This window comes from Delphinus delphis, chromosome 4 (assembly GCF_949987515.2).
Source record: "Delphinus delphis chromosome 4, mDelDel1.2, whole genome shotgun sequence".
NCBI classification, from domain to species: domain Eukaryota; kingdom Metazoa; phylum Chordata; class Mammalia; order Artiodactyla; family Delphinidae; genus Delphinus; species Delphinus delphis.
The window spans coordinates 124,771,718-124,843,806 of NC_082686.1; the positions used below are offsets into that span (position 1 = coordinate 124,771,718).

Sequence of the window (72,089 nt, forward strand, 5' to 3'; positions counted from 1 at the left end):
AAACAGAAATTAGGAATATACATGGGCTTTTCTAAAATTTCAAGGAATTTTTAAGAATTAGAAATAGGAAAGCAAGTAAAATCCATGTACCTGAGATTTCCTGCACTGGAGACATTTTGGCTGTATCTCTTGCCAACTGAAAGTTAACAGCTAGCAGGCTAGCAGTGCCACTTGCCTGAGCTTCACCAAGAAAAAAGAGAAAAGAAGTTTCTGCTTTAGGCCTTCCTACTGCAATATAGTACTTTATGCCTTCCTGCCCGGCTGACCAGAGACTCTGCTGCCTTGCCAGGCCAGACATTGCCAAGCCTTGCCCACACAGGAGGCCCCTGGCTGTGAGGGCACCTCTCTTCTCCCTTTCTTCGACTAAGTCCCACCCTGAGAAGGACCTCGGACTGGCTCTAGGCTCCTTCAGTCCCTAACTCTCACCTCCCCAAAGCAGCAATTAACAAACAGCAGGGGCTCGGCCCCCTGGATCTTTCCTACCTCAAACAGTGCTGCTACAAAATAGCAAGACTGGTTTTCCAGTCTGGAATATGGGAGGTCTACATATCTAGAGTCACACCTCATGTGTTCACCTGCTTTGCCAGATAACCTATATGCACTGGACAAAGAGAGAATTTCAGGAGTAGAAGGAAGACGGAGGAACCATGATAGTTAATGATTTGGGGGCCAAATGGGGTCTTGATGAGCCTCTTAGGTCATCTCATTTGAGCAGGCAGTCACTCCCCCTCTAGCCAGGTCTGACACTGCCTGAATCACTCACCCACGTCTCTGTCCAGAAATGCCACCTTTCCTGCAACTAATAAAAGACAAGTTTCTCTGCAGCATTTTCCAGGGCAGTTTCATTTCAATGTTAAAAAATCCAATATCCGTAACTAAAGGCAACACATTTTTCTTTCAACATATCCTTTATGAGATATCTAAAGGTATTCCAGAAGTTTACTATATTTGATTTGAAGATAGAGAATTATTTGAAAGATTGTAGTAAATCACAAGAGAACTTCCACTTCCATTTTCTAGGACATTTCTTTCATAGTGATAATGTTTGAAAAATATGCAGAAAAGCATAGTTTAAGAAGTACAGTGGTATTTTTAACTGTGTCTAGACATACAAAAATCCTAGGAGTGCAAAGATCCAGAAAGATGGAAAATTACTGTCGTGTGAAGCATTCAACTTTAAATATTTTTAAAGAGATTAAATTAACCTATGAAACATCACACCATCTTACATAGTCCATCCTAAAATGATATGGTGTCTAACAACTATTCGTCCTACTCCATACATATGCCAAGACCTTTCATAAATCTTGATTCAGTAATACAAGGTTTTACTGAACTATGCCTGCTAAGAAACCATACTTGTTCTGAGAAAGAGCTCCAAAATATTCTTGAAATCCACCTATTGTACTGTTTCTCAGAGGCTAAATAGATTGGGGAGGGGTGGGAGGTCTTAAAGCATCATATGTCTATGTCCTATTCCAGAAACAAGGAACTGTCAATATGCAACAGATATTAAGAAGTCAAAGATTGTTTATCATCAAAGTCTTATCTTGAGAAATACCAGGATCCTTCAGACATTTACTTAGTTACCCAAATAAAAGTGTCCTTCCTAGCTGACCTGAAAAACAGACACATAAGCCTTCTCTATACAGTTTTAAAAGTAGTCACACAGAAAAAGGCTTTAACATAGAAAGTGTATCAGAATGCTAGAATTAAGAGTGACTTCTATTTTCTTCCTTCAACTTTTCCATATTTTGCTAAATTATTTTCAATGGGCATTTATTACTTTTAGAATCCAAACAAAATTCCAAAAAGCAAAACTATAACATAAAATTGTTTTTTCTTTAAGCAGTCCACATTAAAACAAATACAGAGAGAGATTTTGGCCTTACAGGACACAGCTACCACTCTAACCTACCACATGATACATGCTGATACTCATCAGTTCTGCAGCCTGACAGTGGCCAGCAAGTGTGTTTACAGAACTTGACAATTGTATTAACTGCTTAGAGGACACAGGCATGTTTTTTGTACCTACCATCCACCAAGTCCCTTACATATGCATCTCATTTAGCCCTCACAGCCACTTGTTATAGAGTCCCATGCGCATCCCTATTTTACAAATGAGGAAACCAAGGCCTGGAATGACTAGGCAGCCTGCTCAAGGTAAAGTAGCTAGTGTCTGGGAGCCACCCTGAGGTTACGTTTGTCTAACTCCAAAGTCAAGTTCTTCCTTTTCCTCTGTACTCCTGCCAAGCGCCCCCTTATAATCAACAGAGCGAGAATTTGCCTTGGGATTTTCTAGTGCTGATAAGCTTGTCCAATGTCAAGAACATGAAGGAATTTGTAAACCCCTCCACTTCCTTACCTGCAGGGTTGCAGCAAGGGAACCCTCTTGGGGGACCCGTCACATTGCACATCTATCAGGTGGAGAGGAATGAAGCTATCGCTGCTATACATATAACAGGGGCATCTCCCCAAAAGCATTATTTTGATAATAAAAATATACAACCATGACTCTGAGAAGTTTCATGTATGACCATCTATACATGAAGAGGTAGTTTTAAAGGAAATTCTAATAAGTTATCTGATTAAATTCACTCAGTATATTAGGTTACCTATAATTCTGGGTAAAAGTGTTGCCTTCTCCCAAATAATCCATAATTAACCGAGTTTTGTTCAAGATTAAAGACCTCCCCCCAAGACACTGTTTAAAATGGTTTATAAATGACTTTCAGTAATTCAACTTTCAAAAAGCATTTATTGGGCACCTACAGCATCTAGACCCTGAAGAGAGCAGCCCATGAACAAACATTTGAGCAACCATATTATCTTGCCCTCTAAATGTCCGCAAGTTGCTTTACGAATAGGGGTTCCCCCTGAGGACAGAGGGAGGGAAAAGGGAAAGGAGTGGGGAGTGAGTAATTTAGCCATTTCTGTAATGTTTACTTCTTTACCAAGAGAGGTACCGAGAAACGATGGCAAAAGTATAAAATCTAGACAGTGAACATATCAATGTTTTCCAGATTACTTACAGTACTTTTAGTATATTCAAAATAATTTGTAATCAAAAGTTCTTATTTTAACAATTTACAACGTAGCTTCAAAAACATCTGTTTTAGAGGGGTGGGAGAGGGAGGGGGGTGGGAGGGAGACGCAAGAGGGAAGAGATATGGGGATATATGTATACATATAGCTGATTCACTTTGTTATAAAGCAGAAACTAACACACCATTGTAAAGCAATTATACTCCAATAAAGATGTTAAAAAAAAATTTTTGCTATTAAGGACCACCCATCAGGGTTCTGTGGCCAGATACCCAAATTCATCTCGGGTTCCAAGTGCAAATTTAAACTGATTCCTTCCATCCTTCAATTCAAGCATATGGTAGAGTAGTATTTTAGAACAAAGAACTGGGTTCAAATCTCATCATACTAGCTCTGCTTCCTTGGGCAAGTTATTTGCTAAACAAGGAATTTGCCTCTCATCTCATCTGTAAAATGGGTATTTCCAACTGTAAAAGGTATATGAGTAGCATGGAATTCACCTGTCACCAAATGGGCATTTAGTATTAGTGTTGCCACCCTACTCCCCTCCCCAACTAGAAAATATGGTGGGGGGGGGCATTTTGTCCACCAGAACCCTAAGAGGAAATGAGCTGTTCCTCCAGATAAGAGCTGAGGCATAAAACTGGCAGAGGGGCTTGGGACAGACAAAGAAGAACCATGAGGTTCATCCTGCCTCTGGTTTGACCGCTATCACCCTTGCAATTGCTCCTGTCCGCTTTGACAGGTGAATCTTGCCACCCTGTGTTCCAGACTCCATGTGGGAAGAGGATTATGCAACGTTTCTTCACAGTTTACATGTTTCATCTTTTGTATTCTTAAAGGGAGAAGCTGTTACATGTGAAGCCCAGGATGAAAAACAAGCAAACATCATAAAGGACTTGGCCAAAACCAACCAGGTAAAGCAAATAGAGGGGTTTTTTAAATCTTTTCTTTCTGTTCCCTAAAACCTGCTTCTTTTGTCTTTTATTTTCAATGCCCACGGAGCTACCAAAGACAAAGATGGGGGAAGGGGGGCTTCCCTGGTGGCGCAGTGGTTGAGAGTCTGCCTGCCAGCGCAGGGGAAACGGGTTCGAGCCCTGGTCTGGGAGGATCCCACATGTCGCGGAGCAACTGGGCCCGTGAGCCACAACTACTGAGCCTGCGCGTCTGGAGCCTGTGGTCCGCGACAAGAGAGGCTGCGACAATGAGAGGCCCACGCACCGCGATGAAGAGTGGCCCCCGCTCGCTACAACTAGAGAAAGCCCGCGCACAGAAACGAAGACCCAACACAGCCATAAATAAATAAATAAATTAATTAATTTAAAAAAAAAAAGATGGGGGAAGGGACAGGAGCTACTTGGATAATTGAGCCAGTTGCCAGTACTTCCCTTTGTTTTTATTTATTTTTCCCCAAATTACCACTTCTGTTTTCCCACCCAAAAGCTTTGCAAACAACAGCTTTTTCTAGGTGAAAGTGTGAAATAGGGAGATGTTCCTGACACCTTTATCACGGCCTCTTCTCCCTCCCTGCTGATAGCGCCTTGCCTGCTCCATTCTCCTCACTCCCACACTGATCTGTACCACTGGCCTAATGTCTGTCAAAATTATGATAACATCAAGGTACTGGTTACCTGATAACAGCAATGCACTGGTTGATAATATCAAGATGTGACCCTTTCCAAGAGCAGGTCCATGGTGAAAGAAAACTCTTAAAGTTAGGTCAGTCTTTTAAAATCCAGTAGGCTAAAGTTATCATTTTCTCAGTTATTCAGCTGTTCCTATGCACAAGACACACTGTGCCAGCCACCTTACATACATCGTTTCAAATTCTCCATCAGACTTTCAATGTCAGTGTCAAAATGTAACTTGTTGAAAACAATAACTTAAGTTCAAAGACAGTAAATTAAATGACCAAGTTGACATATCAAATTTAAAGCCAGAATGGAATCTGAGATCTAGTCAGATACCCCCTTATCTCCACATCAAATCAATCAAAAGTTCTGCCTGTACTCATTCCCAAATGGTTTTCAAATCCATACTCTCCTCTTCCTTCCTCTGTCCCTGCCAAATTCACGTCTGCCCTACCTTTTACAGGGACAATTTCAATAGACAATTACAATTTGTCTCGTGTTCAGGGCCCTGCCTCCCACAAAGCCAAGTCTGCATGGCAAGTTGCTCTCTCTAAAGCCGGACAACTGCATTCCTCCACTTGAAGCTTTTTAGTGAGAGGCAGCCTCGTCTGGAAAGAGCATGGTCTTCAGAGGTTCAAACCCCAGCTCTACCCTAGCTCTGTGTCCTTATACAAGTTACTTAACCTCTCTGGGACTCAAATGCCTCCTCTGTAAAGTGGGGATAACAGTCACACCTACTTTCTAATGTTGTTGTAAAGACTAAATGAGCTAATATTTGGGTAATGCTCAGAAGTGGGCCTGGCCATACTAAGCACCATAGAAGCATCTTCTGTTGGGATCAGGGTGCTGTTCCAAGCACTTCATAATCTCCAACCTCTGCACTCCACCCTCTTTCTCACCCTTCAAGCACCATAAACACCAAAAACTCGCCCACTTTGGCCCTACACACCTTTTCTCAGGAGGAATGCACTTCCCTCTTTACTTGGCTCACTGCTATTTATTCTTCAAGACCCAGCTCAGGCAGTACCTCCTGGAGGAAGTCCTTCTCTGTTCATCAACTCTCATGACCCAGTTCGGGTTGCCTGTCGTGCTCCTAGAAGACTTGTGCTTGCCTCTGGCATTGGTCAGCATGTTGGAAGTGCATACACGGCTCTGTCTCCCACACTGAATTTCTTGCTTCTCTTGTATTAACCTCTACAACCCTGGCACCCAGCTCTGGACCTGGTGCTTAGTAAATGCTCATGATGGTTCACTGAGCCCTAACTCTTGCACTACATTACCCTGTTGGAACAGAGAGATTGCTATTGTGATTAGATGGCCCTACCTTTACATCACACGTTACATCTCTCATGTGTCTAATTCAGGCTGTAGCTTCCTGATCCAAATAAGCCAATAAATATTGGTTGGTTCACTGCAGCCCCCTATTGGCACATAACTGACTGACCTAGAGGTAGAGAGGAAGTCAATCACAAAACAGCCAGGTAGATTTAGACACGCCTGCAAGCTTAGCATGATGGGTAGAAAGTGAGCACTTTCTCTACATTTCCAAGGTTGGGAAATTATACTTCGTTGGGTTTCACAACTGAGTATGATTTTGAAGAACACGAATTGGAATCTTCTTAAATTACTTTAATCTGAATGCTATCTTTATAGTCCCATTCACCAAATTGCTGAAAGTCTCAGCTAGAGGAAGATAAAGAGAAGGGAATCAGGAGTTGCTAAATGCCTGCATGGCCCACATGTCACAGCTGTTTCACAATCTTCACAACACTCCCAATGGAGGACTGTTAGCCCCTTTTTTAGGCGCGAGGACTGAAACTCAAAGAGTTTTAGTAATTTGCCCAAGGACATACTGCTAGAAAAATGACATGGCTAGAGATTATGCTTTCATTGGACACAAACCTTCCAGGAATTCCAGAGTTTACTGGGACATGTGGTTCTGAGGCCTGACTCAGGAGCAGGGGCAGGGGAGGGTGATGCCATATATTAGTCCATATTCCCAATTAGAGACAGATGCTGTGGCTAAATCAATTGTGAAACAACTCCAACTGGCCCCAAGATGGTAGAAGCAAATGGATTACCCAAAAGCTGCTCATTCTTTTTGCAACTCTATATACTATGTCCTAAAAAAGTGATCAGTACAATAGTTTTTTTCCCACTCCCTAATATTCAACAATTCTTAAATACATTTGCAAAAATCTCATAGGTTTATTAAGAGTCCATACTTCAGTCACGTTGAACCTCAAATTCCTTTCATTGTGTATGACACATAGTCATTTCTTAATAAATATGTGTCGGGTGAGCAAATAAACAACTGCGACTAACACTGAACTCATCTGCACAGCTTGACTTCTGGCATCCAGACATCACCCACCATGTAGCTGCTAACATGACAGTGGATTTCCGAATTAGTGAAAAGGAATTCCAGTCCATTCAGGCTGCCTTCGATCAAAATAGAATGCACTATGAGTAAGTCCTAGGCAAATATTCAAATGTGCTAGAGACTCAAAGTCTTGGAGTCTTGAAATTGAAAGGCAAGTGTAATTTTTAAATTGGGTGCCCCAAAATGAAAGCTCTATCTATGAGATAAAATTTATAGTTACTTCCAAACAGACTAGGGAGGCCTGCTTATAAAAGTGATGAGCTCAAAGTTGGCCACTCAACTTCTATCTTATGTTTGCTATGATCTGCAAGAACAACAATTACGATATCTGCCATCTCTAAAACTCAGCCCCTGGTAAGGACACAGTGCACGTGATCAGGCATGGACGGTTTGGTCACACTCGTCACCCCTGCCGCGTAATCAACCCAGAGCTCAGCACTACTAATGACTACCAGCACCACATTCTTGTATTTGAATTCTCCTGATACATAAAAGGAGACCCTAACAATGTTCATCCTTGAGTCAGAGATGTAGGAATGTAAAATACATAATAAATAAATAATTCTTTACGCAAGAAATTCTTCCCCAGAGAAAGCAAAAACAATGCAGTAAAACAAGACAAATCTAAGAGGAGAGAATTCTCGAATGGCCAAAGATGCAGAAATGAGTCGCTGTGGTCCCACAGAGAAATAAAAGGAAATTGGAACTTAGCACTAACCATGGGTCATGCAGTCTAGGCCCTGGGGCAACAAATAAGAAGGGAGCCCAGAGATGAATATCACAAATCAATATACAGCATAGAAAACAAAATGTCTTTTTATACTTTAAAGTATTTAGCAATTTGATGTACTGAGGGATCCTGTACTCCCCCAGCCCTTGTCATTCCAGTATTCCCCTTTATTAAGAACCCCACCACTCAAAACTGCTAAACACCAGTTCTTTCTTTTTGACTTGCTATTTCATGCCTCTGCTACCTAACTTAGTGCTGTAACTCAAAAGGCCTTCTACTTCTGGCTCAGACAAAGATCCTATAATGTCATATGACAGAGCAGGATTTGATTGTATTTATTATATTGCTTCAATATTCCTAGTAAATATAAATACTACTGAAATGAAGGAAACACATACATAGACAAGTAAACAAAAAATATTCCTGTCTGTGGCTTAATGGCTTAAAGTCACAGGCTATTATGTGTGATTGTTTTTATCACTGTCTTTGTTTTTGCTGTTGTTTCAAGAGGGCTGTAAAACAAATGTAGTAGTTAATATATGGGGAGAACATATTCAAAATTAATTTATACCAGCATTTAAACCTTTTTAATTAATATACTGATGTATGTTTTTCTATGATTTTATAAATTGTACCATTAAAATTAGAAGTAGACAGTTTATAAATATACCTTCAAATCACAGAAATTAGTAGTGTGTTATGGACTGTATGCGTTTGCTGAGGTCGATATGACGTCTTGTTTCTTTCATCTAAAAGAAATCACCCCTCTACCCTATATACTCCCTGGTGACCGTGTCTCTTGAATCACTTCACAGCCAGACTTCTCAAATGTGTGCCTCAATTATTACAATCTTCACTTTACTTCATTAATATAAACCTGACCCAGATTCCTATGATCAACTAATTCTTACAAAGTATCTAGCCCAAGCTAAAATATATTTTAGTTGGCAAACTGTATAATTTGGTTTGAACAGCAGGGTAAAAATGAAGCAGTATGTTTCCTTAATATCCTGGTAATGTAGACAAGCAGCTAGTTGCTCAACACTGAGTGTCCACAGTGGAATAAATCACTGTCACAGAAGACACCCAGGCAGGGGGCTGCCATCTTTCCATTTTATCAAATAACTCACATCAGCCCTTTCTCCTCTTTGGTCCTCTCCTAGCCTGGAACAATTCTGACTCAAACAGAGTTGTCTAAATCCAGATCCTCGCGAGTACTGTGAAACGTTTTCACTTTGCCTTATGCCAAATACTTCCTTGCTGTCTACATCAAGAACCAAAGTGTTAAACTACCTATAAAAACTAGTTTTATCGGGGCTTCCCTGGTGGCGCAGTGGTTGAGAGTCTGCCTGCCGATGCAGGGGTGACAGGTTCGTGCCCCAGTCCAGGAGGATCCCACTTGCAGCGGAGCAGCTAGGCCCGTGAGCCATGGCCGCTGAGCCTGCGCGTCCGGAGCCTGTACTCCACAACGGGAGAGGCCACAGCAGTGAGAGGCCCACGTACCGCCAAAAAAAAAAAAAAAAAAAAAACTAGTTTTATCTAATTAGAAGATGATTTCTAGAAATTGGTCCAAATTAGCCACAGTTGTGAGAAAGCCACATAATTAGATAGTTACCTTCCTCAGAAATATAAATATGTAAAGTGATCTGTGCAGACAAGAACTATTTAAAAGCTTGTCTCCAAGTACTAATTATATAGATAATTTTATCTGCATATTAATTACATGTGTTACGTGGTGTCAGTCAGTAACAGAAGAAGGTTCTAAGAACAGAAACATCTGGTTGGACCCAGACACCAGTCAGAATAAAACCACAATAAGAGGCTGGCTTGACACAATGATTTACTAAGACACCCTTCATTAGACAGTGCATATAAACCACTACTTAGTTTAAAGCAATCTGTGTGATATTTTTTTTTAATTTTCAGAAAATTAAATTACCAAGACAGATTTTATTTTAAAGCAGCATATTTGCTCCCTTTCTTTCCCTTTACATTCTTACAAAATCACAAAAGGCCAAGCCTAAAAATCAAATAATATGTATATACTAACAAACCTGAACAGACTGGTTCAATAATATCTAAAAGAATGCACATCCCTTGAACTGAGCCTTAAAGGACAGACACCATATTTAGAATCAGCAGTTGAAAACCCTAGTGTTTTTATTAATTTTTCTACATTTTAGATATTCGTATTTTAGATACATTTTAGATTATCTCTTCTTTGATCAAAAGTTAAAATTAGAAAATAAAGAGTTGTTAATGAAAGGTAATTCAGGAAACAACTAATATAATAGTAAAACTCAAATGATACAATTAAGTAAAATCTTATTAAGACCCACATAAGATTATGTGAGAAATGTGGAAGAGATCTATACCAAACTGATCATCAACACTTCATATTAATGTCTAATTACCTAATAATGTTCAGTCAGATAAAAATCCATATTCCAAGTATATGCATGGTTCTATCAAATAAGTATTTCAATCAAATAAATCATTCTAGTGTTTCATCCTATTCATTTTTCCTTCTGCTCCACATTTTTATATATTCCTTACCCAAGAATAAAATGGGTATTGTTAATACCTGATACAAATGTCAAAGAGATGTTGGTCATGGTGGAAAGCAGAAGAGTGTGGTAGATAAGAATGTAGATTCTGGAGTGAAGGTGTCTGAATCTAGTCCCATTTAAGCCATGCATTAGGTATTCAACATTGACAGTGCATTTAACTTCTCTCCATCTCATTTTCTTCATCTTTAAAATGATGTTTCATAGGGGTTTCATGAAGATTGGCTGGGACCATATAATGTTCTTTGGCTGGTTCCTTTACTACTTTTATTAATGCAAGTGGAGGAAAGACCACTTATACATGTGCTTACATGCGCATGTGCACACACATGCGCACACACTGTGCAACAGGGGATAACTAGAGACTATCATCAGCTGCACCTTTTCCCTCCTACTGAATAAATTAGTGCCTTAAAGTTTATTACCCAACACAGAGGTATGCCTCAAATGCTGGGGGAAATCCATGTTGATAAGTGCCAAGTATGATACAAAGTAACCCAATTAGGGAGTTACTGGAGACAAATGAGATCCTGTAGAAACCTGAAATCATGCTTTTTGAGTAGACCCTATCCTGCAGGAATGTGGGCATGGGGGAAACGCAGTCCAGACCAGCTTATAAGACACCATAACAATGACTCTGCCTCCCTGAAACATCCTTCCCCACTACAGTTACACACACACACACACACATACCCCGAAGCTCATGGCAGTCACATATACTGGCACACAGTTCTCCATTCCTTCCTTTTTGTTATGGAAGTACACTTGAGTACAATATTATATTTGTTTCAGGTGGATACCATAGTGATTCAGTATTTTTACAGAAGACACTCCATTAAAAGTTACTATAAAATAATGGTTATAATTCCCTGTTCTGTACAATATATTCTTGCTGCTTATCTATTCTTATGTATAGTAGTTTGCATCTCTTAATCCCATACCCCTATCTTTTCCCTCTCTACATCCCTCTCCCCACTATTTTGTTTTCTAAATCTGTGAGTCTGTTTCTGTTTTGCTATATATATATATTTGCTTGCTTTATTTTTTTAGATTCCACAAATAAGTGATATCATACAGTATTTCTCTTTCTCTGTTTGACTTATTTCACTAAGCATAATATTCTCTAGGTCCATCCATGTTGCTGCAAATGGCAGAATTTCATTCTTTTTTATGGCTGAGTAATATTCCATTGTATATGTATGTGTGTGTGTACACACACACACACCACGTATTCTTTATCCATTTGTCTGTTGATGGACACCTGGGTTGCTTCCATATCTTGGCTATTGTAAATAGTGTTGCTATGAACATTCAGGTGCATGTATCTTTTCAAATTAGTGTTTTTGTTTTTTCTGGATATATACCCAGGAGTGGAATTGCTGGATCATATGGTAGTTTTATTTTCAGTTTTTTGAGGAACCTCCATACTGTTTTCCATAGTGGGGCACCAATTTACATTCCCATCAACAGCATAGGAGGGTTTCCTTTCCTCCACATCCTCGCTAACATTTGTTATTTGTAGACTTTCTGATGATGGCCATTCTGACAAGTATGAGGTGATATCTCGTTGTTGTGATTTGCATTTCTCTAATAACTAACAATGTTGAGCATCTTTTTCATGTGCCTGTTAGCCATCCATATGTCTTCTTTGAAAAAATGTCTTTTCAGGTCTTCTGTCCAATTTCTGATTGGGTTGTTTTTTTTTTTATAATTGAGTTGTATGAGCTGTTTATACATTTTGGGTATTAACCCCCTGTCGGTCATATAATTTGCAAATATTTTCTCCCATTCAGTAGGTTGTCTTTTTGTTTTCTCGATGGTTTTCCTTTGCTGTGCAAAAGTTTTTAAGTTTAATTAGGTCCCATTTGTTTATTTTTGCTTCTTTTACCTAAGGAGACAGATCCAAAAAAATATTGGTACAATTTATGTCAACGACTGTTCTTCCTATGTTCTCTTGTAGGAGTTTTATGGTTTCAGGTCTTATATTTAGATCATTAATCCATTTTGAGTTTATTTTTGTATATAGAGTGAGGAAATGTTCTAATCTCACTATTTTAGATGTATCTGTCCTGTTTTCCCAGGACCACTTATTGAAGAGATGAGAATGTCTCTTCAATATATTCTTCCCTCCTTTCATATATTCTTCCCTCCTTTGTCACAGATTAATGACCATAGGTACATATATTTATTCCTAGGGTCTCTATTCTGTTCTATTGATCTATGTGCCTGTTTTTGTGTCAGTACTCTACTGTTTTGATTACTGCAGCTTTGTAGTATAGTCTGAAGTCAGAGAGAGTGATACCTCCAGCTAACCGAATCCAACAATATATATAAAGGATCATACACCATGATCAAGTGGGATTTATTCCAGGGATGCAAGGATGGTTCAATATTCACAGATCAATCAATATGATATACCACATTAACAAAAGGAAGAATAAAAAAATCACATGATCATCTCAATAGATGCAGAAAAAGCATCTGACAAAATTCAACATCCATTCATGATAAAACCTCTCATCAAAGTAGGTATAAAGGGAATATATCTCAACATAAAAGCCATTTATTACAAATCCAAGCTTGGGTTCAAGCTAGGTGAAAAGCTGAAAGCCCTTCCTGTAAATTGAGGAACAAGACACAGATGTCCACTCTTGCCACTTCTATTTAACATAGTATTGGAAGTCCTAGCCACAGCAATCAGACAAGAGTAAGAAATAAAAGTCATCCAAAGTGGAAGGGAAGAGGTAAAATTATCACTATTTGCAGATGACAAGATACTTTACATAGAAAACCCTAAAGTCTCTATCCAAAAACTATTAGAACTAATAAATGAATTCAACAAAGTTGCAGGATACAAGATTAACATGTAAAAATCTGTTGCTTTTCTATACACTAATAATGAACTATCAGAAAGAGAAAGGAAAAAAAAAAATTCTGTTTAAAATCGCATCAAAAAGAATAAAATACCAGAGAATAAACTTAACCAAGGAGGTGAAAAACCTATATTATGAAAACTATAAAACACTGATGAAGGAAACTGAAGATGATACAAATCCCATGCTCTTGGATTAGAAGAATTAATATTGTTAAAATGGCCATACTACTCAACTTACATATTTAATGCAATCCCTATCAAAACACCCATGACATTTTTCACAGAACCTGAACAAATAATCCTAAAATTTATATGTACCCACAAAAGACCACATATTGCCAAAGCAATCTCCATATCCTCTTTTTTACTCTCTAAAAGCAGAAGGAGGGAGTCTTGAAATTGTCAACATAATATTCATTTTGCCTCTTCTCTGAACTTACCAGCTCTCTGATCTTGAGACTCAGGCTTCCTGGAGAGCTGGTCAACTGGGCAAACCTTGAACAAGCCTCAGTAGACTAAGAAGACTATAGATCTGACAGCAATACCCAGGGATTTCACTCCTTGTGTTGGAGGCACTGCTGTATGTGGTTTAGCTAGAGTACTGAAGTCATACATCTCTAAGTTCAAATCCCAACTTCTGTATTTTAGTTATATCCATGTTGGAAATCTACCTAACCTCTATAAAAATGGGAGTTATAATGGTACCCAATTAAGAGTGTTGATGTAAAGATTAAGTGAAAAATGTAAATAACATGCTGAACAGAGTGCCTGGTACATAAGAAAGACTCAGTAAATAGCCATTTCTATCATTAAATCCTCAGGGATAATTATTTATCCTTTCACCTATATTTAGGAACAATTTTTAACAAATTAAGCAAATCTTGGAGAGCTAAAATAATATCTGAGAGAAAGTAATTTGGTTTCATCTACTTAAACCTGGCTGCTGGTTAGTGGAAGGGCTCATGAAAATAACATCTGGCCATAGTTCTTAATTTCCAGCCTTAGGCTTAATTTCTAGTCTTTATCAGCAACAATCTGTTACCATTCTGATGTCTTCATGCAGCTGCATTTGTGGAAAGGTCTCACACGATTTTCTTTTGCTGCTGTTATCACAAGAGCTAAATTGATATGTGTAAGTCTAAAAATATTCTTAGATATAAGCTTCCTGTGACTAATTAATACTGCCGTATGCTACAAATCAACCTCTGAGACCATAAAATCTCTCTTTTCCCTGGTTCCTCTACTTCTATTAATGCAGGTGGAGCAAAAGCCACATACCCTCTTTAGAGCTTAAGACACTTAATTATGTCTGTAGAGACAACCCAGAATATAACTTCCAAACTTCTCAGACTTCATGTGAGTTTTAGTGCAACATGCCCCACCTGATTCCAAATTTGTTGTCATAATTTTTTTCAAAGAAATCCCAGATTCATCCTAGGTCAAAAGCCAAGCATACAGTGAGTTAGATATAATATGCATAATAATGTGCTTGTCACTGATGTTAATGGGAATCAATATTCATGAGCAGTACTTGGTCTCATGTGCTAAATAAACTCTAATTAAGAGTATACCTCATTTATGTTCTTCCTCTACACTCAATCAGTCAATCAGCAAGAACAGCACAACTCTAGATAAATGGGAAGATTGGAAGCCAGACACATGACAGATCTAAAAGACATGGTTACAGAATAAAGAAGAAACAAGGTAAACTTGATCTAAGATAGAGATGAAGGAAGAGAAAATTTCTGTAAATGAAAGATAACTGTTTTTCTTTCTCCAGTAAATGTGTATTTTATCATTCCCCCTGTCAAACAGAATCTTGATTCACGATGTACAAGAAGAGGTTGAGAAACAGTTTGATGTCAAAGAAGATATCCCAGGCAGGCACAGCTATGCAAAATACAATAACTGGGACGAGGTATAGTATAAAATGCCTGCACTTCCAAAAAGAAAAACGTCACCCTCAACATTTGTTGTCTTTTAGTTTTCTTTTATTCTAATCTCTCAAAATTGTTTTTGTTCTTAAGATTGTTGCTTGGACTGAAAAAATGGTACATAAGCATCCTAAAATGGTCTCTCGTATTAAAATTGGAACTACTGTTGAAGATAATCCACTGTATGTTCTCAAGGTAAAAGTAATTTAAGAACTACAGATTCTTACTATTGTTGAAAAATATGAATGTAAGAGTTACTTTGTGACACAACTAGCTAATTTTTAGACAATAAAAAGTCTTATTTCTTTGAAGAACATATAAGCTCTAGATATCCATTCAAGAATAGAAGTGCCAGGTGGTTTTACGTAGAACCAAGAAAGTCCCTGAATAAACCACCTGACAGACACAGTGGACAAAACCAGACAAGTTTCTTATCCCATATCTTTATAACAAGAGTTTATGATGTCCCTGGTGTATAAAACAGTTTTCCATCCATTAAAATTCAGTGAAACTGTTGACTAAATGTCAGGAAGAAAATAAACTGAAGAATCATATAATCATAGGATCCCGGTACAGTAAGTGAGGCATTTCAACTCTGTGTTGATAGGGAATTCCCTTCTATGACCGAGCTGACAATTGCCATTCAACTGCTACGGGATTTTTGTACATCCAAAGACATTGCTCCCTAAAGCATCCCCTTAATAACTGAGAAGCCCTTCCTTACCCTGATTTCCCATCCATTCATGCTCTCCAATCACTCAAAACAAATCTAAATTCTCTAAAATGACAGTTCTTCAAATACGCAGCCACTAACCCTCCTCCCCACTGCAAACACAACTACAAAATCTTTTCCACTCCAGGCTAAACATCATGTTTATGAAGTATGAAAAACAAAAGGAAATGGCAGAAACAGAAGCAACTTTATAATCTTTTTCTCAGGCCAAAGGATGTTAGCAATAAAATAACAATAGATTGTGATTTTTTTAAACCCTAAAAGCAACTCTAACACTAAGAAAATTTTTTGAAAAATATACTATGAAATAGATTATGAATTATGCATTTTAAGGATACATGCCATGGTCCTCCCTAAGAAAAATATGTGCATACACAGTTACTCATTCAACAGAAGACAGGTGAAAGAATCGCTCTGATACTATGAATGAGTATTTGGACAACAAGAGATCAGTGTGTAAGTTCATGTAAAATAATATATCAAATTTATTTTTTAAAAGATTGGGGAAAAGGATGAAAGAAGAAAGGCTATTTTTATGGACTGTGGCATCCATGCACGAGAATGGATCTCCCCAGCATTCTGCCAGTGGTTTGTCTATCGGGTAAATCAATTGGAACAGTCACACAATTCTCCTTTGATTGTCAAGTCTCCATCACTTCACTGAGTGGCAACACCCCTTTACAAATGAGTGCAGTTCCTCTTAACAAGAAGAGCCCACATTTGGTGCTGTCAGGAAATAAACACTCTGGATTTTACTCATCATTGAGGTTTTTATAAAATTGTCACCTTCCTTTAAACTTCTTGAACTCCAGCTGACAGTTTATAAAACTAAAAAAACAATTTTTGGCTACAATATGGTTTTTCCTATAGTTAAGTATGGGAAATCTGAAACAATCTTTATATTACAACCTACAAACTTGGCCTTTCTTCAGTGAGTTCAAAGCACAGAACATTAGTTCCTGTTTAGATATTGAATTGGCTATGCACACATTTGGAATTTTCATGCTTAAATTTCCTTCCCAAGTGAAAAATGACTCATTTTTAAAAAAAAGTAAATCCACTTTATAAGTTTGTTGTTCTTCTCACTCTATTTCTATTGTATTCTGACTCCTACTATCTTTTAACTTTCTCTTCTCTGCCAGCTTTTGCATACATCATGCTGCTGGAATATGACATCACAACTGCTTTCAGGGCAAGGATACTTTCCACTAGGAATGAATCTGCCAGTAGAACTCATTTATCCCTGCAGTTGTTTTAGTTCTTCCAGCTGAGGGCCGAGAGCTCAGCTTACTTAAGTAATAAGCTCGCTTACGTAAGCCATAAAGGAACACACAAGATAGGGCTACAAGAAATGTCTTGGCTCCAGTACAGATATACCTGGAAGAGATTTTCCAAGAATAATGAGAGATTTTAGGTAGCCATAGAAAGTCCAGATAATTAGAGAAATTTCCATCTGATGTGAGAAAACAAGTTGATTGGTCAATCTAAATGCTCTAATTTTTTTATTAACAAGGTGTTTTTCCTTTAATCCTACTTATAATTAATTCATGAATCCTCCCCAATATCTACATATTCTTATGCTTACAAATTCAATATATATTTACTGAAAGATGTGAGGAAAAGAATCTATTTAAAACAAGTTGCATTGCTAATTTTTCACTTGGCCTCTCTTCTTTCCATAAAACATATCTTGCATGCTACATTTGGAATGCTACAAGTCTTGATAATTAAATGATCCTTCAAAGAATATTTAGTTCAATTAATTTCACTAGTCTGAATAAGTGTCATTTTTTTCTGTCATATATATGGGTTATTTATCTTTATGCAGTTTAGGGGAAATATGTTTGAAATCATGTGACAGGCAAATGGACTTAAGGAGTGGTAATCATTACAATTATAACCACAGCTTTCCACACGGTAGCTAAACTTTGTACCAATAGCTTAATTTTTTCCTACCCCTACAGGCAACCAAAACTTATGGTAAAAACAAAATTATGACCAAACTCCTGGACCGAATGAATTTTTATGTTCTTCCTGTGTTCAATGTTGATGGATATATTTGGTCATGGAGACAGGTACTGCTCTGTAGTCTCTTGTTTGCATTTAGGTAATATATTATTTACCGACTTTCATGCACATTGAGTGTTATGCACTAAGTTTAAGGTTTGGTTAATCAATTACAGTTCAGAAAAGTATATTTTTAAAAACTCAGTTTCAACTAAGGAACGCATGATTTCCTGGTTACGCAGGAGTTCTTAAAATAATATGAAATTTCCGCTGCTGAAGCTAGTAATGCAGAAAAATGAAATAAAGCACTAATTATAAAGGAAATGTATATTATACAATATGGCAAAAGTATTTCTAGCTAAGAGTAAAAGTCATTTAGAGACATTCTGAACATAATGATTTCAAAACAAAATCATTGTATTCCATCAATTTGGGACAGAATCTGCAGTGGAATAATTGTATCAAAAAATAAATATAAGAGTGACACAGATATCTGTCTTTTAAGAGAATTCTTTATACCCTGCTGTTGCTAAATAAGATTTTGAGATTTCAGACAGATACTATCACAAAAAGTTATTTTCTGAAAATTATGCTCCAACAATCACAATTTGACCTGTATTATATCTGAATCTATAAATGGTGAAAGATGTAACGAAGGTAAAATTCAAATTATAGGTAATTTCAGAACAAAATTGATCATTTTTTAATACTCAGAACTAATCAACAGTTTTTAAAACTAACTGAATTTTTTATCAAGGCCTTAAACTATTAATATAAAAAACATTTCTGAAAATATTACAAGTTATAAGAAAAATTTTTTTTTCTTTATATAATGGGTCTCAGGTTAACTAGATAAATTTCAAATAAAGCTGTAGCCACCTGCAGGGAGAATCTGAAATGATCAAATTGAAAAATGCTAACTGAGCTTGTGTAAACACTTTCATCATTCAATACTGCAGGACCGCATGTGGAGAAAAAATCGTTCCAAGAACCAACGTTCCAAATGCATTGGAACTGACCTCAATAGGAACTTTAATGTCTCATGGAACTGTGAGTAGCAGACAAGATCTCAAGGGAAATAGCTCTAAAGAGTGTTTAGACACCGAATTTAGTTAAACTACCTACTTATTCAGTAAAGATAGGTATTCCCTAAGTGTTAATTTTCTAATCTAAAAAATGAAAGATAATCATCACTACCATAGAAGTATTATGAATGTTTTGTTGAATGGGTGGAAGTAGGAGGTAGGGCTGTTTATCAAACAATCTCTTACTCAATATATCTAGCTTGCTAAAAATCAGGCACAATCCAGAAATTCTGATAATCTGAACAGAGATCTCAGGTCCCTCCTCTTCCTGATCTGATAAAATATGAGAAATACCAGTGGTTAGAACCAACATATAGGTAGTTCTTCAGATGTGTAGTGAAAAGAAACATCTGGGGCAAAGAAAGTGAAAAGGTTGCAGGAAAAAGCAATGATAAGCAGAGGCCTGCTACGTCAGATGATGCTGCAGCTGCTACACAACTATTACTTTATCATTACATACATTCAAAGAGAAATTGCCACTATCCCAATTCTTAAATTTCTTCTTCATCTAACTTTGTTGAAAATACCACCTCAGCATCTAATTCTATTCTACCATAATGAATATGATAATAGCACATATCCCTAAGTGAAAGCTGCCTACTGAAACAGGTTAAAGAAACTCAGGCTCAGCGAAGGTAATATACAGCAGTCTCCAATGAGTTAGAGCTGAGGCTGAATTGGAACTGACTCCAGGCCCTGGGCTGCTTCTGATGCGTTATTCCTGTGACCCTGGGAAACGGAGGGAAAATAAACAAGGCTAAGAATAAGAATATTCAAGTGGGCTAACTCTGTTATACTCTTGAGTTATGCGTACAGAGTTAGTCTGCAGGGACACTGAGGCAGCCCTATAAACCTGGGAGACTAAAATGTTAAAAACATTTTGTGAATCCCTGTCAAACAAAGTAAGGGCTGTACTGATGGGGGGCAGATTCTGATCTCATCCCTCCATGTCCTCTGCAGCTTTCCCTCACACCAAGGACCCACGTCGGGAGATCTATGGGGGCCCTGCACCAGAGTCTGAGAAAGAGACCAAAGCTGTCACTGACTTCATTGGAAGCCACCGAAAATCAATCAAGGCTTACCTTACCTTCCATTCCTACTCCCAGATGCTACTGTTTCCCTAAGGATATACATCAGAACTGCCACCTAACCACGAGGAACTGGTATGTAGGAAAAGCCTGTGGTTTATGCACTGACACCACCATTGACTTTCAGTCTGTTCATCATTAACAACTTGGGTTATCTTGAAAAAATTTCACATTTGAATACCAAAGAAGAGAACTAATGAAGTCTACCTTAGAGTTAAAACCATAACCTTAGGTTAATTTTTTCATGTGATAAAAGTACATAGGTAATAGAATCTTTTGATATGATTCTAAGATAAAGCCAGTATGAAGAAAGGTCTAGGCTACCAGAGTAGAATTCCATTACTACACAGATGTTGCCTAGTTAAATATTCACCATGGGTCATAACATAAAACCATACACAGCAAAAGCCTAAGACAATAGCAAAAACATCTGCTATTCCTGTCACCGAGACACCAGATTTAAGGAGAGCAATTGTATTTTTATCCTCCTGATCAACTTAGAAATTACATTAATTCTTTTATTAACCAAGGAAAGAAATTTTGAATGATTGTGAAGCTTCTGCACTAAAAACATACTCTCTCCAAAACTATGATCCACTAAGCATTCTTTTCCTTTCTGTGAAAACTATTTGATCATGTTAGCTTTAAAAAAAAAAATTCTGCGTATGAGGGATAAATATTTTTAATTGCTCTAGAAAAAATAAAAGCTGTGATTCAAATACTGCCTCACAAATTTTTTTTTAATTTTTTAGAGTTTACAATTGCCTTTCTGACTTGAGTCGATTGTTTTCAGCATTCAATTCTGAGTGGGAGCAAAGATTTGAACCAGTCATTAAAAGCTTCTGTTTATATACAACAAATATACAAGCAATATGTGGCCCAAAGAGCCATTTATTTAATCAATCTAGTTGAGAATCTGAACCCATGAGTTTTATTAATTTATGCAAAGGTACAGCAATGCAATTCAATCTACCCTTAGGAAAATGGTATTATGGATTAAAAAAATACAAATATACAAAACAAACCATTCTGAGTAAAGTTAAGTGTTCTTACACAGCAACGAAATTGATTAAGAAAAAAACTTACTTTTTGGTTATATACATTATACATGTAGACTAAACAAAATCTTCACTAGAGTACAAAAATGTTAGTGACTATATTCCATTAAAATGAATTCCAATAATCATTCCCATAGCACAAAACACTATTGTGTATTAAAGGTCATAAGCTGCCACTCAAGAAGAAAAACTCTAGTTTAAACAGAAGTACTTTAAAAAGGAGTCAAGCACCTTTCTTCTTCCCTTGGCATACTAAAATCATATGCGGAGAAAGACATATGGTGGTACGGAACCTATGAAGACCGAGGAAGGAGGAACATGGGAGAAACTGACTTTGAGAGAGACAAATATCTGAAGCCAAAATAAAATCTGAGAGGAAAAAGAAAGAATATGTTTTTTTAGAAGGAAGGTCAGAAGTCATAAGGAAGAAAAGGAGGGAGGGAGAGAGGAAAGAAGAGTATGAAGAAAGGATAGAAACACAAGCTATGATATTACTGTACATAATTGATTTCACATTTAGAAGGCCTCACAATGACAATACATATATCTTACTGAAAATAAATTTCTCACTCATTTATTTTATTTTGATCTTCAAATGCCAAATAACCAGTAAAATCGACTTTTTTTAATCTCCAGTGAATTAACGGCATTCACATGGTATCCAGTTATCCCACTCCTACTTCCCTTTCTATCCAGGCCAAAGTTGCAAAGATTGGCACTGATGTCCTATCAACTCAGTATGAACCCACTCCACACCTGTGGTCCAACAGCATCGACCATTTGTACATTTTTCCTATTATTTATTGTGTCACTTCCCCTAATTCTCTTTTAGAGACATTAAAGAAAGTTATACAATTTGTAAGTTAGGATTAGAACATCTTGGAACTGCTAATTTAAACTTTGGTTTTAACAGGAGATTCTGAATTATACGTGAATCTAGGAGACAGATTCCACCCTTTTGGGGGGGATAAGATTTTTCTAGAAACAAATTATCCTGAACTTTTACAAGGCTACAAGGTCGACAGAAGTAATTACATCAAGACAAATTTACAGTTTAATTCTTTCATCATCCTATTCTCTACCACCACTACCACCACCATTTTATCCTCACAGGAACTAACAAGAATTAACTGGGGCAGAGTCAATTCTTTTTTTTTTAACCATTTAACTCTGACTGGACTCTTTCTTCCTTGGCCTTGTCCCTATGCAAGCACAGTCTTTTCCCTAGCTCCTAGGGGTAAAACGGGTAGGCCCACAGTTTCAGCCACTCTGCTCGTGTAAAGCCAGTCTCCTGTCCCTCTCACCAGCCCCTTCCTACTGTGTTCAACCGAAATCTATATGGTGGATTAAGAAAGGAGGTCACAAGGTCCTAGTTCTGCTGCTTTTGCTTTAGTGTCTGAGCACCACTTCTTAATGTTCACTATTTTTAAACTATCTTTGTCTTTGCATTTTTTAATTATTGACATAGATTTCTTACAAGTCAGGCACTGTGCTCAGCCCTTGATTTTCACAATCTCAGTTACTCCTCACAATGTTCGATGAGGTGTGCAGTACTTGCAACTAGCTTAACTGGGATTCAATCCCAGGTTTTAACAAAACCGAGTCCGTGATCTTGACCACTGCGCATACTGCTTTCCCATTTGGTTTTTGCAGCTAAAATAACTAGGGATTTCTGTTTTCAAGCAATAGAAATAAATTCATTTAGTTTTCACCAAAGACCATTAATTCAGACCCTGGGAAGTGAGACTATTTCTCCTCAGATCCCACTGATCTTAGTTTGGAAATTCTTTAGTAAAACTCGCCTTTTCTCCAAACTGTTTCCAAGTTTAACTTCTTAGTGCCAAACTTTACAGGAAATTCCAATGAAACTGCTCACAAAACCTTAACTTCCTAACAAAATTTAATTCCTCAAAAGCAAGGATTACACTTCAGATCTCCTCTCAGATCATACAATATCTAGTATGGGGCAGGGAACAATAACAGAATTAATTCTCATAAACTTGGCCAAAGAAAATGGTGTCCTGACTTGTCAAAAAGGTGTGAATGTGGATTGAAACCACAACAAAATTAGACTTGATTTAGCCTGTATCACTCTCTAGAGCCAAGATATCCAACATTTTTAGCATGAAGACTGCTGTTTAACTTTTAAACATTTCATGGAACAACTCACCACCACCAAATACAACTGATTATTTCCATGATACTTTTAGAATGTGTGGATTGAAAAAATAAATATGTGCATCTGTGGATTCCACTCAATAACTCTACCTGGCCATACCTCATAAACCACTTCCCTAATCCAAGCTGAAAAAATAAACTGTAACTAGAAGTCTACACCCTCAACAATTGCTATGGAATTTGAAAATGCTTTAGTCATCACAAACAACTTCTAGAGCCTATTTACTGGAGGTTCCTTTGGTGGAATTAGAAAAATGACTTAAAGAAACAGACAAGTGGGCTTCCCTGGTGGTGCAGTCGTTGGGAGTCCGCCTGCCGATGCAGGGGACACGGGTTCGTGCCCCAGTGCGGGAAGATCCCGCATGCCGTGGAGCGGCTGGGCCCGTGAGCCATGGCCGCTGAGCCTGCGCACCCGGAGCCTGTGCTCCTTAATGGGAGAGGCCACAGCAGTGAGAGGCCCGCGTACCGCAAAAAAAAAAAAAAAAAAAAAAATTCATTCGTAGAGAACATTCATCAGCAATCACATATCAACCAGTTGTGTGCTTTAAAGGGCAGAAGAGAAAGTACAGTGACACAGCCGATCACCAGCATCCAGATAGATCTGCTGCAACATAGCCAGGCCACGGATTCATTCCACATACAAGTGGATGACAACAAGATTTCAAAACAGATGATATACCCAGCTACATAAGTGGACAAAAGTAAGCAAAGTAAAGGACCAAAGGACAGACTAGGACACCAGTTTAAAATGGCGGCCTACTTAGTGGATACTGAGAAATAGCAGGGCCAGATAAGCCACCCAGATATGATGTAAGAGGAATTCCTACATCGTAAGGAGGAAAAACACACAGATTTTCTTGGCAGCAAAGAACAAAGGGTTCCAAACAGGAGAAAACTTTGCAAATGGCAGCTAGGGCATCAAAGGATTATTACTCTCACTTTCTATATATATATATAAATATATATATATAAATATATATATATATATACACACACACGCGCACATGTATACACATGATGTATATTTGCATATATATGCAAATTATGAGCATATTAGAGCTATGCATTTGCACTGAATCACCATCATTTAATAAGCAAGAATTTATGGAGCACCCACCTAATAGCCCAGCACTTGGAGCTTTGAGAGATAGGTGAAAAGAGTGAAGACACAATGACTACTTTCAAAGAGTTACATTCTAACTGGGAGCAGGAGATCACTAAAGATAACATAGTTCCATGCTATCATGTGTCACTTTCAATATGGGAGGATAAAGAGGAATTACTATTCTATACAACTGTGTAGTAGTATTTTTAACTCTTTTATTTTATTTTATTTTATTATAAGTTTTTTTAAGCAATTCAGATCTAGAAAGAATTGTCTCTTCCACATGGGGCTACAGCTTGACAGATGTTCAAAACTTTTAGGAGTGACTGCTTTAATAAAGCACCTGATTAAATGTTCATCAAACATTCACACGAAGCAGGCAGTAACAAAGCACTTGGTAAGAAAAGAAAATAGGAGCACCCCACGATTAAAGTTTAGTCATTCCAATATCCTAATTGTCATTTAACAAGTTCCAGGATTTGGGGGACGCATCTAACATTTACCAGTATTTTTCTCTCTTTGATTTGATGGAGACAGAAGAAAAGGACTGAGGGAGCATTTTTAAAACCCAAATTGTGGAGAGATCTCTGACTTCCAGAAAAATATGTTTGCACTTTGAACCAAATAAAAAATAAGTTAAAACCATAAAACTTGAAACCAGGAGGAAACCTAGGAAATTATCTAATTCATGGTTCTCAAGCCTGACTTCCAATTAGCATTATCTGAGGAGCTTTTAAAATATGCAGATGATCAGGTCTTATACCCAGAGATTCAGATTCCATTAGTCCCTGGTGGGGCCCAGGCACTTGAATTTTTTTAAGTGGTCAAAGTGATTCTAAGATGAAACAAGGGTTGAGAACCACTGATATAAGCTAAATCCCTCATTTACAGACTATGAAATTGAGATACAGAAATATTTCATCACTTAGGGGCAGAATAGGGTCAAAAATCAGCATTCTAGACCAGAGTCAAATTGTATACCAACTATTTTGCCACGAAGCAGCAATATTTAGATGGCACAAAAATTGATATTGAAAGATTGTGAAATACTTATATCTGCATATTGACAGCATAGGCAATCCTTTACCATCTTAGAAATAACTGAAGATAGTTCCCAGTTAGCAAGAATAGTTCACTGAATTGATAGGAATCAAGTAGCTTGTATCATTAATATCATCCATCTATGAGTCACGGAGCTGGAGGAATTAGCCTCCCTGACTTCAGACTATACTACAAAGCTACAGTAATCAAGACAGTATGGTACTGGCACAAAAACAGAAAGATAGATCAATGGAACAGGATAGAAAGCCCAGAGATAAACCCACGTACATATGGTCACCTTATCTTTGATAAAGGAGGCAGGAATGTACAGTGGAGAAAGGACAGCCTCTTCAATAAGTGGTGCTGGGAAAACTGGACAGGTACATGTAAAAGTATGAGATTAGATCACTCCCTAACACCATACACAAAAATAAGCTCAAAATAGATTAAAGACCTAAATATAAGGCCAGAAACTATCAAACTCTTAGAGGAAAACATAGGCAGAACACTCTATGACATAAATCACAGCAAGATCCTTTTTGACCCACCTCCTAGAGAAATGGAAATAAAAACAAAAATAAACAAATGTGACCTAATGAAACTTCAAAGCTTTGCCACAGCAAAGGAAACCATAAACAAGACCAAACGACAACCCTCAGAATGGGAGAAAATATTTGCAAATGAAGCAACTGACAAAGGATTAATCTCCGAAATTTACAAGCAGCTCATGCAGCTTAATAACAAAAAAACAAACAACCCAATGCAAAAATGGGCAGAACACCTAAATAGACATTTCTCCAAAGAAGATATACAGATTGCCAACAAACACATGAAAGAATGCTCAACATCATCAATCATTAGAGAAATGCAAGTCAAAACTACAATGAGATATCATCTCACACAAGTCAGAATGGCCATCATCAAAAAATCTAGAAACAATAAATGCTGGAGAGGGTATGGAGAAAAGGGAACACTCTTGCACTGCTGGTGGGAATGTGAATTGGTACAGCCACTATGGAAAACAGTATGGAGGTTCCTTAAAAAACTACAAATAGAACTACCATATGACCCAGCAATCCCACTACTGGGCATATACCCTGAGAAAACCATAATTCAAAAAAAGACATGTACCAAAATATTTATTGCAGCTCTATTTACAATAGCCAGGAAATGGAAACAACCTAAATGTGCATCATCGGATGAATGGATAAAGAAGATGTGGCACATATATACAATGGAATATTACTCAGCCATAAAAAGAAATGAAATTGAACTATTTGTAATGAGGTGAATAGACCCAGAGTCTGTCATATAGATTGAAGTAAGTCAGAAAGAGAAAGACAAATACCATATGCTAACACATATATATGGAATTTAAGAAAAGAAAATGTCATGAAGAACTTAGGGGTAAGACAGGAATAAAGACACAGACCTACTAGAGAATGGACTTGAGCATATGGGGAGGGGGAAGGGTAAGCTGTGACAAAGTGAGAGAGTGGCATGGACATATATACACTACCAAACGTAAAACAGATAGCTAGTGGGAAGCAGCCGCATAGCACAGGGATATCAGCTTGGTGCTTTGTGACCGCCTGGAGGGGTGGGATAGGGAGGGTGGGATGGAGGGAGACGCAAGAGGGAAGAGATATGGGAACATATGTATATGTATAACTGATTCACTTTGTTATAAAGTAGAAACTAACACATCATTGTAAAGCAATTATACTCCAATAAAGCTGTAAAAAAAAAAAAGTTAATTTCAAAGTGCCTTTCTTGTTGCCTTCCCCACACATCAAAATCGCTAGAGCTGCTCTTGTTTCTCAACTCTGTACTGTTTTCTATACTCTTTACTACTCTACATTTTGAAAAGGAGAAAATCAAGACCCCGAATTTGTAGCTCAACACCCACTATGTATCCACTAAGACATTCAAGCTGAAATTATACTAAGGGCAACAGAAGTGCAAAGTAAATATTTCAGTTCATGCCCATGCATCTCTACTTCAGCTCTTGCTTCAAACAGAATTTCCACTCTTGTTGACATAAAAGTGCATGTTATTATGTTCAATGCCTATCAATAATATTTTTTTAAAAACATAGAAGTTAAGTCACCAGTGTCACTTTACGTGGATTTCTTTGGGATTAAACAAGAGTGTTAGCTCAGTTCGGTTTTATCTTGACTTCTTTTGACTGTATTACAGTCAGTTCCTTGCACTTCATGTACCTTGAAAGGAGTAGGAAATTTTTTTCTTATTGTCAACATTTTAAGAAAATGTTAACAAAAAAAATTATCTTGTAGAACTCAATTAAGACTTTTAATTGAGAGGACTATAGATTGACATATATGGTAGGTAGTACAGTACAATGGTTAGTCATGCAAACTCTGAAGACATGCAGCTTGGGTTTGATTCCTGACTCAACCACTTACTAGCTATGTATCTTTTTTTTTAATTGATGTGTAGTTGATTTACAATATTATATTAGTTTCAGGTGTACAACATAGTGATTCGGTATTTTTGCAGATTATAGTTTATTTTAGGTTATTATAAGATAATGGCTACAATTCCCTGTGCTATACAGTATATCCTTGTCACCTATCTATTTTACACATCTAGCTATGTTGTCTTTGAGTAAATTGCTTCAGCTCTCTGTGCCAAGATTTCCTCTTCTGTAAAACAGCAATTGGTACTTAAATCATAAGGTTGTGATAAGAATTAATGAAATGAGTTAGCGTACATAAAGCACTTAGAAGGGTGCCTGGTATTTAGCAAGTGATTGTTATTATATTCTATAAATATATACACATATTTTAGTGGGTATAGATGGAGATAAATAAAAGGCTAAGCAGCATGTTCAACAAATCAAGTTGTATAATAATATATTCTTACAAGTAAAAGTCTTTCAATGTATTTATTTTACGTCTTAATATAGTTTTTGTTTGCAAATTTAAGGTTTCGAAGATACAGAAAGTGGTATCATAAAAGAAAATGTATTACACTCAATAACATCACACAATTATGAAAAATCACAAATTACATAAATTCTCAATCACCACTATTAATCTTAATGAGAAATTTCTCATAAAGTAAATTTTTCAAAATGAAATATCAATACTCTTTAACTCTTTGAAATTACAGCAGTTTACTTAACTGCAAATGGAGGGCTGGTACAGCTAGAAACTGGCCACATTTATTGAAATGTCTAGCACGCTCTAAACCATCATGCAAGACACAATTCCTATTTATCCTACCTCCACTGCTACAGACCTCTTATGTTCTTTTTTACTAATGAACTTAAACTCAACTCTTGCTAAAAATGGCAGCCTTCTTGATCACTGAAGCCAGAATAGTTATCTCAGCTCACATGCTCCACAAACTCCCCGCAACATTGGCCCTTGTTGATATACCTTCTTCTTGCCATTCCCTTGGCTTCCTTGACACCAAATTCACCTGGTTTGCCTCCTCCTCCTTCTTTTCCACTTCATCTCTGCTGACTGCCTCTAAAAGCAGGTATTTTCCCAAAAATACGTATCACGCAGATATTCCACAAGGTTGTCTCTTCAGGCCCCTCCTCTTCCTTCTGCTTCTTTCCTCATCAGGGAAGTACTCTCTATCCTCACAGGCTGGAGCCTGCATTTGCCACCTAGAGGCATCGAGGTGGCCCAGCTAGGAAATCACCTTTCACCCATGCAGCAGTTACCTGCAGGGATCAGTGGGAGCCCAGCAGCACCACGGGAACCAACTAGACGAAAACAGCAATGCAAAGGCTCTGAAAACTACATTGACACTGGAACCAGAAGTCACTAAAGAAGACCAGGGCCTGCATGCTAAACCTAAACAGGGTGGCTGCCTGCTAAAGTAGATTTCCGTTAAAATTTAAGATTTAACATAACAGCCAAAGTGTCTAGGATACAATCAAAAATCACTTATGCCAAAAGTAAAGAAAGGCACAGCTCGAATGAGAAAAGACATTGACAGATGCCAACACTGAGATGATGTAAGTGTTGGAATTATCTGACGAGAATTCCAAAATCGTCATCATAAAAATGCTTCAACAAGCAATTACAGATAGCCTTGAAACAAATGATAATACAGAAAATCTCATCAAAGAAATGCAAGGTATCGGGCTTCCCTGGTGGCGCAGTGGTTGAGAGTCTGTCTGTCGATGCAGGGGACATGGGTTCGTGGCCCGGTCCGGGAAGATCCCACATGCCGCGGAGCGGCTGGGCCCGTGAGCCATGGCCGCTGAGCCTGCGCGTCGGGAGCCTGTGCTCCGCAACAGGAGAGGCCACAACAGTGAGAGGCCCACTTACCACAAAAAAAAAAAAGAAAGAAAAGAAATGCAAGGTATCAAAAGGAAGCAAATGGAAATTATAGAACTGAAAAACACAGTAACTTAAATTTTAAAAACTCACTGGAGAGGATCAATAGCAGAATGAATATGATAGAGGGAAGAATCAGTTAACTTGAAGATAGAACAATAGAACTTATCCAATCTGAAGAGAGAAAACAAATTGAAAAAATATATAAACAAAGCCTAAGGGACCTGTGGCATAATAACAAATGATCAAACATTCATATCATCAAAGTCTCAGAAGGAGAGGAGAAAGAGAATAGTGCTGGAAAAAAAATTTGAAGAAATAAAGACTGAAATTTCCCAAATTTCCTACAGACATAAACCAACATATTCAAGAAACCAAGTGAACCACAAACAGAGTAAGTTCAAAGAAACTCACATCAAGGCACACCATAATTAAAGTTCTGAAAACTAAAGACAAAGTAAAAACTCTTGAAAGAAACGAGAGAGAAACAATCTAGAAGGGGCAGAACAATTCAAATGACAGCAGATTTCTCATTTGAAACATGGAAGGCCAAAAGGAAGGGATAACATTTTTCAAGGGCTAAAAGAACTATCAATCATTAATTCTATATTCAGCAAAAAATATCCTTCAGAAATGAAGAGGAAATAAAGATATTCTCAGACAAAGGAAAACTAAGAGAATCTGTCACCTACAGACCTAGCATTTAAAGATGGATAAGGAAAGCTCTCCAAATAAGAAAGAAATGGTAACAGAGGCTTGAAACTGTGGAAAGGAAGGAAAAACAATAGATTAGGGAATGAATGAATGAATAATGAATGGATGGGTAGATGAATGAAGGATAAATAGACTGTCTTTCTCCTCATGATGATTGAATCAAAAAGTATAATTCCATCTGATGTGATGTTTAATATATGTAGAGAAGTAATCAAGACAACTGTATTTTAAAAGTGGGAAGGGGGGGCTTCCCTGGTGGCGCAGTGGTTGAGAGTCCGCCTGCCGATGCAGGGGACACAGGTTCGTGCCCCAGTCCTGGAAGATCCCACATGCCGCGGAGCGGCTGGGCCCGTGAGCCATGGCCGCTGAGCCTGCGCGTCCGGAGCCTGTGCTCCGCGACGGGAGAGGCCACAGCAGTGAGAGGCCCGCGTACTGCAAAAAAAAAAAAAAAAGTGGGAAGGGGAAAAAAATCTAAATGCAAGTAAGATTTCTATATCTTACTTGACATGATAAAACACTGAAACCAGTAGACTGTGATAAGTCATGTATGTATATTGTAATACATAGAGTAACCACTAAGAAAACTAAACAAACTGATATACTCAAAAACATTATTAGAAATAAATCAAAATGGAATCCTAAAAATGTTCATGTAACCAACAATAAGGCAATAAAAGACAAATGGAGGAATGAAAAACAGAGGGAACAAACAAAAATCAAATAGTAAGATGGCAGATTTAAGGTATATCAATAATTTACCTAAATATATTAATTAAAAGACAGATATTGGCAGAGTGGATTAAGAAAAATATGATTCAACAATACACTGGCTACAAGAAACTCACTTCATATATAACACAGGTTGAAACTGAAAGGCTGGGAAAATGATACACCATGCAAACATTAATCAAAGTAGGAGTGGCTATATTAAACATCAGATAAAGTAAATTTCAGAACAAAGAAACTTACCAGAAACAAACAGGAACATTAATGATAAAGGATCAATCCACCAAGAAGACATAATAACCCTGAATGTGTGCAAGGCAGTTTCACCTATGATGCTTCTGCCAATAATTTTCAAATCCATTTTCCCAGGCTACTTCCTCCACAGCGCAGTAAATCAGAGAAAGGTGGCAGCGACCCCTGGCTTTTACCAGCCTCCCCACCCTCCAAACTCACATTTCAATGCAGGACCCAGGCTTCACATATCCTTCTGCGCCAAACACTACGTATTTGGTAGGTGCTGTGCACAGGGCTGAGGGGAAAAGGCACACAGAGACCAACTATTGCCTCAAGGACCCTGCACAAGCCCCACCCATGGGGTCCCCCCGCCTTCTATCCCAGGGCTGGACATGACTCTTCCATTCTGCCAAGGCTGGACATCTGACCGTACTCATCTGACTGCTCCAGCCCAAACAGCTCTGCAATATTCTGCCGCCAGTCCCCAGATCCCTAGCAGGAAGCACCCATCCCCTGCCTGAATGATGCTAAACATCTTTTTTCTTCTTTCCTTTACCCTTTCTTTTCCCCATCACTACTCTCTCTGAGTTCCTGTTTCTGTTAGTAACATGTGGATTTTTTCCAACTACCCAGATTGAAATCTCAATCATTTTCATCAAATTCTGTGGCTCTTCCATTCCAACGTTTCTTACATAGAGTCCCACCTATTCTCTCCCCGGTGTGGTGACTCTACACTAGTTCAGGCTTTCACTTCACAATACCTCCTAACTGGTCTCTCTCCTGTGCTGCCAAAGAAAACATCTTTCCTTTTTTAGTAGGTTTTCTGAGCTTTGCCCACGAACTCTTACTGCCCCATTTTCCAGTCCAACTATATCTCACTGGTCCCTAAAAATGCCTCCATGCTTTCCATGCTTGTAGTTCACTGGCCAGAATGCTTTTCTTCAATCTCCATCTGGAAAAATACTAGCCTTTCTTCAAGGCTCTCCCCAAATACAACCTCCATCATGAAGGTGGTATTTGAGCACGTATTGAGCATGAACGCCATCCTCTTCACCAAGCATAATTGCTTTCTTCCTTTAAATCTTCACAAGATACTGTACCTTTCCTATGGTACTTTTATATTCTGCCCCATCTCTGTTGATTTGCATAGTTAACTTCTCTCCCAACTGTAAGTTCCAAAGACACCAGTAGCATCTTCTTCATCTTTGTACCCTTGCACCACCCACCCTCCACAGTGCCAAGTAAAGTGCACTGCACATATGAAAGGTTTTAATAAATATTTGTTGAATAATTTGAAAGCCAACCCTGTCTCTCTCTACCAAAATATTCCTTCTCTCTTTCTTCATCACAGCTTTGAATTTTTATCTTTCAAATCTAAAATGTTTGTATCAAACTCATTACTTTTCCTAAAACATAAGTAATTTTATGTACAAAAAAATTAGTTTTTCAATTATGTAGATCAAAATATACATAAATGCTTTTACAGTATTTACATACACTGTATGTAAGGTATGTTGTATAAACCTTATGTGTATATAACCTCTAGATGTTTATATTCTCAGTCTTTTTAACAAATAACATTCTTAGTAAAATTTCACAAAAATTGACATGGAAAAGTTGGATTAGGGGATTAAATATATCCTTAAAATAATTGATTTAAACTTTCTTGGTCTTTTAACTATAAAATAGTTTATCCTAGCAACATGAATGGAAAGAGACCTGAACTACTAGAAAGAATGTAACTTTGCATAGCTTGTATGTGTAGTTTTCCTTGGTGGGTTTTCAGTGGCCAGTGACCCCTCCTCAGCTGGTCTCCTCAACTGCTTGCACTTGCTCAGACCACCTCCATCTACGACAATGTGCACCCAGAAGACAAACTCAGTTTAGACTCAAAATGATCCAAGCAAAATGTAATTTTGAAAATGCAGCACATATTTAAAACGTGTGATGGATTCCAAAGCCATGATTATTTTTTACTTGACGCTATACTATGCAGACCACTACTCCCATTCATTACTGCAATTAACTGTACATGAAATTATTTTTATTGCTAATTTTACCCCAGTGAATTTCCATTTCAAGAAAAACATTAACATTTGTTTCTAATTAAATGTTTATTGCTTATGTTTTACAGACCCGACATCAGGTTCTTCTTTAGACTGGGCTTACAACCTGGGCATCAAACACACATTTGCCTTTGAGCTCCGAGACAAAGGCAAATTTAGTTTTCTCCTTCCAGAATCTCAGATAAAGTCAACTTGTAAAGAGATCATGCTAGCTGTCGAAATTATTGTCAAGTATATCCTCAAGCATACTTCCTAAAGAACTGCCCTCTGTTTGGAATAAGCCAGTTAATTCTTCCCGTGCCTTTCACTAGAAAGTCAATCTTTGCTTATCCCTAAATGTGGTTTCCACATCACCTGAATAGGTCCTCTCTTGTTCACTTAAGTCCTATGTTATTTCTTTTTGCTTTTATTTACTCTCAATAGTATCTTAACAAATAGCCTTAGGTGAAAGTTTAACCAAGTTAAGTTAGAACCCAGCACAAAGTATTATTTTGAGTATTTTGAAAGGTGATATACCGTGTGGGTCATGGGAAGGAAATGAGGACCTTCACTTTCTCCAGAACCAGACTTTCACCATGTGGCTTCATCATTTCATGTGCCAATATAATAAAAATAAAACATATTCCAAAGTGCACCTTCTGTTTTTTATAAATTATGTTCTCTACATTCCTCTATTAGCATTAATAATCATGCATTAATGCTTCTTATGCATTCTGTTAATAAGAAAGAACACCTTCAAGTTTTCAAAACATATTTTACCTACATATTTTTTTTAATACAAGTTGATAATGTTTATATCTTCACACTAGCAAAAGGATGTTCTAGCAGGAAATAAAGTGGTTTATTTAGAGATGAATCTCAGTGCCTTAAACAACCAATCCAGTTCTCATCAACATAATGTACATAAAATTCAAAATAGTTTAAACTGCCATAGTCAGAGGAAATTACCTGCCAAAATACCTCTTGGCAGTTACAGACACAGCCAGAACATCTGGTCAGCTGTGAGCCCTGCCTAATAATGGACAGACAAAAAGCCTGGAAATAAAGTTGAAAAGGAAAAGAGAAAGTCATGTCGACCAAGGGCAATCGGAGTAACTTACTACCTTTATACTGTCTATAATAGTATCGCTTAAGGTAGTGTTACAAAATACCTTTTCCCTAACTTTATTCTTCAATATTGCATCATGTGACAACAGTGGCATCTACACTGTAAAAATCCAGAACACAGATGCCTGACCAGAATTTGAGGGACAAGTAGAGAGTTCCTTGACTTCCTATAAACTTACTTCTCGGAACAATCTGGATAAAATTTTTGAGGATCTTAGAAGATCCTGAGAAACCAGGTTAACAAATAATCTGGGACATTCCTCACGACTCCTTTAAGGGCCCATAAAAGAAAGAGTGCCATCAAATCTACGAGGCGATGGTATTTCTGATAGTTAGAAGGCAGGTAAAAGTTCCCCGTGCAGAGCTGTCTAGGGCAAACCAATATAAACTAACAAAAGTGCTTTACAGGTGGAGGAGGGAAAGGCGACAATGGCAAGGAAGTAAAACATAAAACTCTGATTATGAGGTGAAACTGTCCCTTATAAGAAATATAATACCTATACCTAAATATTTAATATTCAAAACTGGCTCCGAACCCAGGAACGCAAATGTGTTCCATTAAACGTGCCATATGGGAATTATACACTCATTCACACTTACTCAACTGATAAAGGACTGAAAGAAACTGTAATCTTAACATTTACATAAATATTTTTAATTCCATTAGGTCTTTAGGTGGCGGAGGTAAAAGAGATAATCCCAATTATTGAATATCATTCAGTGCTCACCTAGTTTATAAAAGACACAAAAGTGTCTTTGAGTGACTAAAAATCAAAAATCCTAACAAGATCATTCCTTATCTTAACTGAATACCTTTTGCATGACATCTCAGGGTATTTCGCTTGACTTCATATGAATTGTGAAAATAAACATGTGAAGAAAAATATCTATCAATATATTAAAATTTAAAAACTATAAAGCTTCATTTTATTTATGGAAAAGTTTAAGTAGTCAGTGCTTGATTCTTCCCTGGTCATTTCTCATTTATCAGTAAAGTGACTTGGTGCCCAAGTTACAAGTAGTGCTGTCTCTTAAAATATTCTTGACAATGTCTCACAAAAAAAATCTTCTAAGTCATCATTCCTCTTCTAGTTTTCATACTATCAAATTCACTCAAGAAACATTGTTGCATATTTTGAAAATTTTTATGGCCATGATCTAGTAGCTGAGACACAGACCTCCATTATATGAGAAAATGAAACATCTTACTGATTATTTTTAGCAATGCAAATAAATTTGAGTTTCCAATGGGCATTATGACTCCAAACTGATTTTAAAATGTCATATCAGAAGTACCCTCCCCATACCCTACACATCGGATACGTTCTATAACTACATAAGTGCTCACTGCCTAAGTAAACATTAGGCTTATTGACAAGAGTTTCCGTTTCTCATTTGAAACAAACATTTATGCCTCATTTTCTTTAGATGAAAAAACAAACAAGTAATTCCCAGAGAAACGTGCAAGAAATCACTGAAAATAGTCAAGTTCTCTCTATTCTCAGGTTCTACCAACTTGTTCTCACAAAGTGTTTAAATTATTTTGGTCATTTCAAATAGATGAATGTTGGGCTTTTGTGGACATGGGAAAAGATCAAAGACAGAGAACTTCTAACCTTTTACCTTTAACATACAAAATGTAAATGGGAGTTTTTCTAAAAGAGAATGTGCGTTGGTTCCAAAACCTACAATGAAATATGGTAGTATTAAACTGATGTTGATTTCCCAGGATACAAATTATAAGAAGCAGTAGCAGAAAGCAATCTGAGTTGAACACTCATTTATATGAAGCAATGGCACCTAGAAACTGTGCCCAAGCTTATAAACTGCTAGTTGTCCCCTAAAATCTATTCTCCCCTCTTCCCTAGTAATAGGCCTCCCAATTTTGAACTGGGCACATGGCTACTCAAAGGCTCAATTTCCAAACTTCCCTTTCAAACAGAGTGGCTCTTGGACTTCTCTGGCCAGTGAGTTGCAAGAGGAAACACCATGTGGCAAAGTCTAGAAAGCTAACTTCATAGACCTCTGGCATATACACTTTAGTCCTTCCTTTCTGTTCTTTTCTCTTTCTTTTGGCTGGAATACAACTGTGATGACTGAGGCTGAGCAATCAGCTTGGACCATAAAATGTTCTTGAGAACTGAAGCTAAAAATATGATAGTAGGAGCTATCATAACAGTTCCAGATGCGATCTGGATGAAAATCCCCAGAGGGTGTTATACAAAATCACAGGACTAGAAATCAGGAGGTTGGCTTAGACTCCTGAATCCACTGAATGATATTCAGCAAGACACAATCACCCTTTGCCTGCCCTCCTTATCTCCTAGATTTTTGTTGGGATTTGAGATAATAGATGCTCAACAAGGTAAGCTACTTATTTCCATTTTGTTTATATTTGAGACAAGGAACACTTATCCTCAAGAGAGTTGGCTCAGGTGGCTCCTTATTGAGGTAGGTGTCAGGTGGTACAGAAACATGGCACCATGGCTGCCCTCAGGTGTGGTTTTCCCCCCAGGGCTCTGCTATAATGAGGTACAAAGGGATGTGTGCATATGACATTTCCCTGCATGCAAAGTTTTCATCAGATTATTACAATCTAAGGGTTATTGACACTCAAAAGTCTACAAGCACAACTGAAAACAAAATCCAACATAATTTGAAAAATATCTGCACACATAAAAATGAACTCTAACCCTGGGAACTCAGAGTTTGTAGAAAAGTTTGTTTCTTTTTCGTTGTTGTTTATTAATACTGACTTTTTTCTTTGTTTTTTTAACAATATTCAGAAGAAATACATAATGAAATGTCTACTAGATAGCTGGAAAATATAAAACATTTCCAATTATCAAAAACAAGTAAATTAGACATCCTAAAATTTTATAAAATAATTAAAGCATGACAACGTATTTGTTACAGTATGCGGCCTGAATGTTTCCCTGCTCTATAGTGCCACCTGCAGTCTCCCCAGTCGTTCTGACCCTGAGCTGGTGCTTGTCCAAATGTAGTATATGGAGAGTGACATCACCAAGATGGCCAAATAAGATGTCCCTCACTAATATCGCCCCCTCAACAACAACAATTTGGCATCCATCCATGGACAAAGGTGCCTCTGTGGGAGCAACAGAATCCAGCCCCATATGCCAAGGGTAATAAACATACAGACCTCAACCCTGGCTATGGACCCTGAAGTGGCCCATGAACTGGCTCTAGCCCCTCTTGGCCACAGTCTGGGAGCCCCTGGAGAATAATGACTTAAACAATCAGCCTTGGACTTCCCTGGTGGCACAGTGGTTAAGAATCTACCTGCCAAGGCAGGGGACACGGGTTTGAGCCCTGGTCTGGGAAGATCCTACATGCCACAGAGCAACTAAGCCCATGTGCCACAACTACTGAGCCTATGCTCTAGAGCCCGCAAGCCACAACTACTGAGCCCATGTGCCACTACTACTGAAGCCTGTGCACCTAGAGCCCATGCTCTGCAACAAGAGAAACCACCACAATGAGAAGCCTGCGCACCACAAGGAAGAGTAGCTCCTGCTTGCCGTGACTAGAGAAAGCCTGACAGCAGCAACGAACACCCAATGCAGCCATAAATAAATAAATAAATAAACTTATTTTTAAAAAAAATCAGCCTCTTACCTTGTGAAAATCCAGGAGTTCGATGGAGAAGTTCTAGCCATTGAACCACTGAAGCAAAAAAATCCAAGACTGGACACACTGGAGAGGGTAAGAGGAATAGTTTGACTTTACTCTCATCACCTCTCCCCCAAGGTGGCACAACTCAGCCTAAGAGAGCCCTTCTTGGCCTGCAATTTCCCCCACAGAGGAAAAGAAGAGCATGTGAGTGAGCACCTGGCTTCCCCAGCTATGTGGGACACTAGCAAAGAGGCCCATTTCTCTCTCATCTCATCCAGAGTACTGAGTCATGAGCTGCATGACTGCGAGCAGTGAGCAGCTGGGAGAACAGGAGCCAGGGCTTGGAACATATCAAAGGGACATGAATGATACTAACCATATCACAGATTCCATCAGAGACCTGCCTAAGAGTCACTGGGATGCCCTGCCTGCAGATTCCCCCCAACCAGCCCAGTCACTCCGAGCTCTTCACAAACACACACACACACACACATACCCACACCCCATGGCCGGCTCCCTGTGTGTGCTTCCAATAGTTGTGAGAGCAACCTTTGGCAGACAGATAGTGAGCACATGCTCAAAGCAGTCCTGAATCTGTGGGCCAAAGAGAAACCACAAACTTGAACTTTTAGCACTTCCCCTGGGAAAGTAAAAAAGGAGGCTGTCAGCGCCCAGCCTGGTATATTGCAGGCTCAAGAGAAGGCATACAAGCTTAAGAATTCTGCCATCTTGCCGGCATATCTACAGAAAGTCTGAGAAAGTCTCAGGATTTCTAGAACGGCTGAAGGAAGGTTATTTCTCTCCTACTGTCAGTCAGTAAGGACTGGAGGAAGTGACTGCTACTTCAAATGTGAAGACAGCAACACAAAACTACAAGGACATGGAAAATCAAGGAAACATGACACCACTAAAGAAAAACAATAATATTCCAGTAACTCACCCCAAAGACATAGAGATCTGGAATTTACCTGATAAAGAATTCAAAACAGCTGTTTAAAGGAAGCTCAATAAGCTACAAGAAAACACAGAAAAAATAATGCAATGAAATTAGGAAAACAATATACACAAAAAATGAGAAGTTTAATAGAGACAGAAATTGTAAAAAAAAAAAAAAAAAAAAAAAGAACCCAACAGAAATTCTGGAGCTGAAGAATACAATGAATGAAATGAAAAAAATGCATTAGACAGCATCAACATCAGAATGGATCAAGGAGAAGAAAGAATCTGTGAAGCAGAAGACGAGAACTTTGAAATTCTCCAGCCAGAGAAGAATTAAGAAGAAAAAATGAATGCCTACATGAATTATGAAATACCATCAAGAGGAGCAATCTGCAAATTACAGAGTCACAGAAGGAGAAGAGAGGGAGAAAGAGCCAGAAAGCTTATTTAAAGAAATAATGGCTGAAAACTTAAATCTGGGGAGAGATTTGCTCACCCAACTTCATGAAGCTCACGAATCCCCCAAAAAATTCATCTGAAAAAGATCTTCTCCAAGACACAATATATTGATAATAAAACTGTCAAATATCAAAGACAAACATAGAATCTTAAAAGCAGCAACAGGAAAGAAGCTTGTAATTTACAAGGGAATCCCCATAAGTCTATTAGTGAATTTCTTCCCAGAAAACTTACAGTCCGGGAGAGATCAGAATGATATAATCAATGTGCTGAAAGAAAAAAACTGCCAACCACACATACTTTGTCCAGAGAAGTTTTCCTTCAGAAATGAAGGAGAGATAAAGACTTCCCCAGACAAACAAAAGCTGAGGGAGTTCATCACCACTGGACTTGACTTACAAGAAATGGTGAAAGGAATTCAAGTTGAAATAAAAGGAAACTATTAGTGACATGAAAACATATGAAAATATACAACACACTGGCAAAGGTAAGTATATAGTCAAATTCATAATACTCTCTGATATGGTGGCATATTAACCTACTTAACTCTAGTAAAAAAAGATTAAAGGACAAAAGTATTAAAAATAACTACAGCTACAATAATTTGTTAATAAATACACAATATAAAAGAAGTAAATTTTGACATCAAAAACATAAAATGTAGGGAATAAAAGGGTAGAGTTTTTGTATGCAACTGAAGTTGTCATCAATGTAAAACAGACTGCAAGGTAGTTTATGTAAGCCTCATGGTAACCACAAAGCAAAAACCTACAGTAGATACACAAAGGATAAAGAAAAGGGATTTAAACCATACCACTATGGAAAATCACCAGTTCACAAAGGAAGACAGAGAGTAAAAAGGAACAAGGCAAGTACAACACAGCCAGAAAACAATAATTTGGCATTGTAAGCACTTATCCATTAATAATTACTCTAAATGTAAATGAATTAAATTCTACAATCAAAAGACAGAATGGATAATAAACCAAGACCCAACTACATGCTGCCTATAAGAGATTCATTTCAGCTGTAAGATCATCCACAGGTTCAAAGTGAAGGAAGGGAAAAAGATATTCCACTCAGATGGAAACCATTTAACTCAAAATGGATTAAAGATTGAAACATAAGATGTAAAACCATAAAACTCCTAGAAGAAAACTTAGAGAAAAGCCTTCTTGACATTGGTCTTGGCAATGATTTTTGGGATATGACACCAAAAACACAAACAATAAAAGCAAAAATAAATAAGTGGGACTACATCAAATTAAAAAGCTTCTGCATAGCAAAAGAAACAATCAACAAAATGAAAAGGCAACCTGTGGAAATGGAGAAAATATTTGCAAGCCATCTATATGATAATGGGTTAATATCCAAAATATATAAGGAATTACACAACTCAATAGCAAGAAAAACAAAAAAAAACTCAAAAAATCGAATTAAAAAATGGGCAGAGGACCTGAATAGACATTGCCAAAGAACACATACAAATGGCCAACAGGTACATGAAAAAATGCCTAGCATCATTAATCATCAAGGGAAATGCAAATCAAACCACAATGAGATATCACCTCACACCTGTTATAATGGCCATTACAAAAAAGACAAGAGATAACAAGTGTTGGCGAGGATGTGAATAAAAGGGAACCCTTGGGCACTGGTGGTAGGAATGTAATCAGTACAGCGACTATGGAAAGCAGTATGGAGGCTCCTCACTGTCTTAAAAATAGAACTACCATATGATCCCCCTTCTCTGTACATATCCAAAGAAAAAGAAATCAGGATCTCAAAGAGATATCTGCACTCCCATATTCATCGCAGCATTATTCACAGTAGCCAAGAAATAGAAACAACCTAAGTGTCCAGCTAAAGATGAATGGATAGAGAAGAATATTATTCATCCATGAGAAAGAAGAAAATCCTGCCATTTGTAACAACATGGATGGTCCTTGAGGGCATTATGTTAAGTGAAATGAAGTCAGATAGAGAAAGACAAATACTGTATATCACTTATATGGGGAATATAAAAAGCCAAACTCATAGAAACAGAGTAGAATAGTGAGAGGCTGCCAGCCACTGGGAGTTGGCGGAATGGGAAAATACTGATCAAAGAGTACAAACTTCCAGCTATAATATGAATAATTTCTAGGGATCTAATGTACAGCATGGTGACTACAGTTAACAATATTATATCACATACTTGAAAGTTGCTAAGAAAGTAAATCTTAAATGTTCTCATCACAAAAAAAAACACGTAATTATGTGAGGTGATGAAGGTGTTAACTAACCTACTTTGTTTGTCATCTCACAATATATCCACATATCAAATCAGCAGGTTGTACACCTTAAACATACACAGTGTTATGTCAATTATATCTCAATAAAACTAGGGGGAGAAAAAGAAAAGATATTTGGCCCTTATAGATGCTGTAATATTTTTAACTGCACATGTTACAATATTATGAGACAACTTTACAAACTTACCCTCAAAAAAAAGATAACCCATTGAAATGGGAGAAGAAGCAGTATTCTACCACTCAGGGAAGAGAGAACTATACAGAATTATAGGAAGTTCAGATTACCTCTGGTGGCAGAGGACACCTCCTTTTCATTCAACTAGTGACAAAGAGAAAATTATTTGTGAAACTCAAATTAGGAGTAACAAATATATTCGACCTTCTAAATTAGAAGGTTTTATTATGTAAAATCACAGCAAAAACAACAAAATTTACTAAATAGTGCAACTAATGAATACATGGCAATTTTTCAGACTATGCTTTATATTTCTTTCTCCTTTCAACACAATGGCATTTCACGATTAAAATACCAAGCCGTCTTTCTATAATGAGTAGAAATGAGTCATAATAGCATCTTGAAAATTTCGGCAGCATATAGGCTACTGTCAGAAATTCCTTAGGCAAAGCTTTTGGGACACTCTCTTGCATTTCATTGTCACAAAATCCATTATACCAGGAGAGATCTCAGCCTGCCTGAGTAGCATCTATCTGAGGGTTATAATTTTGTCATAAAAATTTACTCTCACATGAACTTAGCATAAAAGGTCTCCGTCCAGAAAATAGGAATTGAAATGGATGTATTATCACTTGAACTGCTTTTTTGCTCACTTATCCTTCAATTACAAGCCTTAAGTTCACTGGTGTCAAGAGAGGTTAAACCAGCAAAATGTAAAACAATTTTTGAAATATGTGAGGGAAATTTGACACTTAATGTTCCAAATGCATTATTATTGCCATGGTATCACTGAAATGTGCTATTGATTCATTTTACATCGTGGATTAGAGACTTAAAAGACTATTCATGAAACAAAGAAAAAATCCATATATGTATCATTTCATATATAAAAGAAATTGCAAGAACATTGGTTTCTCTTCTTATTTAAAAAGTCTCCAATTTCTCTTTTTAATCTCTGCTTTGCAAAACAAATTTCAAGAGGAAATCAAATTTAATGGGACAAAGAGAGGGGAGGTGAGAAGGAAAAATTGGGGGAATTGTAATCATACTGGCAGTAATGATCATATGAAAAGTAACATTTGCATAGCACTGGATAATTTAAAAATTACCCTCACTTGCATGTCTGCATTTGATCACGACAACTCTGAGACTGAGTTGGGGGAAGGCTAGTATTATCTCCACTTTATGTATTAGAAACCATGGCTCTTAAGTGACTTGCATATATAAAGTTGCAACTTGAAACTAGACCTTCACAACTAAAAATTCAAATTCTTTTCCTTACACCACACTGTCCAATGGTCATCACTTCCTAGAAGGAGAGAGCCAAAGAGGTTATATAATTTGTGAGTCATCAGTTTAGGTTCTAATTCTCCAACCCTGCCAAAGGTATCAATTTATCTTCTTAACAACCCATCAGACACTCTTCTAAATGGTTTAGACTTGAACATGTATTGGAATCACCTGGGAAGCTTACTACAGTACAGATTGCTGGGCCCCTTCCCCAGAGTTTCTGAAACATTAGATTTGGGCTGGAGCACAATAATTTTCACTTTTAACAAGTTTTCAGATAATGCTGATGCTGCTGGTCCAGGAATCACACTTTGAGAAACACTGATATAGAATAATTCTAAATGTTCTAAAATAAAAATAACTATCTTTCAATGATTGTTTTTCTCAATAATTATGGTGATCTTTATTGAAGTATGCAGTTTATTTGCAAAAGTAATTTACTCATAGGTTTTATCTTCAATTAAAATTGTAGACATATCAAATAGATGAAATGGGGATAATATTTCCATTTCAATTTCTATCTTCCCATAAAAACGTTTGTAAATAAGTATTTGAACAAAGATTTATACATTTCAAATCCATTACATATTAAAACAGTTTAAAATATACATAAATAAATAAGAAAGGGTCCCTCCTTTGAAATTCTGTTGATTCTACAGATTTTAACTGGCATTAATTTATTTTTTACTATTTATATTTATAACATATTTTTATTTATCAATTTATTGAATTTTTAAATGTTTAAAGTTTTTAAGTTAAAGTCATATCCAAATCATTTTTAGAACATAAAAATAACACTTCTGGGCTTCCCTGGTGGTGCAGTGGTTGAGAGTCCGCCTGCCGATGCAGGGGACACAGGTTCGTGCCCCGGTCCGGGAAGATCCCACATGCCGCGGAGCAGCTGGGCCCGTGAGCCATGGCCGCTGAGCCTGCACGTCCAGAGCCTGTGTTCCGCAACGGGAGAGGCCACAACAGTGAGAGGCCCGCGTACCGCAAAAAATAAATAAATAAATAACACTTCTGCCAAGGCCCAGGTTCACTATGGCTATATCCAAATGAGGAAACTCTGGTTTGTTTTGGACTAAAAAATCCTTCAGCAATGAGCAGTAGCTTTCTTAATAGTAAAACTGAGCAAATTTTATGAGAAGTATCTGCAGAAGTCTTTCTGGAGTTAACAGCATTTGTTTCAGTGAAGACTTAAGGGGAGGATTCCAGCTGATATGGTTCTTTGGTTGTCACATAAAAAGCTCAGACAGGGTGATGGGATAATCTGAGGACTTTCTTATGTTCTGGCAACACTTGATGTTGCCACTGGACAAAGCTCAATTGAATCTGCTGCAATTAATCTTTTTCAAAGACAGAGAAATGAAGAAAGGTAAAGAACACATGTCTAGTCATTTTTGCAGAAGACTAGGAAAAAAGGGTCAGGAAGAAAAAAGTAATAAAATCAGATTCTTCCCTAGCCACTTCCCCGAACACCCACCTTCTCCCAGAATTATTTAAATATTCTGCCTCTAAGCTTCATCTTCACCCAACTGTCCATTTCATTTGGTCTACAAAAAGCAAGGCTTTGAGATGAGTCAACTTTCCTCACACTGTGGATCAGGGTAGCCTCATGATTCTGGTGTGTCTAGTATATTCCTATTTACTGCTTATTGATTTTTTTATTAAAATAACATTGTGGAAGTTAAAGATTTTTTATTCCCTTATCTTATTCTAAACCAAATATGCTTCTGATATACATTTTGAAAGACTAATAATACAGGAACAACATTTGAATGTACAGCAAATGTAAAGGAACACACAAGGACTCTGAAGTCACTCAAACACAGGTCTGAAGAAAGGCTTCACCACTTACTAGCTATGGTCCATCTGTGAAATTCAGGTAATGCTACCTATGTCACGAGGTTACTGTGAAAATTTTAAAATAACTATATAAAACATAAGGGTGACTAATTGTTCTAGTTTGCTCAGAAGTGAAAGGTTTCCCAGGATATGAGCCTTTCAGTGCTAAAACCAAGACAGTCCTGGGAAAACTGGGACAGCTGGTCACTGACTTCTACTGAAATGCTTCTCAAGCAAAAATAAACATTAGGACGCCTCCCCTTCCAATTCTTGAGAGACTACTTCACCAGATAAAATATATATCAATATTTATTAGTAGTTATCATTGTTATTAGATGTTAAATACTTTACATGAATTATACCAGTTATTCTTTAAATTACCCTTAGAGCTAAATGCCATTTTAATCACTCCCATTTTGACAGATGCCAAAATGGAAGCACGGAGCAGCGGAATGCCCTACTCAAGGTCACAGAGCTAATAAGTGGAACAACAGGCATTCAACTTCCAGCAGTTAAAATTTTAAATGTGCACACTGAACTCCTTCTACTCAGTATCACCTGGGAGCCTGACAGAAATGCAGACTCTCAGCACCACACCTACCCTAAACTAACTGACCCACAATCTGTACTAAAACACTATGCTACAGTGCCTGAGATGTTTATAGCTGGAAAGAATTTTAAATCGTGAGCTTTAGATAACATGAGCAAATTCTCAGACCATGCCCCTAATTTGAAAGGTCACAAATCTGAAGTCTAGAATTTCTAAAAGCCCCACAGAGACTTAGTGAAGGAAACTAAAGTTTGAGCTAAAGTAGAACTTGCATCTCTGGAAGTAGACAAAAATACTAAGCACTCTTGAAACTGAAATAAACCCAAGCAGTGCTTTCTTAAAGCACAGGTTTGAGGGGGTTTCCCTGAAAATACATCTACTTTGAACATGACCAAAACTATACCTTTCTTATAATACAAATGCATCAGGAAGTGCGGACAGTAGAGACCAAAACATCAAAGCATTTTGAAAAGAAACTTTCAGCTGAGCTACTTTTTGTGCTGTGCAAGTTCTTGGCTTTCACATAAAACTGAAAATAGGAAGGAAATTCATAATTAGGAGACTTGTTTATGTTTAGCATGGATTTAGAGTTTTGAATATACATATAAATTAAGTATTGATAGCCTCATCCACCAGAGGGCAGACAGCAGAAGCAAGAAGAACTACAATCCTGTAGCTGTGGAATAAAAAACACATTCACAGAAAGACAGACAGGATGAAAAGGCAGAGGGCTATGTACCAGATGAAGGAACAAGATAAAACCCCAGAAAAACAACTAAATGAAGTGGAGATAGGCAACCTTCCAGAAAAAGAATTCAGAATAATGATAGTGAAGATGGTCCAGGACCTCGGAAAAAGAATGGAGGCAAAGATCGAGAAGATGCAAGAAATGTTTAACAAAGACCTAGAAGAATTAAAGAACAAACAAACAGAGATGAACAATACAATAACTGAAATGAAAACTACACTAGAAGGAATCAATAGCAGAATAACTGAGGCAGAAGAACGGATAAGTGACCTGGAAGACAGAATGGTGGAATTCACTGCCATAGAACAGAATAAAGATAAAAGAATGAAAAGAAATGAAGACAGCCTAAGAGACCTCTGGGACAATATTAAACGCAACAACATTCGCACTGTAGGGGTCCCAGAAGGAGAAGAGAGAGAGAAAGGACCCGAGAAAATATCTGAAGAGATCATAGTCGAAAACTTCCCTAACATGGGAAAGGAAATAGCCACCCAAGTCCAGGAAGTGCAGAGAGTCCCATATAGGATAAACCCAAGGAGAAACATGCCGAGACACACAGTAATCAAACTGGCAAAAATTAAAGATAAAGAAAAATTATTGAAAGCAGCAGAGAAAAAATGACAAATCACATACAAGGGAACTCCAAGGAGGCTAACAGCTGACTTCTCAGCAGAAACTGTACAAGCCAGAAGGGAGTGGCATGATATACTTAAAGTGATGAAAGGGAAGAACCTACAACCAAGATTACTCTACCCAGCAAGGATCCCATCCAGATTCGATGGAAAATCAAAAGCTTTACAGACAAGCAAAAGCTAAGAGAATTCAGCAACACCAAACCAGCTCTACAACAAATGCTAAAGGAACTTCTCTAAGTGGGAAACACAAGAGAAGAAAAGGACCTACAAAAACAAACCCAAAACAATTAAGAAAATGATCATAGGAACACACATATTGATAATTAGCTTAAACGTGAAGGGATTAAATGCTCCAACCAAAAGACACATGCTCACTGAATGGATACAAAAACAAGACCCATATATATGCTGTCTACAACAGACCCACTTCAGACCTAGGGACACGTACAGACTGAAAGTGAGGGGTTGGAAAAAGGTTAGCCACGCAAATGGAAATCAAAAGAAAGCTGGAGTAGCAATACTCATGTCAGATAAAATAGACTTTAAAATAAAGAATGTTACAAGAGACAAGGAAGGACACTACATAATGATCAAGGGATCAATCCAAGAATAAGATATAACAATTATAAATATATATGCATCCAACATAGGAGCACCTCAATACATAAGGCAACTGCTAAGAGCTATAAAAGAGGAAATCAACAGTAACACAATAATAGTGGGGGAATTTAACATCTCACTTACAAAAATGGACAGATCATCCAAACAGAAAATTAATAAGGGAACACAACCTTTAAATGACACAACAGACCAGACAGATTTAATTCATATTTACAGGACATTCCACCCAAAAACAGCAGATTACACTTTCTTCTCAAGTGCGCACAGGACCTTCTCCAGGATAGATCACATCTTAGGTCACAAATCAAGCCTCAGTAAACTTAAGAATATTGAAATCATATCAAGCATCTTTTCTGACCACAACACTATGAGATTAGAAAACAATTACAGGGGGAAAAAACGTAAAAAACACTAACACATGGAGGCTAAACAATACGTTACTAAATAACCAAGAGATCACTGAAGAAATCAAAGAGGAAACCAAAAAATACCTAGAGACAAAGGACAATGAAAACATGACAATCCACAACCTATGCGATGCAGCAAAAGCAGTTCTAAGAGGGAAGTTTATAGCTATACAAGCCTACCTCAAAAAAACAACAAAAATCTCAGATAAACAATCTAACCTTACACCTAAAGGAACTAGAGAAAGAACAAACAAAACCCAAAGTTAGCAGAAGGAAAGAAATCATAAAGATCAGAGCAGAAATAAATGAAATAGAAACAAAGAAAACAATAGCAAAGATCAATAAAAATAAAAGATAGTTCTTTGAGAAGATAAACAAAATTGATAAACCATTAGCCAAACTCATCAAGAAAAAGACAGAGAGGACTCAAATCAATAAAACTAGAAATGAAAAAGGAGAGGTTACAACAGACACCACAGAAATACAGAGCATCCTAAGAGACTACTACAAGCAATTCTATGTCAATAAAATGGACACCCTGGAAGAAATGGACAAATGCTTAGAAAGGTATAACCTTCCAAGACTGAACCAGGAAGAAATAGAAAATATGAACAGACGAATCACAAGTAATGAAATTGAAACTGTGATAAAACATCTTCCAACAAACAAAAGTCCAGGACCAGATGGCTTCACAGGTGAATTCTATCAAACATTTAGAGAAGAGCTAACACCCATGCTTCTCACACTCCTGCAAAAAATTGCAGAGGAAGGAACACTCCCAAACTCATTCTATGAGGCCACCATCACCCTGATACCAAAACCACACAAAGATACTACAAAAAAAGAAAATTACAGACCAATATCACTGATGAATATAGATGCAAAAATCCTCAACAAAATACTAGCAAACAGAATCCAACAACACATTAAAAGGATCATACACTATGAACAAGTGGTATTTATCCCAGGGATGCAAGGATTCTTTAATATATGCAAATCAATGTGATACACCATATTAACAGACTGAAGAATAAAAACCATATGATCATCTCAATAGATGCAGAAAAAGCTTTCGTCAAAATTCAACATCCATTTATGATAAAAGCTCTCCAGAAAGTGGGTACAGAGGCAACCTACCTCAACATAATAAAGGCCATATATGACAAACCCACAGCAAACATTGTTCTCAATGGTGAAAAACTGAAGGCATTTCCTCTAAGATCAGGAATAAGACAAGGATGTCCACTCGCACCACTATTATTCAACATAGCTTTGGAAGTCCTAGCCACAGCAAACAGAGAAGAAAAAGAAATAAAAGGAATACAAATTGGAAAAGAAGAAGTAAAACTGTCACTGTTTGCAGATAACATGATGCTATACATAGAGAATCCTATAGATGCCACCAGAAAACTACTAGAGCTAATCAATGCATTTGGTAAAACTGCAGGATACAAAATTAATGCACAGAAATCTCTTGCATTCCTATACACTAACAATGAAAGATCAGAAGGAGAAATTAAGGAAACAATCCCATTCACCACTGCAACAAAAAGAATAAAATACCGGGCTTCCCTGGTGGCGCAGTGGTTGAGAGTCCGCCTGCCAATGCAGGGGACACAGGTTCGTGCCCTGGTCCGGGAAGATCCCACATGCCGCAGAGTGAGCCATGGCCGCTGAGCCTGCGTGTCCGGAGCCTGTACTCCGCAACGGGAGAGGCCATAACAGTGAGAGGCCCGTGTACCGCAAGGAAAAAAAAAAAAAGAATAAAATACCTAGGAATAAACCTACCTAGGGAGACAAAAGACCTCTATGCAGAAAACTGTAAGACACTGATGAAAGAAATTAAAGATGATACCAACAACAGATGGAGAGATATACCATGTTCTTGGATTGAAACAATCAATACTGTGAAAATGACTATACTACTCAAAGCAATCTACAGATTCAATGCAATCCCTATCAAATTACCAGTGGCATTTTTTTACAGAACTAGAACAAAAAATCTTAAAATTTGTATGGAGACACAAAAGACCCCAAACAGCCAAAGCAGTCTTGAGGGAAAAAAACGGAGCTGCAGGAATCAGACTCCCTGACTTCAGAGTATACTACGAAGCTACAGTAATCAAGACAATATGGTACTGGCACAAAACCAGAATTATAGATCAATGGAACAGGATAGAAAGCCCAGAGATAAACCTATGGTCAATTAATCTATGACAAAGGTGGCAAGGATATACAATGGAGAAAAGACAGTCTCTTCAATAAGTGGTGCTGGGAAAACTGCATAGCTACATGGAAAAGAATGAAATTAGAACACTCCACACACAAAAATAAACTAAAAATGGATTAGAGACCTAAATGTAAGACCAGACACTATAAAACTCTTAGAGGAAAACACAGGCAGAACACTCTTTGACATAAATCACAGCAAGATCTTTTTTGATCCACCTCCTAGAGTAATGGAAATAAAAACAAAAATAAACAAATGGGACCTAATGAAACTTGAAAACTTTTGCAAAGCAAAGGAAACTACAAACAAGACAAAAAGGGACAACTCTCAGAATGGGAGAAAATATTTGCAAACAAATCAATGGACAAAGAATTAATCTCCAAAATATATAAACAGTTCATGCAGCTCAATATTAAAACAACAAACAACCCAATCCACAAATGGGCAGAAGACGTAAATAGACATTTCTCCAAAGAAGACATACAGGTGGCCAAGAAGCACATGAAAAGCTGCTCAACATCACTAAATATTAGAGAAATGCAAATCAAAACTACAACGAGGTATCACCTCACACCAATTAGAATGGGCATCATCAGAAAGTCTACAAACAACAAATGCTGGAGAGGGTGTGGAGAAAAGGGAACCTTCTTGCACTGCTGGTGGGAATGTAAATTGATACAGCCACTATGGAGAACAGTATGGAGGTTCCTCAAAAAACTAAAAATAGAACTACCATACAACCCAGCAACCCCACTACTGGGCGTATACCCAGAGAAAACCATAATTCAAAAAGACACATGCACCGCAATCAATGTTCACTGCAGCACTATTTACAATAGCCAGGTCATGGAAGCAATCTAAATGTCCATCGACAGATGAATGGATAAAGAAGATGTGGCACATATATACAATGGAATATTACTCATCCATAAAAAGGAATGAAATTGGGTCATTTGTAGAGACATGGATGAATCTAGAGACTGTCATACAGAGTGAAGTAAGTCAGAAAGAGAAAAACAAATATCATATTAATGCATATATGTGGAACCTAGAAAAATGGTACAGATGAACCGGTTTGCAGGGCAGAAATTGAGACACAGATGTAGAGAACAAACGTATGGACACCAACGGGGGAAAGTAGCATGGGGGTGTTGGTGTGATGAATTGGGAGATTGGGATTGACATGTATACACTGATGTGTGTAAAATGGATGACTAATAAGAACCTGCTGTATAAACAAATAAAATAAAATTCAAAATATAAATAAATAAATAAAAATTAAAAAAATAAAATAAGCTACAAGGATATATTGTAGAACACAGGGAACATAGCCAATATTTTATAATAACTATAAATGGAGTTTAATCAAAAAATTGTGAATTACTATATTGTATACCTGTAACTTACATCATATTGTATATCAACTGTACATCAATAAAAAATAAATTAAAATTTTAAAAAAGATAAAAAGTATTTAATGTTCTTTTCAAAAGCAGGAACTTAGCAGAGACAGTGTATCAAGCAATTTTACCAAAAGCTGAAAGCACAGCAATAAAATCTCATTCCAGGCTGAAACCAGACACACAAAGTCAGAAGTAATGAAGTCATTATCGTTTGCTAGATTAAAAACACTCAGTCCCAATAACAACTCAGACCCAGTTCAGAGTAACAGCTTCAGTCTATCAGAGCAAATATTTTATGTTGGGAACACAGTCTGTACCAAATTATGTGTTTAATTAGCTGCACTTCATCAGATGCTCATACACCAAGGCTATCTCTTCTATATGACATATTTTTTCCATATAAAGTGAATAAAACAGTCACTGAAAACAACTGCATTTAGGAAATAAGACTATAATTCCACCTTCAAAGTTCCTCAGCTTAAATCTAAAGATTTTCCTCACAGTGTATCTTTTTAAAATAATGCATAAATATCTTATTTTTCCATTAAATTTAAATTGGACTTTTAAGGCTTTAGCGTCAGGTATCACAACTGACCTATTAGGCTGTAGTAGAAGGGAGGTGACACTTCTGGAGCTCCATGCCAGGTACTTACAGCATTTTATTTAATCTCCCAACAATGCTATGAGCTAGGTATAATTAACCACCATATAAAGGAGGAAACCAAGACTCAAAGAATCTAAGAGAATCACCCGTGGTTTTCACTGGAGGGGCAGCATCAAGGTTTGAACCCACGTCTGAGCCCCAAACACAATGCCTTCCAAAAGTGACCATAAGTTCTTGTGGTACTTCATTCAAGTCCTCTGGAACTGAAAGCGAACTGTTTCCTAACAAGTGAGACTTTACAGACACCATAGGCTCACAAGGAATGAGTAAACAAAAGGAAGGTTTAATGTTCCTCCCAGCCACCTTAGACCCCTGACTCCATCCTACCATAGCCTATGGAAAAGCAATGGTTACAGCTCTTCCGTAGTGATGAAGAAGAGGGGAGCATGGCTCCAGAAGGTGCAGGTCCACCCAGGAGCTGGTCAGTGTCACCCACCAGGCCAGGGACAGCAATTCCCCCAGCAATCCGGCCCAGGTGACACGACGGCTTGGACCCAAGTGTGTGGACCGTAGTACATCTGGCCGTCTCAAAGAGCAAGCTACCAGGTTCTCCCCTTTATGGGTCCCACTGCATCTATGGCTCTTATCCAGAGCTTCCAGGCATTCAGAAACTGAACTTCCCATACACAAGTAAGCCACCAAGCCGCTCCAAGGACATTGCTAAATGTCAGCCACCCACCTCCTCAGCAAACATAGCATTTGGACCTACATTAAAACCTCAATCCCACAATCAAGTTGCCTGCTCTTAGTGTCTACAGACTTCAGCTAATTTACTAGACAATTTGGTAACCAGAGAGGAATAAGATCGAGTTTTAACATGGCATTTGCTCTGGAGGACCAGAATCTAAAAAGAACGTGTCCTAGGAGTCTTTATCAACATCACTCCCCCAATTCAAATTCACTGCTCAGACCAGCCCCTTCATGGGGCCTTTCGAAAAGGTTCTAGTCTATGGGAGCCTTCTCCCTTGCATTTGTTCCCAGAGTTTGAGTCACTGACTTTGATAAACTACCCCCTGTGTAGGGTTACTCCTGAGCATGCATCTATACTCCTGGAAATCAGCTACTACTGCATAAACTTCTTTCTTATTCCCCATAGCACCTACCACATCTATGGCATGGTAAAAGATAAGACCAACGCTGGCAGGCTGCTTCAGCAGGGCCTCCTAGGATGGCAATGCCTAGGTGGAGGGACCACAGTTCAGAATCTGACGTGCAGAAGTGTGATGAGGAGTGAACAGCCTCTGCTAAATGAACGCATGTCAACCAGACTCACTAGGATTGACTTCTACAAGGAGACTGCCAAATTATTAATTTACAGTGGGCTGATACGGGTTTGGAGTGAACCAGAGAACGCGGAGTAGACACACTTGGGATAGACAAGCAGCACCCATCCCCAGCAGTTGTTAAAGAAGCAGAAATGCAAACAGGCTGGGAGAATAAATGTCATAAGATCATGCTAAGTCTCAAGTTTATGCACTTCGGCCTAGCAAGTATCATGGAAAAAACAAAACTGGCTTAGCACCTCCCAGTAGCCATCACTCTGTCTTTATCATCATTCTTTCCCTTTATTCAAAACAATAAGGGTGTTTCTGCTTTCTACCGTAGAGAAGCCTGGAAATTGGGGGGCAAGGGACAGTAAATGCCCCCAGGGGTGACATTAATGCCCCTAGGAGGCCACCTGCCTCCAGAGATCACTTTCTAAATATGTTCTCTATGTACCCACATCCTTGTCTCAGGCTCTGCTTTTAGGGGAACCCAAACTAAAAGGGAAATGAAGGCAGGAGAAATGGCCAAATCATCCAGAAGAGATGAAAGAGAGGCTTATGGGAATAATTCACGTACCACCCAGGATTATCCTTAAGGCCCCACGTATCAATTTGTCAGAAACTCTTGGCTGACTGTGAACAGAAGTTACTTAATTTCCAGCAACATGTGATTCAGTTGAGGAAATTAATAAAACTATTTGTTTATCAGTCAAATAAAAAATGCTAAAGAAGCTCTAGTGATGATATCATCACTGATAAAGGTGCTAAAGAGATCGAGATCATGACACAGATTATAAAAAGCAGCCGAAACCTGCAAAGCTATGCATAATTGCCAGTAACTGTTGTTGTTATATTTACTTTTCAATAGACTTTATTTACTCTTTACAGCTGTTTTAGGTGCACAGCAAAACTGAGCAGAAAGCACAGAGAGTTCCCATGTAACTCTAGCCTCCACGTGTGCAAAGCCTCCCTCAGTGACATCTTCCACCACGGTGTACATTTATTACAATCAGTGAACCAACACTGGCACATCCCTGTCACTCAGTCCTGATTTACATTAAGGTCCACTCTTGCTGTTGTACATTCCATGGGTTTTATATTTAATTTTAAACTGCAAAATGATATACAAAAATGAGATCTTCCCCCAAAATGTTATAGTATGTGCTCAAAAAACATAGATGGGTTGCCACTGAGCTAACTCAAAGTCCTCAGAATAGATATCCAGGAACCCTACACAACCCACCAGTTAGGTTAGCTCTTGATACATTGCAGAAATGTGTATTAAGATGGGTAAAGAATAAGCCCATTGAGAAGTGCAGAATCTCATGGTCATTCCCGGTGGCCTAACTGAACCATTGCAAATCCTCACATATGGAACCCACAGACCATTTGAGTACTCCTTGAGAATGGAATACGAGTTGACATAAAATCAAGATAACTCCAACCAAACTGGCAGAACAGTTGTTCGCAGCTTGTAAGAAAAAAGACAGGAGATAATGACGGAACACTCTAAAGAAATGATCTGTTACCAATGCTCCTGATGCCTCCTGTTGAGTGGAAAAACACATACACTGAGGCCTCTAAGTGGAGAAAAATTATTCACAGGAGCAAACTTCTGAATATGAGGTTATTTCAGGAATAACAGCAAATTTACTGTGCTCATATTTGCATTTTTATGTATGTACAATTGTGATATATTTTTTATCACACATATTTTTGAGATCTGTCTAAGTAAGCCTAAAAGAGCCCTTTTTAAAAGTATGGAATAAAAATCCTAGGGATTAAAATTTTTTAATCTACTTGGTAGCTCTATTTTCTTTCATAGTGACACAACTGACGGGATCTTAACTTCAATAAAATATTATAAGTACTTACAAAGTCATGGAAAGGTCTGAGGGAGCAAAAGTCAGGGAAAGCATCACTGGCTTTCAGAGGTGAGAAGGCTTAAGAATCATGGAAAACCTCTGCTAACGATCCTTCTCAGCTGCCCCCAGCACCAAAGCAAGTGATTCAAAAACATGTCCAGAACTCAAAGTAAACTTCATGACTGCCATTTGCCCTTCACCTGCCCACCTGCTGGCAGAAAATAATGCCTTCCCCTAATTTTCCATTTTTCATATGTCAAGTAAATGTTTCTCATCAACAGAATCTGAGCCGGAACTCTGCTGGCTAGGGGTTCTGGGAAATGTTGCTCTTAGGTACTATGGACTGAATTGTGTTCGTCCCCCAATTCACATGTTGACAGCCTAACCCCCAATGTGATGGTATTTAGAGACAGTGCCTTTAGGATATAACTAGGTTTAAGTGAGGTCATTAGGGTGGGTCCCCCATGATGGAATTGGTGCTCCTATAAGGAGACACCAGAGAGCTTGTTCCCTCTCGCTACCCACCGCATAAGGGCACTGTGAGAAGGCAGCAAGCCAGGCAGAGAGCTCTCACCAGAACCCAACCGTGCTGGCACCCTCATCTCAGGTTCCCAGCCTCCAGAACTGTGAGGAATAAATGTCTGTTGTTTACGCCACCCAGTCTATGGTATTTTGTTATGGCAACCCAAGCTGACTAATACACTAGGCATCCCCCACGAAATGCAGTGCAATCAGCACCTTTAAGATAATACAAGGGATGGGGATGATGGTGAGTTAACAACAGATCATCTACACTGTTGCTTTGAGGATTATGATATATAGGATTATTATTCTCACTTCCTCACTCACTCCCTAATAAAGTTACACATCCACAGTCTTTGCCATGTGACTTTTCAGTGTCTCCCAGTGGGGGCAGAGTATATACCCCAGCCTACTGCAGTTGGTCTTGGCCACGTGATTTGCGTGGGATGATGGAATTTTAGCAGATGGGATGCAAGCAGAAGTTTTAAATATGGTTGTGTGATTTGGCCTGCCGACTTACATTTCTGTGGTCTGCAATAAGAAGAGCATGCCCCAGAGAGCTGCTGGCACTGGTGAAGCAGACAGGAATCCAACCCACAGCCTGGAGCCAAGGATGGCCAATCCTGGAGCCCAGCTGAGCCACAGACAACCCACAGACCTGTGAAGGAGAAATGAATGTGTATTATTGTAAATCCCCAAGATTTTGACATTGTTATGCAGCAAAAATTAAAGACAGGATTAAATATATAGTATCTAAAACAGTGTTTAGCACATATTGACCATAATTATTTCAGGAATCTTATAAATTATACTGAAAATAAAAATGTAAGCAATATATTCTGAGTCTTCGTTAAAAATAACAGCAGGTATGAATAGCAGACCTTCAATATGTACACAATGTTACCTTTTTGCAATTTTTCTAGACCAAATTAAATCTAGTTTGAATACCAGGCATTAGGGTTAGCAAGAAGCGTAACAGCTGTTCTTTTCAATCCCCATCCCCTTCCTACATAACAAAACCCCAGGACTAACATGGCTCCAAACAGAAGGGGAGGGTCACACTTTCGGACAACTTCCGGAGGTAACACTGATTTCAAAAAATATTTTGTACCTTTCTGGGACACTAAGACTTCACACTATATAAATAATACATACTCTCTATACCGGTAGAATCTGAGGGAGTAAATGTCACCCATTGTCTCAATTTATATTTATATTCCTAATTACTTAAATTAGAATTAGAATTAAGAGAATTTTACAGGGCTATTTGGAAGTAATAGTGGTTTTAAAAAAGGGAAGATGGTCCATCGCCATTTAAATTTAATGTATCCTTAAAAAATGTAATCAGAGTAGTGTAAAAGGACAGAAGAGGAATTGTCTTAAGTGATATACAAGTTTGTGCATATGCAATTAAGTATACATCAGAATAAGTGTATGGAAAACCATTCAAAGAATAACATAATTCTTTGAAGGGCAATTTGGCAATACTTATCAAGAGCCATAAAGTTTTTACATCCATGGACCCTGTAACCTCATTCTTGAAATAAATCTAAACCAATAAATCAAAAGAAAAAGTTATATTTTTAAAGATGTTATAATCATCTCTAGTAGTGAGAAGTAAAAATAACCCAAACATAAGAGAGCTTTAATAAATTTTAGTATGTAATTTTTTAGAATATTAGGCAATGTATTAAGAATAAACACTGGAACCATTAAAATAAACAAAAAGAACAAACCAAAAGAAGTATACTCAAAATAATAAGGTGAAAAAAACTTGCAGCATAAAAAAATGTGATTGTGTATGGCTAAAGATTGGAAATGGAACACAAAGAGCTTCAGGATAGTATTTTATAGTCTACATTTATATTTCCATGCTAAACACTCTTTGTAAAAATAAAACCATGAGACAAAACTATATGTTAATTTGTGCTGAAAAAAAAAATGCTAGTCCCTAAAAACAGTAGCAAAGGGTGGTGGATCCATTTCCAGATCCTACTAGAAAGGTGAACAGGCACTATTATTGGCTCTCACACCCAAGATCAACCAAAGACACCAAGAAAGATATGAGAAATCCTTGAAATAAAGACAGAAGGTTGTTCTGAATTACTATAAGAGAGAAAGAGTGGATCCTACTAGATCCTACTAGATCCTACTAGAAAGGTGATCCTACTAGAAAGGTGAACAGATCCTACTAGATCCTACTAGAAAGGTGAACAGGCACTATTATTGGCTCTCACACCCAAGATCAACCAAAGACACCAAGAAAGATATGAGAAATCCTTGAAATAAAGACAGAAGGTTGTTCTGAATTACTATAAGAGAGAAAGAGTGGCTTCAACCTGCACAAGAGGCAGCCCAGTATAAAGTGGAAAAGGTACTGTTGGACTTAGCAAATGAACTTATGGTTACCAGGGGGAAGGATAGGGGGATGGGATGGTTAGGGAGTTTGGGATTGACATGTACACACTGCTGTATTTAAAATGGATAACCAACAAGGACCTACTGTATAGCACAGGAAACTCTGCTCAATGTTATGTGGCAGCCTAGATGGGAGGGGAGTTTGGGGGAGAAAGGATACACATATATGTATGGCTGAGTCCCTTTGCTGTGCACCTGAAACTATCACATTGTTAATCGGCTATACTCCAATATAAAATAAAAAGTTTTAAAAAAAATAAAGCACTTAATGCAATGCTTGACACATAGTCAAAACAAAACAAAACCAAAAAAAAAAAAAAAGAAAGAAAAGGTACTGTTGGGACAAAGAATACCCCACGCCTACAGCAACTCAGACTTGGTATAAGTCATCTCAAAAAAAAAGAAAATCAATGGCAGAAGCCACTGTGTTATGGTGTAGAAAAACAAGGTAATGACTTTCGCAAGTTGTTATGTTTAAGGAAGATCTCTAAAGCTAAGGGCCAAGCAAAGCCCTGCTTTCTTTTTTTAGAGTGAGGAGTGACTGGTCCTCACTGCCTGGACCTCTCCACACTAGGACTCGTGCATACACGCCACTGTCACCCCCTGAGCTGGTTGTAATGACAAAGACAGGGGTCTGGCTTTCCCATATTTGTATGGCTTGACAGAGTCAAACATACCTCCAGGAAAAACAAGCCCACAAACCAAGGGGATGAGATATTCGAGGAGTACAACTATCTGTATTTTAGATTCCATCAGAAGCAAAATATTTAAACTAATAATTTTAAATCACCTTAATGAAATATATTTTTAAAAAGGGAAGAATGTATCAATATGATAAAAGAAAAAATACATTATAAAGAGTCAAGCAGATACTTTAAAGATTATAATAGTTGAAACAAAGAACAGAAAGGTAAGATACATTTTAAAAAGGACAATTTTCTGAGAAAATAAAGAAAAGGCAAAGAAATGAGAAATATAAAAGAAAAGTCAATAGGTATAAAGAATAGAAACAGAAGTGCTAAAATCCAAATAATATAAATCACAGAAGGAAAAGAAAATTTTAAAAGAGGAGTAAATATTTGAAGAAATAATATAGATACACATCCCAGATTTTTAAAAAGATAACAGGACTAAGACTGAAAACACCTATAGAGTACCAAAGAGAAGAAAGAAAAATCTACACATTATACTAAAATTTAAGAATAAGAAAGATAAAGAGAAAATTCTAAAAGCTAACAAAAAGAAAAAGCATATCCACATCAATCAAAGGAATAAGAAAAACAACACTGGGCTTCCCTGGTGGCGCAGTGGCTGAGAGTCCGCCTGCCGATGCAGGGGACACGGGTTCGTGACCTGGTCCGGGAGGATCCCACATGCCACAGAGAGGCTGGGCCCGTGAGCCATGGCCACTGAGCCTGCGCGTCCGGAGCCTGTGCTCCGCAACGGGAGAGGCCACAGCAGTGAGAGGCCCGCGTGCCGCAAAAAAAAAAAAAAAAAAAGCAACACTGATTGCAAGATGACTATGGGAATAGAATTTCCAAAATATTGAAGGAAAAGAACTTAGAAATTAGAATTTTATATGCAGCCCAATATCAGTCAAATGTAAAGGCTTGATAAACATACTGTCAGGCATATAAGGCCTCAGAAGGTTTGCCATGCAAAGATCCATGTTGAAAATAGGGTGGGGATATTCTTAAATAAGAGAACAAACAAATACAAGAGATGCTGTGATATATGAATAAAAGAGACCCAATATATTGGTTGTTATCTTAAAGTTGGTTGCTATTTTAAAGAGAGGGCAAGAAAGAACTCTATTATCAAAGTAAAAAAAGAAACAAATTCATAACAACCCTTATTTAAAAGCTGAGATATTATCGGTATGTTGAACGTTGGGATCTCACAAGGGATGTGAAAACATGCTAAACAGTATTTCTCAAAGTGTAGTCCACCGAGCTGGTCTGTGAACAATTTATCAGTTCTTGACAAGAGAAGGATTTTGCACCAGAGTGTATGTACATCAACCACATCACCACCCACACTGCTGATATGATTTTTACATACTTTCTCAATGAAGGGAGCAGTGCTTTAAGTTCTGGCATGAGGTCCTTACCTCATTGTGGATCAGTAACAAACAACTCCCAGATCAGTATTTTGAGTAGATACAGCTGCTATCAATTTAAAGGAGGGAAGGAAATGAAATGGGGGAAAGAAATAGAAATGGGAGAAAAAAACAGAAATAATAAGTTAAGATATTTAAAACTGGTCCAAGTATATTAGCAATTAGCATAAATAAATATGAACTAAAACTTTAAAAGATAAAAGTCACAGTTTGGATTTTATAAAATCTAAAATATGCTGTTTATAAAAGATATACCTAAACCATAAGAAAACACAAAGGTTAAAAGTAAAAGGATAGAAAATGAAATATGAAGGAAATAGAACCAAAAGAAAGTTGCTGTAGCTATACTAATAATAGATAAAATAAATATTAAAGTAAAATGTATTATTAGGGAGAGATAATTCAATTTACTACTTAATTCAATTCTCCAAAAAGAGGAAGTAATTTTAAATACACAGTTACTAATAAAATTGCCTTAAAGCATATGAAGTTAATTTTATTGGAACTGCAGGGACACAGTAATAAACCCACCATCATAGTGAGAGATTTCAGCACACCTCTCTCAATTCTTGAGAAGTCAAATAGACAAAAAAAATCAGTAGGGACTTCCCTGGTGGTGCAGTGGTTAAGAATCCGCCTGCCAATGCAGGGGACACAGGTTCAATCCCTGGTCCGGGAAGATCCCACATGTCACGGAGCAACAAAGCCCATGCACTACAACTACTGAGCCTGTGCTCTGGAGCCTGCAAGCCACAACCACTGAGCCGACACGCCACAACTACTGAAGCCTGCACGCCTAGAGCCCGTGCTCCACAACAAGAGAAGCCACCACAATGAAAAGCCTGCGCACCACAACAAAGAGTAGCCCCTGCTCGCCGCAACTAGAGAAAGCCCGCATGCAGCAATGAAGACCCAACACAGCCAAAAAATAAAAATAAATTTAAAAAAATAAAAATTAATCTTAAAAAATCAGCCAAGATATACAAGATCTGAAGGACAGAACTAAGAAACTTAAGTTAATGAACATACATTGAATTCTGCATCCACCAATTACAATCAAAATACTGTTCTCAAGTATATATGACTACTAATGAAATTTACCATGAATTAGGTCATAAAGAAAGCCTCAATAATTTTATAAAAATAAGTATGCAACTAAGTTAGACATTAATAAAACAAATATAAATTCTTGATCCCCACTTATTTGAAATTCTATTTTAAACCCTGATAAATAACTCATGAGTTACAATGAGGTCATAATGAAATTTTAAAATAGCTAGAACTGATTAAAAGGGTTTTAAACTATATATCAAAATTCATGTGACATAACAAAAGTAGTGATCTGAGGGAAATTTATAGCCTTAGACATGAATATTAAGGGAAAAAAATGAAAGCCCCCAAATTAACAAATTAATTGCCAAAATTAAGAGGTTAGAAAAATAACAGGATAAAAACTAAAGAAAACACAAGATAAGGGATAAAAGAAAACATAAAATAGAGAAGACTAACAAAGAAAAAAATGGCTATTTGGAAAAACTAAGAAAATAAAACTTTAGCAAAATTAAGCAAGTAGAGAGACGACACAAATGATTTTATAAGTAAAAACTGAGACAATTACTACAGAAAAAGTAGGGGCTAAAATGGTTTTAAAAGACATCTACTTCCAAACAAGATGGAGAATCTGGGACCAGATTGACTCAACTGCGAAAAACAACCAAAAAAGAAAAAAATCCAAAAATATAGAACAGTTAGAACAGTAACTTTTACATATTGGTCATGAGGCAACAACAGACAGTGAGTGATGCCTGAGAGGGGAAAATTTGAGGGGAGACCCATAATTACCCCAGCTTACTGCCTGGGGAAAGTTTTCAGACTGCTGCTCAGTAAGGATCTGTAGTATCTCTAACACATTACTTGTAGTAACATAAATTAGTGCAACCACTTTAAAAAATAATTTAGCATTACCTTCTATAGTTTAAGATTTACATAATCTGTAGCCTAGCAATCCAGTCCTATGTATATTTTAAGAGAAACTCTAGCACATGTAAGACACGATGCATGTAAAAGATTGTTCACACCAGCTTATTCACATTAGTAAAAACCTGGAAACATCACAAATATCCATCCACAGGTGACTGGATGAATAAACCACAGTATATATACACATAAAGTTAAAAATAAGTAAAATAAAATCTAAATAAGTAGAAATAAAAATAATCTATATAAAAAGAAAAGCAGCTTTCACTTCCAGGAAGATAGATGTATTTTTACCAAACCTTCCCTCTAAGTATAACTACAAACACAGGATATATCAATATAAGACTAACATCATGCTGTATATTACATCTCCGTGTCATTTATTTTGTCACTAGAAGTTTGTACCTTTTGACCCCCTCACCCATTTCACTCACTCCCCCCTGCTGACATATTCAGTGTATTGGTGACCACTGCCAGTAAGGCAGCACCCAATGGTGTCCACCTGCTTATCCCACAGAGACTGGCATAGAATCTTCTCTTCACTGCTCAATCGTATCTACTTACACAAGCAGTCAGGCAGTCAATAATGGGGAGGCTGGGCAAGGTCGCCTTTCCTTCTCTGCTGGCTGCCGGGTACCCGGTGGGTATCCAGCTGCCAGATGGGGCCCACGGAGGGGGCTGCAGCCCGGCGCAGGGTGGTGGTGCCTGTAGGGAGGGGCGGGGCCCATGGCCGGGCCACCACTCACCCTAGTCCTTGAAGTACGCTGACGCAGAGAAGCCCACAAGGAGGGGTAGGGTCGCGAAGAGGCAAGGCCCTGCGGCAGTCCCATCTCCAGTTTGGCCACACACGCCCGCCTGTGGCCAAGGATCCAACAGTTTCAGTCTAACAGGGCCTCTCTGAGTGCAGCCCAGGGGCCAAGCACGCTGCGTCTGCAGCCAGGAAGGGATTCACGTCCTCAACGCCAATGACTCCAAACTCAATGACGGACAAGGTTACCTGTGCCGGGCAAGGCCTCCTCGGCTGCAGTGGCTAAGCTCTCCAGGAGGGTCCGGGCAGGGCCAAGCCACTGCCGGTCTCTGGCTGGCGCCAGGCTCCAGAGCGGCTGCGGCCGGGTCAGCCAGGGCTGGGGGCCCCTGGGGCAGGGACACATCTGGGCGCGTCCAGCTGCTGGAACTGACAGGAACAAAGACGCAAGGCCGTCGTAGCTTTCCCAGGCCCACTCAGACCGCCGCTCGCGCTTCCTCGCTCTGTGCACTGTGCGCATGCGTGTCAGGGGTTCCTGTTCCGGGTTGCCAGCCGCGGCAGCGGCCCGGCGGCGAGGCGGGCGGCGAGGACCTAGCGGCCCGGTACTGTTTTGCGTCTGTGGTTCCTGGAAGGCCGTCCGTACTTCCTCCGCCTCAACCGCATCTGCTCAGAGGAGTCTGAGCGGGCCAACTGCTTGCACAGGGAGTAGTACTCTGGACTCGCTCCCACCAGCCGCCTGTGCACCTTCTGGGCCTGGATTGGATGGAAGCGCTTCTGGTGCACTCGGAAGCCCGCACCCGGCCTCCTCGGCGTTGAAATTGCAGTTCATCAGTTCATCCGGTGCCTGCTTGCCGTCTTTTCACCGTTTCTCCCTCCGCCAGCTGAGACACGGCCATCTGATGCCATCACCGCTCCTCTGCCAGGTACAGTACTTTCGCTCTTGGGGAGGATGTTGGGATCCCAGAGCAGCTTGGTCTTGGTTCTCAGAGATCTTCTCACCATGGAAGTTCAGGTACAGGTTGCTGAGGTCTACTTGTACAGTGTGATGTACAGCATAGTGAATATAGTTAATAATACTGTATTGCATCTTTGCAAGCTGGTTAGAGAGTAGATCTTAAAAATCCTCATCACAAGAAAAAAATTCTTCTGTCACTGTGTGTGATGATGCATGTTAACTAGACTTATCGTGGTGATCCTTTCACAGTATATCCAAATATGGAGTCATTATGTTGTACACCTGAAATTAATATATGTCAATTATAGCTCAGTTTTAAACACAATACATACTTACATGCCAACATCAGAAGACCCAAAAGGTGGAGAGAAGGCAGACCATTTAAGGATGTTGGGACTCAAGGTCGGATATGCTGGTGAATTCCATGGGTTTTCTCTTTGCTTTCTATGGACCAGACTTAAAGCTGGAGAAACTATCAACATAGAAACACCAATGGACACAGAGTAAAAAAGGCCCAACTAAAGCCTACTCTCCCTAGCCAAGGAACCAGGAAAGGGACAGCTTAGCAAGACAGAAAACTTGTAGGCAACAACTGCTGTATTCCAGCAAAACACTGTGTAAAAACTGTGGCCCAGCCCATGCCAGCAAGACTGAGGAGGGAGTCTAGACTTCCACCCCACACACTCCCACACCCCACACCCAGCCCCATCCCCACCCTACCCACCCCCATCAGGCTGTAATAAGGAACTCCATAATACCCACAAGGATGGTGTCAAAGACAGCAGAGTATGGAACCAGAACTTTCATCTCCACCACGAGGTAATGAGGTCAGTGGGTTCAGTGAAGACAATATGGGAAGCTGGATTTCCCCTCCAGCCAGGCACTATCAGAAGGTGCCCTTCTCTCTCCACAGTGGGGATGTGTGAAGCCTTGGGAAGGTTCTCTACCACCCAGCAGAAAGGAAGCCACTCCTGACACTCCATTGTGTCAGTGGAGGCCACATGAGGAGCAGTAATGAGGTGTTCATGCCCCTCTCTGCCTGGGAAGTTTCAGTGGAGACCTAGTGAGCAGCCAGAACTCCCAATCCTATCCAGCATAAACTAGGGACCCCACCCTTGGGTATCAACAAAGGCCAAGTAAGGAACCTGGACTTCTACATCTACCTGGCAGTAATGAGACAGTGCCCTCCCTTACCCTGCCGGAGAGGCGTCAGAGGAAGCCAAATAAAACAGGAGGTTTAAACAGAATCTCATAATGTAATACCCAAAATGTCCAGGTTTCATTTGAAAATTACTCAGCAATAAAATCATCAAAACAATTAAAAAAAAAGAAAGAAAAAAGAAAATTACTCAACATACCAAAAACTGAGATCTAGAACTAAATGAAAAATAGTTGAAAAGACAGAGATGAAAGAAATGTATTATCTGATAAAGATAGTAAAGCAGCCATGATAAAAAAAAAAATGCTTCAGTGAGTGATTAGGAGCACACTTGAAACAAATGAAGAATAGAAAGTCCCAGCAAAAAATAGAAAGTATCCACAAAGGTACAGAAGATTAAAAAGAAGAACCAATGGTAATTTTAGAATTCAGACAAAAATGTTTGACTAAATAAAAACCTCAGTGGATAGGATCAACAGCAGAGTAGACAGACAAGTGAACAATAGAATAGAATAAGTAGAAATTACCCAATCTAAAACAATGGAAAAAAATTAACAGAATTTAATACCAATTCTAAAAATCTCTTCCAGCAAAAGGCATAGAAGAAGAGCAGATACTCCCAGTTCATTTATGAAGACAGTATTACCCTGATACTGAAACCAAAGACAGTATGAAGAAAGAAACCTGTAGGTCAATATCCCTCATGAATATAGCTGCAAAAATCCTTAACAAAAAATTAGCAAATCGAATTCAACAGGATATAAAAAGATTTACATACCATGCCCAAGTGGAGCTTAACAAACTCCCAAAAGAAAAATCCCAGGATTGTATCAATGGATGCAGAAAAAGCATTTGACAAAATTCAACCCTCATTTATTACAAGAACTCTCAGAAAAATAGGAATAGAGGAGTACTTCCTCAACTTGATAAAGAATATCTGTAAAATGAAATAAAACCAAAAACAAACAAATAAAACCTGACAGCTAATATTATACTTAATGGTGAAAGATTAATGCTTTTCTCTTAAGATTAGGAACAAGGAAAGGGTATCTGTTCTCACCACTCTTATTCCAGATAGTACTTGAAGGTCTAGCCAGTGCAATAATGCAAGAAAATGAAATAAAAGCATACAGATAAGAAAGAAAGATATAAAAGTGTCCCTATTGCAGAGGACATGATTATCTACATAGAGGATCCCAAAGAATTTCAAAAAAACTCCTAGAAATAAGCAAATTCAGTAAGTTTGCAAAATATAAGATAAACATAGAAATATCAATTATATTTCTATATACTTAAACAATGTGGACACTCAAATTTAAAATACATCATTAAAAATTGCACAAAAAATAAAGTAAGTGTAAATCTAACAAAATATGTACTGGACTTGTATGCTGAAAACTACAAAACACTAATTAAATAAATCAAATAAGATCTAAATAAAAGAAGAGCCACACCAAGTTCTTGGATTGGAAGAGTCAACATTCTCCCCAAATTGATACACAGGTTTAATGCAGTTTCTATCAAAATCCCAGCAAGATTTTTGGCAGATATAGACAAGTTTATTCTAAAGTTTATATGGAAAGTTGAGAGAACTAGAAAAGCTGAAGCATGCAACTCACCAATTGTAATCCTGGGCATTTATTCCAGAGAAATGAAGATTTATGTTCACACACACAAATGTTTATGTGAATATTAATAGCAACTTAATTTGTATAGCTCAAAGGAAAACCAATCCAGGGCTTCCCTGGTGGCACAGTTGTTAAGAATCTGCCTGCCATTGCAGGGGACACAGGTTTGAGCCCTGGTCCAGGAAGATCCCACACGCTGCGGAGCAATTAAGCCCATGCGCCACAACTACTGAGTCTGCACTCTAGAGCCCGTGAGCCACAACTACTGAAGCCCACGTGCCACAACTACTGAAGCCTGCTTGCTTGGAGCCCGTGCTCTGCAACAAGAGAAGCCACCGCAGTGAGAAGCCCGTGCACCACAACAAAGAGTAGCCCCCACTCACCGCAGAAAGCCCACGCACAGCAATGAAGTCACAACGCAGCCAGAGAGAGAGAGCGAGAGAGAGAGAGAAAGAAAGAAAAAGAACAATCCAGTTATTCAATGAGTAAATGGCTAAACAAACTGCAGTACATCCATGGAATACTACTGAGAGAGAAAAAGGAATAGACTGTTGGTACGTGCAACAATCTGGATGAATCTCCAAAGAATTATGCTGATTTTCCCAAAAGGAAATGGTTTCATTTATATAACATGCTTGAATTGACAAAATTGTGGGAGTGGAGAACAATTTAGTGGTTACCAGGGACTAAGGAGATGTTGAGGGCCAGAGGGGAGTTGATATGACTGTTAAAGGGCCATATAATTGATCCTTGTGATGGCAGAAATGTTCTGTATCTTGACTATATCAATGTTGATATCCTGGCTATAATTCTGCAGTACAATTTTTCAAGAAGTTGCCATTGGGAGAATCTGGGTAAAGGGCACACAGCATCACTCTGTGTTATTTCTTACAACTGCATATGAATCTAGAATTATCTCAAAAGGTTAATTTTTTTGAAAAAAGGAAAACAACGGGATGATCCATGCAGTTTCAGGATGCTGGTTGTCTTGTGAATAGAGTCAGGGGATGCAGGAAAGAAGACTATATAGTTAGTTGTACGTTATTGTCAAGGTCCTTGTGCTTCTTTTAGGTGGTGAGTTTGTAGGTGCTTATCACATGATTAATAATAACTAAATAATTAAAAGGAAAAGTTCAAAAAAACATGGTGGTTTTAAATTATGTCTCAGGGTCTTATGTTCTTAATAAAATGTGGTGGCTGGACCATGCTATGAATTCGCCAAACTATTTTATTTTCCTCCCAGGCACGGAGGAAGGCTGCATTCCCTGGATCCCCTTGCATCTAGATGGGACTATGTGACTGAATTCTGACTGATGGTACTGGCCAAAAGTGAAGTACACCACTTTTAGAGTTGGCCATTAAACATCCTTCACAATTGGCCACCATCTTTTTCCTCCATCCCTGTGGCTAAGAAGGTGGCATAGTCTAGGTAAATTAGTATACACTGCTTGAAGGAGAACCACCCAGGAAAGCCTCCTAACCAAGAATATCTGCGTTGACATTGCAGGAGCTTTAAAGAAACCTTCACTGAATTGAGCCACTGAGATTTGGGTGTTTATTTAGTACTACAGCATAGTCTAGCCTACTCAGACTAATACAGACAGATACTTTAAAAGACCCCAGAAAATGTTGGAAACTCACAGCAGAGAAAACTAAAACTGACAATTAATTGGCAAAATCTGGGAGAATGGCAACTACTTGCAGAGCCCTCAGAATTGGATTGAGAAATAAAATTGGTGACCCATGAATGTGTTGGCACTGGGCTGCAGAAAACCCGATGGCTGAAAAGAAGGTAGAAAGATGCTTTGCCCCTCCCCACTGTCTGCCCTGGCTCCAAAATGCAAAGACGCTGCCAACCAAAAACGGGAGCAGCCACTCTACTCCTACAGCAATGCTTTCAGCAAGTGCTGTTCTCTCCTCTCTCACTTCTATCCCATCCTCACCAGGTTTGTTTTAAGTAAAAGAACATTATAGTTATATTTGAAACTCCTTTTGTAATCTTCCCAAATCTTTCATCCGTCCTTATTCCTCTGCTCTGAATATGGTGTCTATTGTTTCTTTCCATGTGTTTATACTTTCACTACATGTGTATTTGTCCCAAAGTAAAAATAGTAGTGTGGGGTGTTTTAAAAAATTTACGTAAACAGTAGCCTATCCTATGAATCTGCAACTTATTTTTTCATTTAGCATTATGTTTTCTATACTTATTCACATTGATAATTACAATAGTTTATTCATTTTAACTGCTCTATATATTCAGTATACCACAATTTTTATTCATTCCTCTATTAATCTGTTTCATATACATTTTAGTTGTTACAGGTAATTGTGGTATGTCTAATTATGTATATGTGTAAGCATTCTCTAAGACATATATCTAAGCATGTAGGGATCTCTGATTATACTAGATATAGTCCAATTGCTCTCATGTGGTATACCAGTTTATATTGCCACCAGCAGTGTATGAGTTTTTACTTCCCCTCGTTTTCAATAATACTTAATATTTTCAGACTTTTGATGAGTATGAAATGTTCCTTTTGAGTAATCTCATTTTTAATTATAGCTGGGCTCCTTTATTTCCGGCCTATTCTCCAAGTATTTCTGCTTTAAAAGAAAATCATTTGAAAAAATGTATCGAGTGACTCCCTACTTTTCCTGCCAGTTGTCTAACTGACTATAACTAGGCTCTATTGGCTGTACACATAAGGTTCCAAATTTTCGGACAATAAAGAACTAGACCTGTCGTGCGTGGTGGTGGAGGGAGGTGAGTGACACTAGCTTTTCAAGTTTCCCGAGGATGAGAAGGCTTTTTTTTTTCCCCACTGCTCTGCCATGTGTCAGTATTAAGCAGACAAACCCTGTGTATTTACAGATACCACTCAAGCTATGGGCTTTCTGCCTTCCTGGCTCTTTGCCCCACTGAATGACATCCCATCAACAGAATGTTTTCAGTCACCACCTTGAACTTTGTGTGAATCCTCACTGATTTACTTTGGACTGGGTTATTTTTTTTTTCCTATCACTCTTTCCAATCTTTAAGGTTTTGGTTTTTGTTTTCTCTCAAAAATATTTCTTCATAACTATTTTTATTCTTCTGAGGTTTTTAATCTTCAATTTTATCTTTACTGTTTCCAATTCCTTTTCTTAATCCTTAATCCCCTCTACTTTAATGTTCTAAACCTTTATATCATGGGTTTTAGTCTTTTATGTGCACAGCTTCTTCTTCTGTTATATTTTTAAACTTTGATTCTTTGTATCTTTATTTTAAATCACGTATTTATCCATAATTTCAGCTCCCAATCTTTTGTCTTTACTGGGATTTAATTGTGATATTTAGATTCTGGTTTTCCTTTTAATTTCTTCCTACATCTCAGATTTTTATCATTAGCTCATAACACTTTACGGTAACCGGTAGGGGTCCTTCTATTGTATATGACAGAACCCCTCATTCAAAATTCCTGGAGCAGGGCTTCCCTGGTGGCGCAGTGGTTGAGAGTCCGCCTGCCGATGCAGGGGACACGGGTTCGTGCCCCAGTCCGGGAGGATCCCACGTGCCGCAGAGCAGCTGGGCCCGTGAGCCATGGCCACTGGGCCTGTGCGTCCAGAGCCTGTGCTCCACAACGGGAGAGGTCACAGCAGTGAGAGGCCCGCATACCGCAAAAAAAAAAAAAAAAAAAAATGCCTGGAGCAAAATAAATGTTTGGATAAAGAAGGTGGAATATGTTAAGTCACATTACTGAAAATATCAATTTGCAGTTTTCGGTTCAGGCATAACTAAGTTAAAAAATGCAAAAGTTTTCATCAGGACCCACTTCTCTCCATGCTTCCACTGTGCTGCTACGTTCTAGACAGGCCTCACCACCGCCACCCACAGGGTGGCAAGATGTCTAAAACAGTTTCTGCCTACCGCATCCCTCCTCATTCAAATCCCTCAGAAGAGAGAGAGCACCGCTCCTTACCGCTCAGCTCTATTCAGGACCAGGACTTCACTATGACTGGCTCCACTTGAGCCCCGTGCCTCTTCCTGGAGTCTGAAGCAATCACTGTGACCCAGGAGAGTTTATTAACTGACTTAGACCCATGTCAAGTACCCACTCCTGGAGCTGAAGAGGGCGCAGGCTCAGTCAAAGCACCTTAATTGACAGTAGAAGGGGAAGGGTTCCCAGAAGGAAACTGGGAATACATTGCCCATAAATGAGAAAAAGAATGGTGTGTAGACAAAAACTAGCCAGTATCTACTTCATCTACCCTCCATAGTTTTATGTTGTTTTTAAAATGCTCAACACAATGCTTGACCTCAATGGTCAAATGAGCCTACATCACATCAGGGCAGGCTGGGGACCCTGCTGCTTCCTTCTTTCCTGGCTGCCTCTTCTCCACCTTCCTACAGTGGATGCTCTAGCCTTTTTATTGATGATTCTTCAGAAACAAATACTTTTCAGAACTGCAAGTCTCACCAAAAATCTGAAATGATAAGTTTAGTGAAACAGTAGCTTCCTGCCATCTCACATAATCCAGGCTTTAAGTAAACAAACAAAAACCTTCCATTTTAAAATCCAATGGAAATAGCGTATATATGAGCCAAGAGGAATTAGTATGCAGGTCCCCCCTTGGGGAGACACTTCCTGTGCAACGTAACTGGCCTGACCCCCATCAGATTGGTGGCTTGAATGAGTAACAAGCATCAAGATAGGCCAATAGCTGCATTTTTTTAAGATCCAATAGAGTCGTTGGAGTGTGCTCCTCAATGGCAAAGCCTCCTCCTAAAACAAGGCAGAAACCCGCATTTTTTTTTTTACGTCTTTATTGGAGTATAATTGCTTTACAATGGTGTGTTAGTTTCTGCTTTATAACAAAGTGAATCAGTTATACATATACGTATGTTCCCATATCTCTTCCCTCTTGCATCTC

General features: G+C 38.2%; 1 protein-coding gene across 1 annotated transcript; it reads left to right on the forward strand.

Annotated features, from left to right (window-relative positions):
* Positions 1 to 3,726: 3,726 nt before the first annotated feature.
* CPA3 (carboxypeptidase A3) lies at positions 3,727 to 33,778 on the forward strand. The gene is given in 14 exon segments (XM_060010082.1): positions 3,727 to 3,742; positions 3,745 to 3,793; positions 3,891 to 3,913; positions 3,916 to 3,965; positions 7,024 to 7,148; positions 15,050 to 15,152; positions 15,262 to 15,363; positions 16,401 to 16,502; positions 17,866 to 17,976; positions 18,868 to 18,958; positions 19,954 to 20,156; positions 21,836 to 21,889; positions 21,891 to 21,921; positions 33,591 to 33,778. Coding segments are annotated over 14 exon segments (1,248 nt in total).
* The last annotated feature ends 38,311 nt before the right edge of the window (positions 33,779 to 72,089 follow it).